Source organism: Lithobates pipiens, unplaced genomic scaffold, assembly GCF_037356315.1.
Source record: "Lithobates pipiens isolate NorthernLeopardFrog02 unplaced genomic scaffold, aLitPip1_a1.2 Scaffold_110, whole genome shotgun sequence".
Lineage (NCBI taxonomy): Eukaryota > Metazoa > Chordata > Amphibia > Anura > Ranidae > Lithobates > Lithobates pipiens.
Window position 1 is genome coordinate 927,294 of NW_027507697.1, and position 72,089 is coordinate 999,382.

A 72,089-nucleotide genomic window follows, 5' to 3' on the forward strand; every position below is an offset into this window, starting at 1 on the left:
GGGCTTAGACATTATTTCCTGAATTTGGAATAATATCCAGTATGGGCAATGATATCATTGGGAACCCCTTCTCCAGAATTCCCAGAATCTTCGATAAACATAATAACTATTCCCCAAAATGTTCTTCTCCTTGTGATCCTCACATCAGTAGATGGAAATAATAACTTGCCGCCATTTCTGCTAAAGGTAGAAGAACCAATCGCCAGCTTTCCTATACTTAAAATTGTAGATTTTATGTCTATAGCAAGGATAATAAATAAAATACACAAAATTATAGAAACTGGAAGGGACAAATACCCACTGATGGCATTTTAGTTTAGGGACGGCTTCTTGCCTGATTTAAAAAATATTTCACAGAAAGTCTGCAGGAAGGAAGTCGGTTTGTTACCATAATAGTTGTGTAAATTATGGTAAGAATACAATTTAGTCATCATTTGTTACACTGGAATATTCCTAGGAGGAGGAAGGTTCTTCTCTCCATCTGCTGCAGACTGGTATATGTACAGGAAAGGAGTGTATAGGGTATGATAGTGGGCAGTATGTACAAGAGAAGAGTGTGGGGGGTATGACAGTGGTCAGTATGTACAGAAGAGGAGTGTGGAGGGTATGAGAGTGGACAGTATGTACAGGAGAGGAGCATGGAGGGTATGATAGAGGGTCATATGTACAGTAGAGTGTGGTAGGTATGAGAGTGGACAGTATGTACAGGAGGTGAGTGTGGAGGGTAGGGATGAGCTTGGTGTTCGAGTCGAACAGGCACATGGGTCAGTTGTCTCTGTCGAAGGCTGGAGAGGAGGATGGTGCCATTGTCACAAACCACCATTCTTGGCTTAAGATGGCATGGCGTCAACCACCTCTCGGCCTGCCCCTGCAGAACTGACAAAATATCTGTCCCTGTTTGGCTTCTGTCCCTCAAACAAACTAGCGCAAGCACGGCATGGCATCTTTTTGCCTATGTACTTGCGTAGCCCCTTGAATGCCTACGAAGCACCGCTGGTTCCGAGGACAGAGCACTAGAAGAGGCCATGGAGGAAGAAGAGGAGGGGGTGGAGGAGAGAGGTGTCTCACAACCAGTAGTAGCATTTTGGAGGCGTGGTGGCGGAACAACCTCCAACACTACTGCACCTTGTCCTGCATCCTTCCCAGCTGCTAGAAAAGTGACCCAATAGGCCGTGAAAGATAGGTAATGTCCCTGTCCATGCCTGCTGGACCATGAGTCAGCGGTAATATGCACCTTACCGCTGACCGCCCTGTAAAGTGAGGCATTCAACCGCTGGACATGTGGATGGCTGGGAGTGAACTTCTTTCGACGGTCCAGCAGCTGGAGCAGGAAAATTTGCCTGGTACAATCGGACGTCGGTGTACTGCCAGCAGAGTGCCCGCAAGAACTTGGCTGTGACACACCTAATTCTACACCTTCATTCCTCTCAGTGCAGGTTTCAGAGAGGACTGAAGGTCTAGTGGGGTTGGAGATCCCAGCTGATAAGGAGGAAGGAGAGGTCCGCATTGTTCTTTGGTGTGGGTCTTTAAGGTACGCTTGCCAACGAGCTGCATGGCAGGTCAACATATGTCTGGTCAAGCATGTGGTGCCCAAGCGGCTGATGTTTTGGCCACGCGAGATACGCTTGAGACATATGTTGCAGATAGTGGTGCGATCCGATGCACTCGTCTCAAAAAAGGCCCACACCAAAGAACTTTTGGAATACCGCGCAGAGGCAGCGCCCTTCATAGGTGGAGCTCTGCGGTGTGATTCAGTCGGTGTGCTGCCCCTAAGTCGGCCCCCGGAGGGCATCCTGCCTCGTTGGATATGTGCCTCCTCCTCCTCCTCTCTCCTATCAGGCACCCATGTGGAGTCAGTGACCTCATCATCCCCTCTCTCTTCATCACTGGAGCAAACCTGGCAGTATGCTGCAGCTGATGTAACATGACTGCCAGATTGCTGTCCTTCTTGAGCATCCCTTCTCTCTGCACTCACGCTACTGCCTTCCTCTAGCTGGGTATCATCATCAGAGCCTTCAAAACGCTGGGCATCCTCCTGGAGCATGTACCCAACACTGTGGTCAAACAGTTTGGGGGACTCCTCAGGAGGACATGGTGGGTCTAGGGAAGGAGTGACTGATGACATTGAGACGAGGGAAGAGGATGCTCTGGCAGCTGCTTTGCTAGTACCCTGAGCCTGGGTGAGAGAGGATGAGGAGGATGAGGAGGGCTTGGTACAAGTCTTGGACACAAGTCTTCAGCATGATGCGGCTCAACACGTCCAGCTGCCGAAAAAAAAGAACAAGTGTGTCCCATGGCCACGTGCTGATGATGATGCACCGCATCCACGACCAGCACTGTTGTCTCTAGACACAGAGCCTGCTTGCCCTCTTTTATTGGCTCGTGACTGTCTGCCTCTCCTTGTTGGCCTTTCAGACATAGTAATGGCCTGCAGGGAGATTAGAAAACCAGCAATTGGGTAGGTTTAGGTGCACACTGAGCAGATGACACAGTACACCGACTATAATTACTGCAGCTGCCTGACTGTGTTACAGAAATAGAACAATACCAGCAATAAGGGGTAGCTTCAGGTGTATACTGTGCAGGAGGCACAAAACACCCACTGTAAATGCTGCAGATGACTGTATTACAGAACACCAGCAATAAGGGGTAGCTTCAGGTGTATACTGTGCAGGAGGCATACAACACCCACTTTAACTGCTGCAGATGCCTGTATTACAGAACACCAGCAATAAGGGGTATCTTCAGGTGTATACTGTGCTGGAGGCACATAACACCCACTTTAACTGCTGCAGATGCCTGTATTACAGAACACCAGCAATAAGGGGTATCTTCAGGTGTATACTGTGCTAGAGGCACAAAACACCAACGGCAACAGCGCTAGGTTTTCAAGCCACAAAGACACTGTCCCTGCCTATCCTGCTCTTTCCCTGAACGCCGCAACACACTACACAAGGCCGCCGCACTGGCGGCCTTATATAGTGTTGGGCGTGTACTTAACCCCCCTGAGCTATAATTGGCCACAGGCATCCTGCCTGTGGCCAATTAAGTCTCTCCTCGCTGCCGGCGCTGTGATTGGCCAAGCATGCAGGGTCACAGTGCATGCTTGGCCAATCATGAGCCAGCAATGCACTGCGATGGCGTAGTGCATTGTGGGCCGTTCGCGCCACACGAATATGGTGCGAACGGTCCACAAAGTTCTGAATTTGCCGAATGGACGAACGGCCGGTGTTCGAGTCGAACATGCGTTCGAATCGAACACCGAGCTCATCCCTAATTGACCATTGTCACCTGGAGAGAGTAAGGATGGAGGAAACTTTATAGTTCTCACCAGAACAGGAATAGATGGGATCTCTTCCAAGGGGGGCATCTGTTTGTGTGACAACAAATAAGAGAGGGGGGTGTTCCCTGTATTACGCAGAGATGTCCAATACCCACTTGTGTAGGCAAGGTAAGTTAAAAAGAAGACTATGCTGAGACTAATTTCTAATCATCTCATACATTTAATGGAAATTTTTTTGTAATTTTTACAAAAACCAGGACAAGCATCGAGTGTGACTGATAGTGGTGTAGGATGGATATCATACCTTTCCCTTTGAGGGAAGAGAGATACAACTTTCCAAAGTAATGCCGTGTACACACGTAGCAGACTATCCGGTGGACTTAGTCTGGCGGACTTTCCGCCAGACTTTCCGAACCAGCTACTTGCCCACACAGGGAACTTTTGCAGCGTACTAATACGGCATACTAAGTCCGCCGGACTATCCGCCGTACTTTTGAAATGAACGCACTCGCCCTTAGTGGAAGAGTGTGTGGGAGTAAGACAATAATGGGGGGTATAGAAGTGTTTGTTTGAAGGTCCCCCGTATCTCTCGATCTGTGATTTTTTTTCCCAGTGCAGTTTACGTTTTTTTGATGGAGATGAAGACAGATGATCTATGAAGGTCTTTTAGACTCGTCAAGGAGTTATAAATCCACCAGGATAAGTCGTTCCTATTCTGGAATGCCAAACATTGGAGCCCTTATATTGGAATCCATAAGGGAGACAGGTGATACAAGTGTAGCGGTACCCCCGTGAGCTGCTGATTGACTTTATAGCTCACTGGTTACCCCAAACCTGCAGATCCCCTCTTACCTCTGACACTTTGGGTTCCATTCTACAATGTGACGTTAGCAATGAGAAACGAACACAATACCACTGAACCACTTAGAAAAGTTTACAAACACAAGGGCATGAATGAACACAAATTCTGATTGGATTCATAAGAAAAAAATACTTTCTCCCAGTTCCCAGCAGTCCAATCCCTGTACCTTTTGCAGAATATCAGTCTGTGTCTGATGTTTTTTGGCTTGTCTGACATTCCTTCTGGCTCCAGATCCTGCTTGCTGTTCTACTACGCTGTTCTCTGGCTCCCTGACGTTTTGGCTTGTATGGCTATCCGTTTCGGTTCCTGAACTCTGGCTATGTTTTGACTACGTTTGTTCTATTTAATTTTATTATTAAACAAGTGTGATTTAACTGTACTTCTGTCTCAGTATGATTCATGGTTTCTGACATCATGTTGATAAAAACAATAATTTTATTACAATTTATTATTAAAAAGTTTCTGGGGACGTGGTCCCCTAAAATACATGAAAAATGGAATGTAAACAGCTCAGCCACCCTAAAATATCATCATGCCTGATATATCAATCACAGTAGAAAATAAGGTGAATATTTCACTAATATAATGCACAGCTTAAGGAGGGAAGGTGATGATAAACCCAACGCGTTTCACAGTTGTAGCTTCCTCAGGGGTTCAGAGCATGGCTACTAAGAAAAGAAAAGGAATACAACTGTTATCACTTAATGCACATATACAGATCTTATAACCCTATAATCGCTTTAAGGAGTATATATGTAGGTGCACAGAGGGAAAGGTACTCAATATCTTCAAAACATATATGAAATACTATTCTGACTCTGATTGTTGTGAAGTGATTTATCCCTTGTGAGACCTCCATGCCTGGCCTGTATAAGATATAATCACTGAGGACAATCCTCATCAGATAGTTTGAACTCACCAAATACCGCTTCCATCCACAAAGGTGCTTTTATTATGAACATCAGGTTACAGCAGATAACAGGATACAAACAGATGAATAGGTTGTAGTATTTATGCAGTCAAAAGATGATATTGTCTGTAGCTTACAATGCAGAATACATGTGCCCTGCTACGTGTGGCTTGTAGCTGCATCCATGACACAGGAAGTACAAAAACACAGGAAGAAGGATGGAGCATTACATACAAAGGAAGTGTGTCATAACATAAGGGAAAATAAACTTGAGAAAACAAGTGCATTACCACAAAAGGTCACTAGATGGCAGCATGTGAATTAAATGTAAACGTCCATAGAAAATGGTTAGGAAAACGATCTATATCAAATCAATGCCCTGTTGGGGCAGCACAATGTGGCAATAGTCGAACGTATAAAACAGCCGATGAATCATTTATGAACTGCTACATGCAAAATTTTGCGCTGAACTTCGGTCCCTTTCAGATTTACAGACTATTATTTTATTAATTTTTTTTTATGTAATAATTTAAAGTTTTCAGCGCTGCTGAAGTTTGAAGGACTAATTTTTTTTAATTTTTTGTTGTTTTGATTGGTTCCCTTTTAGAAATGTTGGTTTATATTATAACAGCTGCTCTATTAGTACATTAGTATATTTTCCTAAGCGCCAGATAAGTGATCTTCTGAGAACTTCTGTGTTGTTATTATACGCTTATTGCAATTTTTTTTTTTTACCAAAAATAGGTAGAAAATACATATCGGCCTAAACTGAGGAAAAAATAGTTTTTCTTATATATTTTTGGGGGATATTTATTATAGCAAAAAGTAAAAAATTATTTTTTTTCCAAAATTTTTTGCTATTTTTTTTGTTTATAGCGCAAAAAATAAAAACCGCAGAGGTGATCAAATACCACCAAAAGAAAGCTCTATTTGTGGGAAAAAAAGGACGTCAATTTTGTTTGGGTGCAGCAGCGCAGGACCGCGCAATTGTCAGTTAAAGCGACGCAGTGCTGAATCGCAAAAAGTGCTCTGGTCAGCAAGGGGGTAAAATCTTCCGGGGCTGAAGTGGTTAACAAGGGGACCTCAACATCCCGCCTCCCCCCCCATGTGAATGGGTATCGGGTACATTGTACCCCTACACATTCACCCAAAAAAGTGTCAAAATGGTAGAAATGACAGTAGACAGTTTGGGACAAGTCCTTTATTTACAAAACAAAAAGTGTCACGCGATGTCCATTCATCTTCGAACACAGCGCCCGACTGACCGAGAAAGGAAAAAACCCAGAAAAACTCAGCCTCCATGGGAGGCTTCCACTGACTACGGGCTTTTTGCATTGACAGTTGTTATATAGCTGAGGGCGGGGCCACCCGGTGACGTAAACGGGTGACCCCGCCCCCCCCTCTGACATTACGTGACCTCACATGACGTCAGAAGGGGCATGGTCACCTGTGTACATCACCGGGTGGCCCCGCCCTCAGCTATATAACAGCTGTCAATGCAAAAAGCCTGCATTTGGCAGGACACCTCCCATGGAGGCAGAGTTTATCCAGTTTTTTTTTTTTTCTCGGTCCGTCGGACACTGTGATTGAAGATGAATGGACATTGCGGGACACTTTTTTTTTTTTTTTTTAATAAAGGACTTGTCCCAAATTGTCTATTGTCGTTTTTACCATTCTTACACTTTTTTGGGTGAATGGGTAGGGGTACAATGTACCTGTTACCCATTCACATGGGGGGGGGCTGGATGTGGCGGCTTCCAGATTCCGATAAGCCCCCCGCCCGCAGACCCCCTCAACCACTGGGCAAGGGTTGTGGGGGATGGGACTCCAAAACACCCCCCCCATGTTGAGGGCATGTGTCCTGGTATGGTTCAGGAGGGGGAGGTGCTCTCATGTCCCCCCCATTTTCCTGTGGCCTGCCAGGTTGCATGCTCGGTTAAGGGTCTGGTATGGATTTTGGGGGGACCCCCACGCCATTTTTTTTTCTAATTTTGGCTCAGGGTTCACCTTAAAATCACCTTAAAATCCACACTAGACCTGAATGGCCTGGTATGGATTTTGGGGGGGGGGCCTACGCCATTTTTTTTTTTACATTTTGGCTCAGTGTTCCCCTTAATATCCATACCAGACCTGGAGGGCCTAGTAATGGACTGGGGGGAACCCATGCCATTTTTTTCCAATGATTTTTATCTATATTGCTGGGATCCAACAATACATTACAGCCGCAAGCAGTTTTAAATGACATTTTTTCCTTTACAAGTGTCATTTTGCTGCTCTCATTCATGAAACTATGCCCTGTAAGCAGCCTAACTTAGTGTGGGGCGTGGACTCAACATCCTGAGCCACGATTGGCTAAAGGCACTCTTCCTTTGGCCAATCATGGCTCTCACAGCAGCGCACTGTGATTGGCCAAAGCATGCAGGTCAGGTCACTGCGATCTTGCAGTGCATTGACGGTCTCGCCGTTCATTACGGGGTGTTCCGCGGGCGCTCGATTTTCCCGTGAGAGGGCTGCAGCAATGGCCAATTTCAGTGCAGCCATCGAATTTGAGTGATCGGGCATGTAGGAATTTTTTTTAACCCTTTCATGACTAAGCCTATTTCTGACATTTGGTGTTTACAAGTTAAAATCTCAATTTTTTTGCTAGAAAATTACTTAGAACCCCCAAACATTATATATATATTTTTTTTTAGCATAGAATCTAGAGAATAAAATGGCGATAGTTGCAATATTTTATGTCACGCGGTATTTGTGCAGCGGTGTTTTTAAAACGCAACTTTTTGGGAAAAGGGACACACTCATGAATTTAAAAAAAATAAAACAGCAAAGTTATCCCAATTTTTTTATATAATGTGAAAGATGATGTTACGCCGAGTAAATAGATGCCAAACATGTCACGCTTTATAATTGCACGCACTCGTGGAATGACGACAAACTTTGGTACCTAAAAATCTCCATAGGCGACGCTTTACTTTTTTTTTTTACGGTTACCAGGTTAGAGTTACAGAGGAGGTCTAATGCTAGAATTATTGCTCTCGCTCTGACGATCGTGGCGATACCTCACATGTGTCTTCCATATGCTTTTTTTTTTTTTGCTTCGCGAGCTCGCGGTGACAGGGGCTCTTTGAAAAAAACATTGTTAGTGGGCCCAGAAGGTGGCTAGGAGGGAGCATACATAGTTTGAAACATGAAAGCAGAAGGGTTATTCTTGCCCAGGAGGAGATCCCAGCCTGAAGGGCTATTGCTCTTCTGGGTAGTTCAGCTGTGTTTACCTACTCAGTGCCGGGACAAGGTCATCCAGTGCCCAGGGCAAAGATGCCAAACTGTGCCCCCCTTTCCCTTAGGGTTAGGGTCAGGGTGCCCCTACCCCTACAATAAACCATTGTGCCAGGGGCAGCTGCCCCTCCTGCCCACCCCTTGTCCCGGCCCTGTTCCTTCTGCTCATTAAGGTCCCCGCTATGCTGGCTGGGGGAGTGGAGCCTTCTACTGAGCTTTGCTGGAAATGACTGAGGGACTTATTTTTGGGGATCTGGTCTGGAGATTTCCTTGGAGTTGTGTCTGGAAGAATTTGGAAGGAGGCATCCATCTATTCAAGGACATTAGTAAGTAAAGACTGGTGTGTGAGAGCCCAGTGACTGTGTGCTGCTGCTACAATATGGACATTTGTTATGGTGTTCCTGCCCAGTTCAGTCCATTATTTGTTGCTGCGAGGACTGTGTTCAGTATCTCTAGGAGGAAGATAGGTTTCCTCAAATTACTACTGAATGTTGCTGGAGTATCCCATGGTTTCCCTACTCCTATCCCAGTTCAAGTTTTCAATAAACGATAAAAAAAAAAAACCTGGACTGTTTACTGAGACGGATGAGTGTCTGCTTCTGTATGCGTGGCTGCCTCTACACTGAATAGGAATAAAGAACCTGGGCAAAAATTATAGCTGCTCTATCGGGGGTGCGCTACACAATAAATATGTAATCCTCTATATAGGAAGTCAGAGGGGAGACAGAAGCTGCAAGGTTATAATTTTTCCTATACAACCACTAGAGGTGAAAGGAATGTACTACAACCATGCATAATGGGTTAATATCTTTATCTCCTTAGCTCCGATTTCCTTGCCCTCAATAGAAAGTCATACTTTACCACCCTGTTTCCCTGAAAATAAGACCTAGTGTGATTGTCGGTGATGGCTGCAATATAAGCCCTACCCCCCCAAATAAGCCCTAGTTAAAGTCCTTGTAGGTCTTCTTTTCAGGGTAGGGCTTATTTTCAGGGAAACAGGGTAGGGCTTATTTGTGGGGAAGGGCTTATATTGCAGCCATCACCAACAATCATGCTAGGTCTTATTTTCGAGGAAACAGGGTAGCTGGTGAAACTTTTTTGCCCAGATCTCCAAAGGAAGGATCATCACAGAAAGAAAAAAGAAAACTAGACGAGGTGGAAGAGGAGGTAGACAGCTTGAGATCAAACAAAAAAGAGAGGATAGACATGAGGTAGGTGATAGTACTATAAAAATATTTAACCTGTCCTCACACAATCTAACAGTGGCAGAATCCTGTTTATTGAGGAAGGGTTTAAGCTTTTCTCCTTCGTCAGGCCCGAATAAATTTGGTCTGTTCAAGGACCTTAATAAATTTATTTGCTCTCTGACTCTAAAAAGACACTATGCGAAGCTGAATTTATCCAATAATCCAATATCAGAAGCTTTGGGTAATGATGTTACCTCCTACTCTGAACATGAGTTGTTAAAGGTATTGGAGGATCTCTGGGCAGAGAGCAATATTGAAAAAGTGAGACCCAATATCTCTTTCAAGAACCCGATATCCAACATACCTGTTTTAAACCTCCTTCTATATTCAACCCCATGAACTCTAAGGGTCCACACATTGAAACCTTTTATCAAGATGTTTATAAAGATTTTTTGGACTTATGTGATGCCCCAACCAAGACCGATCCTCACAACTTGAGTATTGATGAGAGGCAAGCACTCAAAGATCTCACCACCAACAGAGAAATCATTGTGAAACAGGCAGATAAGGGTGGCAGTCTGGTAATTCAGGATAGACAGGACTACCTGCGGGAGGCTTATCGCTTAGTTTTGGACACAAATACGTATATCTGGAACTCCCTTCTGATCCTCTTCCTTGTTTCCAACAAGAATTGGTCCAACTCGTTGAGGCAGTCTGTAGGGATGGAGTTTTGAATATCAAGGAAAAGTACTTTTTGCTCCCTAAGGTTTGTAGCACTCCTTATTTTTACCATCTTCCAAAGGTGCACAAATCTCTCACTGATCCTGCTGGTAGACCCATTGTTGCAAGTACGAACAGCTTCATTAGTGGTCTATCCATGTATATTGACCATTGGCTACAACCGATGGTGGTCCAATTACCCTCCTATATCAAGGACTTGAGTCAGGTGATTGAGATTCTGAAAGAGTACTCTTGGCAGGATGAGTACATGTGGGCTTCTTTAGACGTATCCTCACTGTACACCTCAATACCCCATGAGGTGGGCATTGCCGCTGTACAGTTCTTTTTGAACAAAAATAATGAAATGACTTCCAAAGAATCTGCTTTTTTGCTTTCTAGCATTGATTTTTGCCTACGTCATAATTATTTCACATTTTTAGATCCAGTGTAAAGGTACTGCGATGGGGGCTAATTTTGCTCCCGGGTATGCTAACCTGACCATGGGATATTGTGAGCATTTGAAGATATTGGTCGAAAAACCCTTTTTCTCAATATATCATCTTTTATGGACGATATATCGATGATGTGTTAATCTGGCGTGGTAGCAGAGAGCTCTTCTCTTCAGTTGCAACATATTGTAATGACAACTCCTTTGGATTATCTCTTACTCATGAGATAAGCCAGAGGGAACTGGTGTTCCTTGATCTGGTCTTGTCTCATGAGAGTGATGCCATCATCACCAGTAATCAAAACAAACCCATGTCTAGCAATTCATATCTCCATTATGGTAGTTGTCACCATCCAATATGGAAAAATAACATCCCCAGTGGACAATTCCACAGGCTACATAGAAATTGTACCAAAATAGATGAGTATAGGAAAGAGGGACAGGTGATGGTTAAAAAGTTAGAGGAAAAGGGCTATCTCAGTGAATTAATAGCAGATGCTTTCTGTTTAAATGAGACATGTCCCCCCAAAAGGAACAGGACTGATCCAGTTGAAATGGGCCGCTCAATAAGGTTTATATCTACATTTAACACCAAGTATAGAGCTATTTCTAAAATTATAAACACTATGCCATTCTCAAACTTGATCATCTCCTGGCTCCGATACTTCCTTCCAAACCACAAGTGACATTCAGACGTTCCCGTACAGTGAAGAACATTATTGCCCCCAGCAAGCTGGCCAACTCAATGAGAGATCCTCTCTCTGATATTAGAACATATTTTGACAATAGGGTTGGAGTCTTCCAATGTCGTAAGAGGGGATGTCTCTCCTGCCAATCCATTCCCCATGGATGCTCCGAGATAAGTACCAGGAAGGGTGAAAAGTTTAAAATCAAACAATTAATCACTTGTTCGACAGAATTTGTAATCTATGTTCTGCGATGTTCATGTGGCATGCTTTATGTGGGACGCACAATACGTACCCTGCGAACCAGGGTGGGTGAACATCGCAGATTGACAAAAAAAAGGGTTGCATTAAACATAGCGTCCCGCGCCATTGCCATCAAGTACACAATAAAGATTTTAATCAGATAGAGGTGCGTGCCATGGAAGCGATACCCAGGGATACCCTCACTGACAATGAAAGGTTCTCCCTTCTGTGTCGAAGGGAGACTTCTTGGATTTATCGTCTGGGGTCCCTTGCACCTGAGGGTATGAACGAAGAAATCGACGTTCTCAGTATAGTCCCAGGGTGAGCCAAGCCCCTTTGTTTGATTGACAGTTGATATAATGTCTATATATATATATATATATATATGTATATATATATATTTATATGTATGTGTATATATACGGATGTATTCACTGTCAGATTATACTAGCCAGTAACTGTCCATAGTAGTTCTATATTAATGTATTTTTACTGATTTATATTGAGTTATATAATTTTCACCTTTTTCTTTGCTTTTTCTTTTATGGTAGCTTTCTATACTAATATATTTAAATATATATATATATTTAAATATATATATATATATATATATATATATATATTTTATGAGTTATATTGATTTATTATATCTCTTTTAGATGTATGGATGAGTTAATTATTTTATTATTATCCCTTTTTTTATTTTTTATATATCATATATTTTTTATATAATATATATATATATATATGAATTTCTTTTTGTATTTTTGCACCCCTACAACCTCTGCAGCAATGCTGGCAGCACTCATACGTCTATTTCCCAAGGACAACCTCTGGAGATGACGCTGATCACGTGACCTCAACTTCTTTGGTGGACCATGGTGAGGACTGTTCTGAGGGGAACCCGTCCTGTTATACCGCTGTATGGTCTTGGCCACCGTGCTGCAGCTCAGTTTCAGGGTCTTGGCAATCTTCTTATAGCCTAGGCTAGTGATGGCGAACCTTGGCACCCCAGATGTTTTGGAACTACATTTTCCATGGTGCTCATGCACTCTGCAGTGTAGTTAAGCATCATGGGAAATGTAGTTCCAAAACATCTGGGGTGCCAAGGTTTGCCATCACTGGCCTAGGTCATCTTTATGTAGAGCAACAATTCTTTTTTTTTCAGATCCTCAGAGAGTTCTTTGCCATGGAGGTGCCATGTTGAACTTCCAGTGACCAGTATGAGAGAGTGAGAGCGATAAAACCAAATTTAACACACCCGCTCCCCATTCACCCCTGAGACCTTGTAACACTAACGAGTCACATGACACCGGGGAGGGAAAATGGCTATTTGGACCCAATTTGGAGATTTTCACTTAGGGGTGTACTGACTTTTGTTGCCAGCGGTTTAGACATTAATAGCTGTGTGTTGAGTTATTTTGAGGGGACAGGAAATTTACACTGTTATACAAGCTGTACACTCACTACTTTACATTGTAGACAAGTGTCATTTCTTCAGTGTTTAAACTGGGAAGGTTGGGACCTTAAAATGAGGCCATGGACATCCTGGAGGTGACTGGATAAATATTACACATTTATTGATCATAGTGGGAGGCATAAAACATATCAATGACAGAAACCACATATATTTCTTTCTTTGTAGGCTCCCTGCTAGCACGCGGCCCCAAAATACCTCAGCTCCCAGGACAGACACCGTTTTTGGCTCTGGCTCTATACCCGCTATACCTCATTGCGCTGATTCTGTTTAAAGAGGAGTTCCCCTTAAAAAGCTGCTGACTTTTAATAATCGGACACTTACCTGTCCCAGGGTCCAGCGATGCGGGGGAACGAAGCCCCCCCCTCCTGCATTGCAACTGCGGGCACCCGGCTGTGGCTTCACAGCCGGGCACCCACTGTGCATATGCGAGCGGCGCCACGCGCCGTGATTGGCCGCACAGTCATCTGGGACCTGTCACGTGTCCCAGATGACTGACAGGAGGGAGGGGCGGAGCTGAGCCCTTCCTGCACCGAGGGGAAGTGATGTCACCAGCCCAGGCACTGAAGGAGGCAGACTTCGAAGGACCCCCTAGCAACAGGCATTTAGAGGTGATTTAACATTTATTTTTTCAAAATGTTTTATTTTTTTATTTTTTCAGGAATTTCTAATAATTTTTTTTTGTGTATGGAACACCACTTTAAGTACTCAGGGTGGGCTCACCCACCTTTCCCTGTTATGATAAGTTACAATTAGATTAATCGCATTTTATCATATCTTCTAGACGTCCCTGAGCATCCTCCCCTGATGAGTGTCTTTCACGCGAAACGCGTCAACATTTTGGGATGCAGACATATGTTTATAGTACACCATCAATTCAGAACATCTCTCACCTTCTAATCATGGTTTTACTGTGTTTTTTCTATACTTTTATTCCCTCTGCAAGTCAGGGGTGGATCCGGGGGGGGGTGCGACGGGGCAATTGCACCCCTCGAGAAAACATTAAAGACTGAGGCTGAGCGCGCCCAGATCTGCTCTGGTTACCTGGCCAGCGGATGGGCTGGACAACTAGCAGCCATTCTAAGCATGAATTGCTGTTCAGAACCCTCGGGACTACACTCTCCGCCCCCTGTACCTACCCCTGCAGCTTTTCAGCCTCTCTCCTGCTGGCTGCTGCTTGAGTGGGCGGGATGGGGGCGTGTCTTTTCCCCCCAGATCACGCTCGTCTGGAAGAGGGGAGATGTGTGCGGCTGCTGATCATAGAGATCCGTGTGAAAGTTGCTGGAGGTGAGCTCTGCTGCCAGCACTGCATTGTGGGTCTGTTTATAGGCACCTCCATGCTGAGTTACTGCAGATTAGTATAGAGGTGCTGTGAGGTGAGGAATGAGATATTCAATTATTTTCATGACAAGTGAAAAATTTTATTTGTTAAAAGATTATGACTGCCCCAGTATATGCCCTCCTGAATCCACCCCCACCCCCCCAGTGTATCAGTATATGCCTTCCTGAATCCACCCCCCCCAGTGTATCAGTGTATGCCCTCCTGAATCCACCCCCCCCCCAGTGTATCAGTGTATGCCCTCCTGAATCCACCCCCCCCATTGTATCAGTGTATGCCCTCCTGAATCCACCCCCCCATTGTATCAGTGTATGCCCTCCTGAATCCAACCCCCCCCATTGTATCAGTGTATGCCCTCCTGAATCCAACCCCCCCAGTGTATCAGTATATGCCCTCCTGAATCCACCCCCCCAGTGTATCAGTGTATGCCCTCCTGAATACACCCCCCCAGTGTATCAGTATATGCCCTCCTGAATCCACCCCCCCAGTGTATCAGTGTATGCCCTCCTGAATCCCCCCCCAGTGTATCAGTGTATGCCCTCCTGAATCCCCCCCCCCGTGTATCAGTGTATGCCCTCCTGAATCCAACCCCCCCAGTGTATCAGTGTATGCCCTCCTGAATCCAACCCCCCCAGTGTATCAGTGTATGCCCTCCTGAATCCAACCCCCCCATTGTATCAGTGTATGCCCTCCTGAATCCAACCCCCCCAGTGTATCAGTATATGCCCTCCTGAATCCACCCCCCCAGTGTATCAGTGTATGCCCTCCTGAATCCACCCCCCCAGTGTATCAGTATATGCCCTCCTGAATCCACCCCCCCAGTGTATCAGTGTATGCCCTCCTGAATCCCCCCCCAGTGTATCAGTGTATGCCCTCCTGAATCCCCCCCCCCGTGTATCAGTGTATGCCCTCCTGAATCCAACCCCCCCCAGTGTATCAGTGTATGCCCTCCTGAATCCAACCCCCCCATTGTATCAGTGTATGCCCTCCTGAATCCACCCCCCCCCCATTGTATCAGTGTATGCCCTCCTGAATCCACCCCCCCCAGTGTATCAGTGTATGCCCTCCTGAACCCCCCCAGTGTATCAGTGTATGCCCTCCTGAATCCCCCCCCCCAGTGTTTCAGTGTATGCCCTCCTGATCCCCCCATTGTATAAGCATATGCCCTCCTGAATCCCCCCCCAGTGTATCAGTGTATGCCCTCCTGATCCCCCAGATTGTATAAGCGTATGCCCTCCTGAATCCCCCCCCCCCAGTGTATCAGTGTATGCTCTCCTGACTCCCCCGCCCCAGTGTATCAGTGTATGCCCTCCTGAATCCCCCCCAGTGTATCAGTGTATGCCCTCCTGAATCCCCCCCAGTGTATCAGTGTATGCCCTCCTGAATCCCCCCCAATGTATCAGCATATGCCCTCCTGATCCCCCCCCAGTGTATCAGTGTATGCCCTCCCGATCCCCCCCAGTGTATCAGTGTATGCCCTCCTGATCCCCCCCCTCGGGTATCAGTGTATGCCCTCCTAATCCCCCCCCAGTGTATCAGTGTATGCCCTCCTGATCCCCCCCCAGTGTATCAGCGTATGCCCTCCTGATCCCCCCAGTGTATCAGTGTATGCCCTCCTGAATCCCCCCCCCCCAGTGTATCAGTGTATGCCCTCCTGATCCCCCCCCAGTGTATGCCCTCCTGATCCCCCCCCCAGTGTTTGCCCTCCTGATCCCCCCCCCCCAGTGTTTGCACTCCCAATCCCCCCCCCAGCATGAGCCCTACTGTTCCCTGCACACTGCCCTACATTCTAGTGACCTCTGTACACTACCCTACATACTACTTACCTCTGTACACTACCCTTCCTACTACTGACATCTGTACACTACCCTACATACTACTTACCTCTGTACACTACCCTTCCTACTACTGACCTTTGTACACTACCCTTCCTACTAACGATCGGCGGGTCTGGACCTGCTGATTGGTTCCCGCTGTGTCCAATCACAGCGGGTGCGGGGCTCCGGCCGCACACACGCGCGCCCCCAGACCCAGAATTACATAGAAGTTTATGATTTTGTGCTTTAAGGGGTGGTCCGGCCAATAATTTTTTTTTTAAAAAGTCAGCAGCTACAAACACTGTAGCTGCTGACTTTTAATAAGGACACTTACCTGTCCAGCAATGCCGCGATATCAGCCGTCTGAGGCCGATCCGTCCATCGAATCGGCTGCCGGCTCCTCCATCGTAACAAAGGGAAACAGGCAGTGGAGCCTTGCAGCTCCACTGCCCGTTTCCTTCTGCACATGCGCGAGTTGCGCGGCGCTTTGAGAATGGCCCCGTTGTTTTCTGGGACACACACACACATGTCCCAGAAGGCCATGGGGGCCGCTCACCGAAGAGGAGGAAGCGCCGCAGAATAGGAAGAGGCAGATTAGGAAGAAGTTTATTGCGAAACATGTCGGGTACATAGCCAGCAGGCGAGATTCTCCACGCTTTTTTTTATTGATACCTGTATTTTTGTACCCTTCTTCACTGAGGGCCTGTACATACATATATCTTGTTTTTTAAATTTATTTTGATAAAACATTTTTTATTGGGTTTAATCTGCTCTATGAAGAGGCTTTTTTTTTTTTTTTTTCTCTCCTTTTCTGTTTGTATTTTTTACGCACCTATTTGGGTTGTGATTGTCCTTTTTACCACCTTGGAGCCGAAAATCGTCCCGGATTGGATACCCCGAGATTGGATGGTGTATTGGCATAGCTGAGGTTTACATCACCTGGATGGAGGAATTGCTGTCTATCGCAATTTGATGTCTGAATGACTCACCACCAAGGTGTGTGGATCCACACCTTCGGGTAAGCGTATCCATTACCTTTCCTGTTTATAACGTGGTATCTGTATGAAGGGTGACATCCAGCTGCTGGTTCCTTCACTGTCTTCACCTCCGGGGTATTTTGACGTGTGGCATTGCAACAGATCCTGGCTACTCTCTACCGTGAAGTGACCATCTAGGATTATAGAGACTATTGTTTTTTTCTTATGTAGGGTCCTGGTATAGTCCCAGGCCACTTGGTACATCCATGTTTTTCAGGCATACCTGTAGGTCCAAGAAATATCTCCTAAACCTATATGGTTCAGGAGATATTTGCCCGAAAACAGGCACCGTAGACAGCATGCGCCGTAGACAGCGGTGTGCAGGCGCACTGAGCGCGGCATTCGCAACGACGGAGCTGCCGCGCGTGTCGGCTCCCGTGCGCACGCGCGGGAGTGACGTCATCGCGGCTTCGCCGAATGACAGCGGCTGAGCTGCGAGACCCCACCAAGAAGATGGATGCGGCGGACTACAGGGGACAGCTGCGACTTCGCTGGCTACTGTGTCAGGTAAGTGACAAATAATGGACTACTATGTGATGCGATGCGATGCGATGCGATGCATAGTAATCCATTATGCTTTGCCTTTGCAGGGAATGAAAGAGGAAGTAACACCCATCAGGTTTTACTTCCTCTTTAAGTACACTTGCCTTTTTTTGGTGTAGCTTGGCTACGCTATCTATTACATTTATATTTTTTGTGTGTTATAATAACACTTCTCTTCACGAGGTGTTTTTTATTTTAAGCGCTACATTTTTTTGGTTTTTTATGTTTTATGCGATTGTAATATTGTCAATGTTGGCTGCTTGTATTGTGTTTTGAATTTTTGGTAGCGCAGTTATATATATTTTTTTTTAGATTAGGAAGACTACCTAGCAACAGCGGTTTCAGGTAAGTTAAAAAAAATTCTTTTTTTTTTAAACTTTATTTATTTATTTTAACCACTTGCCGCCCGCCCTATAGGCAATTGACGGTGGCAAAGTGGTTTCATAATCCTGATCGGACGTCATATGACGTGATCAGGATTATGAGCCGCTGCGTGCCCCCGGGGGCGCGCATCGCGGCGATCGTTGTTGCAGGGTGTCAGTCTAACCCCCCGCAACTACGGCTGATCACAGTGTAAATAGGAAGAGCCGGTGATCGGCTTTTCCTCACTCGCGCCTCTCAGACATGAGTAGAGGAGAGCCGATCGGCTGCTCCTCTGACAGGGGGGGTCTGTGCTGATCGATTATCAGCACAGCCCCCCCGAGGATGCCCACACTAGACCACCAGGGATGCCCCGGACAAGGTATGCCACCCTAGACCACCAGGGATTCCAGTCAGTGCCACAATGGATGCCAATCAGTGCCCATAATGGATGCCAATCAGTGCCCACAATGGGCATCACTGATTGGCATGCATTAATTTTTGGCACTGATTGGCATCCATTAGTACAGTATATTATAATACAATGCCGCCTATCAGTTCCCATCTGTGCCGCCTATCAGTGCCCATCCATGCCCATCTGTGCCGCTTACCCATGCCCACCTGTGCCGCCTACCCATGCCCACCTGTGCCGCCTACCCATGCCGCCCATCCATGCCAATCCGTGCCAGCTATCAGTGCCAATCAGTGCCCATCAGTGTCGCCCATCAGTGCCGCCCATCAGTGCCGCCTATCAGTGCCGCCTATCAGTGCCGCCTATCAGTGCCGCCTATCAGTGTCCATCAATGCCACCTCATCAGTGCCACTTCATTGGTGCCACCTCATTGAATGAATGAATGATGAATAAAATACTTATATAGCACACAATGCGAACTGAATCGCCTCTAGGCGCTGTGGCGAGCTTTGATCATCTGCTAAAAGAGGAAGGTCTTGAGTTTTTTCCTAAAAGCCAGGTGGTTTTCTTCCAGGCGGATGTTGATTGGTAGAGCATTCCATAGCCGAGGCCCTTGGACAGCGAATCTCCGATCCCCCTTGGATTTATACCGGGCTTTGGGCACGAGGAGGAGGTTTTTGTTGGCTGATGGAAGACTGCGGTTTGGTGTGTAATGATTTATTTTCTCCATTAGGTATTGCGGAGCTTCTCTATGCACGCATTTGTGGGTGAGGCAAAGGGTCTTGAACGTGATCCGATTTTTTACGGTTAGCCAATGTAAGCTCCTCAGGGAAGGAGAAATGGATTCCCAGGGTTTTTTTCCTGTTATCAGCCTTGCCGCCGTGTTTTGGATCAGTTGTAATCACACAAGTTGATATTGTGGTAATCCTATGTAAAGCGAGTTTGCGTAGTCCAGTCGTGAATTAATGATTGTTCCAACTACCACTGCTTTGTCATTCTTTGGGATAAAAGGGATGAGTCTGCGAAGCATTCGCAGCAGATGGTGAGATCCACTGACTACAGATCCTATTTGCGCATCCATTGACATTTGTGCGTCTAAAATAACCCCGAGACTCTTCGCTTTGGTCTTTGGGGAGATAGTCTGCCCAAAGACGGTTGGTGGAGACCAGGAGGTTTTGGTTGCGGGCTTATGATTTGGGTGTAAGATAAGAAGCTCTGTCTTTGATTGGTTCAGCTGGAGGGAGTTGGTGGTCATCCAGTCCTCTATTGATTTGAGGCAGTTTTCAAGTTGTTGTTGGTGATCTTTTTTTCCATTGATACGGAAATAAAGTTGTGTGTCGTCAGCGTAAGAGTGGAAGCAGAGATCTGAGCATCTGATGATTTGAAGGAGTGGGCGAATGTAAATGTTGAAGAGAACGGGTGACAACGGAGAGCCTTGAGGGACTCCGCAGGTGACTGCCCGAGTTTCGGAGAGGAATTTTCCTAGTTTCACTGTCTGTGACCGATTTCCTAGGAAGGACGCGAACCAATGGAGATCTATGTCTGGTGCCCATCAGTGCCGCCTTATCAGTGCCCATCAGTGTAACCCCATCAGTGCCCATCAGTGAAGGAGAAAACGTACTTATTTACAAAGTTTTGAAACTGAAACAAAAAAAAACATTTTTTTTTTCAAAATTTTCTGTATTTTTTTATTTGTTTAGCAAAAAATAAAAACCGTAGAGGTGATCAAATACCACCAAAATAAAGCTCTATTTGTGGGGAAAAAATGATAAAAATTTCATTTGGGTACAGTGTAGCATGACCGCGCAATTGTCATTCAAAATGTGACAGCGCTGAAAGCTGAAAATTGGTCTGGGCAGGAAGGTGTTTAAGTGCCTGTATTGAAGTGGTTAAGATTATTAATGCATTTTTTTTTTGGCTGGCCCTCCACTTTAAGGGTCACCCTGCTGCAGTATATGTACGTGGGGTGATCCTTAAGCGGATATTACTAGGAGTTACATTATTTTCCTTACAATAATATGAAATTGATTAATAACCAGACAGATGAAGTAACTCTTGATGTCTTTACAGGTAAACAAGATGTTCAATGTCAGCAGTGAAATGGAACCAACCGTGATTTACAGCCCGAAGATGATCACCGTCCTGGTTTTATCTATCACCACTCTTGTGGGTCTCCCCGGCAATGCTCTGGTGCTTTGGGTTACTGGAGTGAAGATGGAGCGGACCGTGACCACTGTTTGGTTTGGGAACCTTGCTCTGGCCGATATCATGTGCTGCTTGTGTCTTCCATTCATTGTAGTGCAGTTCTTCTCCCAAGACTGGCTGTACGGACCTGTCATCTGCAAGATTTTACCCTTCATTGTTCCCCTTAACATGTACACCAGTGTCTTCACCCTGGTGGCTATCAGCATTGACCGATGGATTCTGGTTGTCCGTCCTGTGTGGGCCCGAAATCACCGAAGAATCAAAATGGCGTGGATGATATGCTTGGTTATTTGGATGTTGTCTTTCATGATGTGTCTGCCTACCGCCATCAACAAAAGATTTACTACTGACTATAACTACACCTCCTGTTATTCAGATTTTTACATGTTAAAGCCTATCAACCTTACACGTGCAATGTTTGGATTTCTGGTCCCTCTTATTATCATTTGTATCTGTTACATTCATCTGGCTTCTAAAGCACAAAATATCAGATTTTCTGAAGTAGGTAGAAAAACCATCAAGATGTCAATAAGTGTTATTGTCGTGTTTTTCATCACCTGGACCCCCTACCACATCATAGGAGTAACCGTGCTATACACTGTCAATGAGGTACTGTACATCCTGGACCTTCTCTCACTGTCTCTGGCCACCTTCAATAGTTGCGTCAACCCAATACTCTACGTCTTCATGGGGAGAAATATGAAGCAGAAGCTGAGACAGTCTATTGGCGAGATCATACAAAATATATTTAGGGAGAACTTATTATCTCCATCATGCAATGAGGACCAGCGCACCCCAGAAGAAGAAGAAGGACTCCCGATATTATGTATGAAATGGATTTGTAGATGTTTTAGCGCGTTTAGCTTTATTAGTGATTGTGGTCAACTGCCTGCTCAAAATCTTATCAGTGCATGTTAGGGTGGCCATACTGTATGCCCGGATTAAAAAAGAAAACGCGCAAGTGAAAGATATAGTTAAAAAAATGGTAAAATACGCACCTTAACTTCAACTAGACACGGAGGTGATGAAAATTGACATATGGAGGTACATCCAATTGAAATATTTTGTGGGGAAACTACCAACCCCAATTCGAATTCGGAGAAGATTATACTCCGATGGAGAGTCTGGTTATGAAGGGAAACTCAAAAAATAATATAGCACGACCAGGGCAGGACTTAGGGTGGTGGGGGCCCCTGGGCTTTAGTCACTTTCGAGCCCTACCATCTATACATTACCGTATTTATCGGCGTATAACACGCACCCCCAGTTTAGGAGGGAATTTTAAGGAAAAAACTTTTAGGAGGGAAGTTTAAGGGAAAAAAACTTACATTTAAATGCCCATCAATGCAGCCTTATCAGTGTCCATCTGCAGCCTTGCCCAGTGTCATTGCAGCCTTGTCAGTGTCATTTGCAGCCTTGTCAGTGTAGCCTTGTAATTTGCAGCCTTGCCCCAGGGTCATTTGCAGCCTTGTCATTGCAGTCTTGAAGTTTAGAAATGGTGCCGCCGAGATACAGAGTCCTGTGTAGCTTGGCGGCCCTGTGGTCCTCTTGGCGGCCCTCGGGTCCTCTTGGCGGCCCTCGGGTCCTCTTGGCGACTCTCGGGTCCTCTTGGCGACTCTCGGGTCCTCTCGGCGGCTCTCGGGTCCTCTCGGCGGCTCTCAGGTCCTCTCGGTGGCTCTCGGGGTCCTCTCGCAGTCCCGAGTGGAGCCGAGAGGACCCCGAGAGTACTCGGCTCGGTTCCGCACACAGTCCCGCCCTATGATGGACATAACAAAGGGACTGTGCGTTACATAGAATGCATTAAGGTGAAAAAACATTTACCTTTACAACCCCTTTAATGTAGCAAAGAGCTTAATTCCAAAAAAATGGCAGGAAACAGAAAGTCCTAAAATTCGGGATTGGATATTTGGAGTAAACAGGATACAAAAATTAGAGAGGGAGGAAGAATGGGAGGACGATTAGTTAGTAGAGGTAGAACGGAAGGATAAATGGAAAGAGTGGGATAAGTTTAAAAACTCCTGGAGATATGCGATTGAGATAACCCAATGAACTAGAAAATAAGACTGGAGAGAGGCGAGGAGAAAGGAGGATTAGGGAAGAAGATAAGAAAAGTAAGGGAAAGGAGATTGCTGACTGCCCTTATTGACGGAGACATAGGTGCACAGTGTGGGGGGGGGGGGCGGGAAAGGGAAAATTGGGTGTTTGAATAAAGATTGTTTGTCATTTTAATTGTTCTATTTTTTTTTGTATGATGAAAAATTATAAAATTAAATAAAGAAATTAACAAAGAAAAAGGTCATTCAAAACTGTGTTGGGTATAATGTGCATTTGTCTCAGTGCTATGCTGCTCAGTAATTAGAGTTGACTATAAATAAATATTACTTGGCTATATACTACTGGTTTCTTTATTGCAAAGATTTCAGTAAAGATACTCTGTTTACTACAATTGTGTCTACAGTAATTTTATTTACAAGGTGTCCCAGAGGGACCGAGTCTATGTGTGGGGTCGAGGGGCACAGTACAGAACCAAGCGAGCGGCTCCGTTGGGGTGGCGCTACATATATTTATAAGTGATTGCCTCCCGCTCACCGTCAAATGATGGATGAGCGGTGCGGCACTCGTTCTGGGACAATGTCATATGACATCATAACAGCACGGCCGTTCTCAAGTGCCCGCGGGGGTGCACAGCGCGACGATCTTGGCTGCTCCATGTTGCTAGGACATGGCGCGACCCCGATCTCAGTAAAGAGCCACAGCCGCAGCTCTTTAGCCATGTGATCGGCTGTGCCCAATCACAGCTGGTCACATGTAAACACGGAGATGCCAATAATCGTCTCTCATCGCCTCACACTGACAGTGTGTTGTGTGAGGAGAGCCGATCAGCGGCATCTCCTCCCAGGGGACATCAAGGCATGTAATCAGGGCACTGATTACAGTAACATGCCACCAGTGCCAGCAATCAGTGCCCACCAGTGAAAGCAATCAGTGCCCACAAGTGCCACTAATCAGTGCCCATTAGTGATGCCAGTCAGTGCTGGCTATCAGTGCCGCCTATCACTGCTGCCCATCAATGCCCATCAGTGCTACCCATCAGTAGTGCCCTTCAGCAGTGGCATCACTAAGGTTGGTGTCACCTGGTGCGGTAAAACATGGTGTCACCCCCCCTTCCCACTATGTTTTACCGCATTGGAGCGGCTTTCCCCTTCAGACTGCCGCAGTGCTCTGTCCTGCTGCTGTGGAGTGACAGCATAAGCAGAAATGAGAAGTAGACACTTGGAAGGCTAGCACATCAGGCTCTTCTGTCCAGCCTGCCACAGTGCACTTTATGGTGTCATCCAAGGCTCAACCATGCCCCCACCACAACCCCCCCCCCCCCCCCCCACCGGGGGAGCACACTGCATAAAAGGGTAGGTGCGGCCGAATTGCATGCTACATACAGGGTGCAGGACTCAGGTGTGCGCTATGTGCAGGGTGCAGGATTCTGGTGTGTGCTCTGTACAGGGTGCAGGACTCAGGATTTTTCTACATACAGGGTGCAGGACTCAGGATTGTGCTATGTATAGGGTGCAGTACTCGGATTGTGCTATATACAGTGTGCAGGACTTGGGATTGTGCTACGTACAGGGTGCAAGACTCGGGATTGTGCTACATACAGGGTGTGGGACTCAAAATTGCACTACATACAGGGTGCAGGACTTAGGATTGTGCTACATACAGGGTGCAAGACTCGGGATTGTGCTACATACAGGGTGTAGGACTCAAAATTGCACTACATACAGGGTGCAGGACTTAGGATTGTGCTACATACAGGGTGCAAGACTCGGGATTGTGCTACATACAGGGTGTAGGACTCAAAATTGCACTACATACAGGGTGCAGGACTTAGGATTGTGCTACGTACAAGGTGCAGGACTCAGGATTGTACTACATACAGGGTGCAGGACTCAGGATTGTGCTACATACAGGGTGCAGGACTCAGGATTGTGCTACATACAGGGTGCAGGACTCAGGATTGTGCTACATACAGGGTGCAGGACTCAGGATTGTGCTACATACAGGGTGCAGGACTCAGGATTGTGCTACATACAGGGTGCAGGACTCAGGATTGCGCTACATACAGGGTGCAGGACTCAGGATTGCACTACATACAGGGTGCAGGCCTCAGGATTGTGCTACATGCAGGGTGCAGGACTCAGGATTATGCTACATATAAGGTGCAGGACTCAGGATTGTGCTTCATACAGGGTGCAGGACTCAGGATTGTGCTACATGCAGGGTGCAGGACTCAGGATTATGCTACATATAAGGTGCAGGACTCAGGATTGTGCTTCATACAGGGTGCAGGCCTCAGGATTGTGCTACATGCAGGGTGCAGGACTCAGGATTATGCTACATATAAGGTGCAGGACTCAGGATTGTGCTACATACAGGGTGCAGGACTCAGGATTGTGCTACATACAGGGTGCAGGACTCAGGATTGTGCTACATACAGGGTGCAGGACTCAGGATTGTGCTACATACAGGGTGCAGGACTCATGACCTCTGTATTGTCTGACACCTCCCTCAATGTCACTCTTACCCAAAAGATACGTCCACCTCTCTCCAAACCCAACACCACCCATAAACCAGACCAGACTATATTTGAAGTAAATGGCCGACAGGCCTTGATTTACTAAACCAAATATATATATGTAACAAAATATAAACTTTCAATAAATAACCATAATTAACATGTAAACAACTTTCCTTTAAAACTGTATCCTGGGTCATAGCATAAATAGACCCCACTGGTCACTGCACATTACCTTTAACCTCTTGACCTCCAGACGGAAACCCCTGTCTCTGAGGCTATACCCAACCAATGCAGTGACCTACCCCTTTTACTCTTCCCGGTTAACCCCATGCAACCGTGAAGTACAAATCCAACCACCCCCATCACCATGAATGGGTACCACCAATTTTCCACCTGCACCACTTGACCTTCTCAATGACCCCAAAACACTGCCAACCCACCTAATCCTACACCGCTGAACCATCCCTGAAAAAACAAAAAGGGGAGGGTGGGTGGGAATCACTTCCTCCTCCGCTCTCTGACTGCCCCTGGCTTCCTCTGCCTCGTGACTGCAAATGGCAGGCTCCGCCCACCGCCCCGCCTACTCCAATCTCTTAAAGCGGCCACTCTCCTTGCCCCTTAAAACGGCGACAGTGCATTCAAAGCAGCTGTCATGCCGTCCCTACGCCCACACCCTGCTGCTGCAGCTCCGTGGACGTTCTGGATTGTGCTACATACAGGGTGCAGGACTCAGGATTGTGCTACATACAGGGTGCAGGACTCAGGATTGTGCTACATATAGGGTGCAGGACTCAGGATTGTGCTACATATAGGGTGCTGGACTCAGGATTATGCTACATATAAGGTGCAGGACTCAGGATTGTGCTACATACAGGGTGCAGGACTCAGGATTGTGCTACATATAGGGTGCAGGACTCAGGATTATGCTACATATAAGGTGCAGGACTCAGGATTGTGCTTCATACAGGGTGCAGGCCTCAGGATTGTGCTACATACAGGGTGCAGGACTCAGGATTGTGCTTCATACAGGGTGCAGGCCTCAGGATTGTGCTACATACAGGGTGCAGGACTCAGGATTGTGCTACATATAAGGTGCAGGACTCAGGATTGGGCTACATACAGGGTGCAGGCCTCAGGATTGTGCTACATACAGGGTGCAGGACTCAGGATTGTGCTACATACAGGGTGCAGGACTCAGGATTGTGCTACATACAGGGTGCAGGACTCAGGATTGGGCTACATACAGGGTGCAGGCCTCAGGATTGTGCTACATACAGGGTGCAGGCCTCAGGATTGTGCTACATACAGGGTGCAGGACTCAGGATTGTGCTACATATAAGGTGCAGGACTCAGGATTGGGCTACATACAGGGTGCAGGCCTCAGGATTGTGCTACATACAGGGTGCAGGACTCAGGATTGGGCTACATACAGGGAGCAGGACTCAGGATTGGGCTACATACAGGGTGCAGGACTCAGGATTGTGCTACATACAGGGTGCAGGACTCAGGATTGTGCTACATACAGGGTGCAGGACTCAGGATTGTGCTACATACAGGGTGCAGGACTCAGGATTGGGCTACATACAGGGTGCAGGACTCAGGATTGGGCTACATACAGGGTGCAGGACTCAGGATTGGGCTACATATAAGGTGCAGGACTCAGGATTGGGCTACATACAGGGTGCTGGACTCAGGATTATGCTACATATAAGGTGCAGGACTCAGGATTATGCTACATATAAGGTGCAGGACTCAGGATTGTGCTTCATACAGGGTGCAGGCCTCAGGATTGTGCTACATACAGGGTGCAGGACTCAGGATTGTGCTTCATACAGGGTGCAGGCCTCAGGATTGTGCTACATACAGGGTGCAGGACTCAGGATTGTGCTACATATAGGGTGCTGGACTCAGGATTATGCTACATATAAGGTGCAGGACTCAGGATTGTGCTACATACAGGGTGCAGGACTCAGGATTGTGCTACATATAGGGTGCAGGACTCAGGATTATGCTACATATAAGGTGCAGGACTCAGGATTGTGCTTCATACAGGGTGCAGGCCTCAGGATTGTGCTACATACAGGGTGCAGGACTCAGGATTGTGCTTCATACAGGGTGCAGGCCTCAGGATTGTGCTACATACAGGGTGCAGGACTCAGGATTGTGCTACATATAAGGTGCAGGACTCAGGATTGGGCTACATACAGGGTGCAGGCCTCAGGATTGTGCTACATACAGGGTGCAGGACTCAGGATTGTGCTACATACAGGGTGCAGGACTCAGGATTGGGCTACATACAGGGTGCAGGCCTCAGGATTGTGCTACATACAGGGTGCAGGACTCAGGATTGGGCTACATACAGGGTGCAGGACTCAGGATTGGGCTACATACAGGGTGCAGGACTCAGGATTGGGCTACATACAGGGTGCAGGACTCAGGATTGGGCTACATACAGGGTGCAGGACTCAGGATTGGGCTACATACAGGGTGCAGGACTCAGGATTGGGCTACATACAGGGTGCAGGACTCAGGATTGGGCTACATATAAGGTGCAGGACTCAGGATTGGGCTACATACAGGGTGCAGGCCTCAGGATTGGGCTACATATAAGGTGCAGGACTCAGGATTGGGCTACATACAGGGTGCAGGACTCAGGATTGGGCTACATATAAGGTGCAGGACTCAGGATTGGGCTACATACAGGGTGCAGGCCTCAGGATTGGGCTACATATAAGGTGCAGGACTCAGGATTGGGCTACATACAGGGTGCAGGACTCAGGATTGGGCTACATATAAGGTGCAGGACTCAGGATTGGGCTACATATAAGGTGCAGGACTCAGGATTGGGCTACATATAAGGTGCAGGACTCAGGATTGGGCTACATATAAGGTGCAGGACTCAGGATTGGGCTACATATAAGGTACAGGACTCAGGATTGTGCTACATATAAGGTGCAGGACTCAGGATTGGGCTACATACAGGGTGCAGGACTCAGGATTGGGCTACATATAAGGTGCAGGACTCAGGATTGGGCTACATACAGGGTGCAGGACTCAGGATTGGGCTACATATAAGGTGCAGGACTCAGGATTGGGCTACATACAGGGTGCAGGCCTCAGGATTGGGCTACATATAAGGTGCAGGACTCAGGATTGGGCTACATACAGGGTGCAGGACTCAGGATTGGGCTACATATAAGGTGCAGGACTCAGGATTGGGCTACATACAGGGTGCAGGACTCAGGATTGTGCTACATATAAGGTGCAGGACTCAGGATTGGGCTACATATAAGGTGCAGGACTCAGGATTGGGCTACATACAGGGTGCAGGACTCAGGATTGGGCTACATATAAGGTGCAGGACTCAGGATTGGGCTACATATAAGGTGCAGGCCTCAGGATTGGGCTACATATAAGGTGCAGGACTCAGGATTGGGCTACATACAGGGTGCAGGACTCAGGATTGGGCTACATATAAGGTGCAGGACTCAGGATTGGGCTACATACAGGGTGCAGGCCTCAGGATTGTGCTACATACAGGGTGTAGGCCTCAGGATTGGGCTACATACAGGGTGCAGGACTCAGGATTGGGCTACATATAAGGTGCAGGACTCAGGATTGGGCTACATACAGGGTGCAGGACTCAGGATTGGGCTACATATAAGGTGCAGGACTCAGGATTGGGCTACATATAAGGTGCAGGCCTCAGGATTGGGCTACATACAGGGTGCAGGACTCAGGATTGGGCTACATATAGGGTGCAGGACTCAGGATTGTGCTACATATAAGGTGCAGGACTCAGGAGTGGGCTACATATAAGGTGCAGGCCTCAGGATTGGGCTACATACAGGGTGCAGGACTCAGGATTGGGCTACATATAGGGTGCAGGACTCAGGATTGTGCTACATATAAGGTGCAGGACTCAGGAGTGGGCTACATATAAGGTGTAGGACTCAGGATTGGGCTACATATAAGGTGCAGGACTCAGGATTGGGCTACATATAAGGTGCAGGACTCAGGATTGTGCTACATATAAGGTGCAGGACTCAGGATTGGGCTACATATAAGGTGCAGGACTCAGGATTGTGCTACATACAGGGTGCAGGACTCAGGATTGTGCTACATATAAGGTGCAGGACTCAGGATTGGGCTACATACAGGGTGCAGGACTCAGGATTGGGCTACATACAGGGTGCAGGACTCAGGATTGTGCTACATATAAGGTGCAGGACTCAGGATTGTGCTACATACAGGGTGCAGGACTCAGGATTGTGCTACATACAGGGTGCAGGACTCAGGATTGTGCTACATATAAGGTGCAGGACTCAGGATTGGGCTACATACAGGGTGCAGGACTCAGGATTGTGCTACATATAAGGTGCAGGACTCAGGATTGTGCTACATACAGGGTGCAGGACTCAGGATTGTGCTACATACAGGGTGCAGGACTCAGGATTGTGCTACATACAGGGTGCAGGACTCAGGATTGTGCTACATACAGGGTGCAGGATTCAGGATTGGGCTACATATAAGGTGCAGGACTCAGGATTGGGCTACATACAGGGTGCAGGACTCAGGATTGGGCTACATATAAGGTGCAGGACTCAGGATTGGGCTACATATAAGGTGCAGGACTCAGGATTGGGCTACATATAAGGTGCAGGACTCAGGATTGGGCTACATACAGGGTGCAGGACTCAGGATTGGGCTACATATAAGGTGCAGGACTCAGGATTGGGCTACATATAAGGTGCAGGCCTCAGGATTGGGCTACATACAGGGTGCAGGACTCAGGATTGGGCTACATATAGGGTGCAGGACTCAGGATTGTGCTACATATAAGGTGCAGGACTCAGGAGTGGGCTACATATAAGGTGCAGGCCTCAGGATTGGGCTACATACAGGGTGCAGGACTCAGGATTGGGCTACATATAGGGTGCAGGACTCAGGATTGTGCTACATATAAGGTGCAGGACTCAGGAGTGGGCTACATATAAGGTGCAGGACTCAGGATTGGGCTACATATAAGGTGCAGGACTCAGGATTGGGCTACATATAAGGTGCAGGACTCAGGATTGTGCTACATATAAGGTGCAGGACTCAGGATTGGGCTACATATAAGGTGCAGGACTCAGGATTGTGCTACATACAGGGTGCAGGACTCAGGATTGTGCTACATATAAGGTGCAGGACTCAGGATTGGGCTACATACAGGGTGCAGGACTCAGGATTGGGCTACATACAGGGTGCAGGACTCAGGATTGTGCTACATATAAGGTGCAGGACTCAGGATTGTGCTACATACAGGGTGCAGGACTCAGGATTGTGCTACATACAGGGTGCAGGACTCAGGATTGTGCTACATATAAGGTGCAGGACTCAGGATTGGGCTACATACAGGGTGCAGGACTCAGGATTGTGCTACATATAAGGTGCAGGACTCAGGATTGTGCTACATACAGGGTGCAGGACTCAGGATTGTGCTACATACAGGGTGCAGGACTCAGGATTGTGCTACATACAGGGTGCAGGATTCAGGATTGGGCTACATATAAGGTGCAGGACTCAGGATTGGGCTACATACAGGGTGCAGGACTCAGGATTGGGCTACATATAAGGTGCAGGACTCAGGATTGGGCTACATATAAGGTGCAGGACTCAGGATTGGGCTACATATAAGGTGCAGGACTCAGGATTGGGCTACATACAGGGTGCAGGACTCAGGATTGGGCTACATACAGGGTGCAGGACTCAGGATTGGGCTACATACAGGGTGCAGGACTCAGGATTGGGCTACATACAGGGTGCAGGACTCAGGATTGGGCTACATATAGGGTGCAGGACTCAGGATTGTGCTACTGTTGTGAGTGTGGTATGGAATTTAAATGAAAATCTCAGTGTTTTGTTTTTGCCTCCAACCTTATGGTAAAATTGTGAACTTTGTCAGTACATACCACAGTACTTTCCTGAGTTTGTTAATTGATGGGGAATTCTTCCCAATGCATAAATATCTCCCAATAAAATTAATAAGTAAATAATTAGACTTTATTAATTAACAAGTGTAGATATACAATTTCATACAGAACTGGAATTTCTGGTGATTAATATTTCACACACACATTATCAAAACATCAACACGGCAATAAAACAATATTTCTTATTATATTACAAATAACTCAGGGGAGCCTAAATTGTTCTGTTAGAAAAATATGTGCGGTAATCGTTCAAGAACACAATATCCCTTGTCGCTCGGGGGAAACAGTCCTCTGAATTTCCCTGGCCGGAAGGAATCCAAAGTATGTCTCAAGGCCCGTACACACGATCAGACTTTTTGACAACAAACATGCAAATGAGCTGTTTTGGAGCAACATCTGACCGTGTGTACGCTCCATCGGACAAACTTTTTTGGTTTTCATCTGACTTTTCTTGGCTGTACGAACGGACAAACTTTCTGGCAACAAAAGTCCGATGGAGCAAAGTCTGATCGTGTGTACAGAAAACCATAGGACTTTTGTACAAACAGGCATGCTCAGAACCAATCCAAAAGATCAGACAACAATACAGAAGTTGACCAAAGGTGGCGGTAAAGAGCAGAAAAACCATGTGATTTGGTGAAAGTTGGCTGAAAAAGTCCTGCTGCGTGTATGCAATACAAGTTCAGGGCCGACGCCCTTTGTACAAAAATCCAAGGGAATGTTTGTACAAAGTCCTATCGTGTGTATGAGGCTTTACTGAGTCAACAGATAGATATTGCCAATTTGAAAGAAATATTAATCCAACAGAGCAACTAAAATGAATGGGGTGATAAATACTTTCCCTGGGACCACAGTAATGTAAATTGATGTAATACAAGTATATGTCTGAGTTCCCCAAAATATGACTTCAATACACAGCCTAGATGATCAATATGGGCAAATGACTAATTATAAACTACCCTACACACTGCCCATGATAATGTAAGCACATAAACTATAAAATACGATCCCTACAATATTGAGAGAAAAAGATAATTAATATTCATCTGGTCTGTATCTTACCAACAGTTCAAACGGGGAAGATATCCGACAAATTTTAACTACTTTGAGTAGTTTCAGTCACAAGGTCCAGCAAGATGGGGAGTGGTCAATCATCATCAGTCTTCTTGATCGTCTAGGGATGTATCCAGCGTGTGGGCCTGTGATCATCTCTCTATGGCCCTCACATCCTTTATACTGGGACAATAAGCTCATAAAATTATCATAAGCTCAGCCCAGGAGGTTTGGCTTATTCTCCATTGGTTGGAGAACTCCAATGATTTACCTGGTGGGCTCAGGTAGTATCTTCAGCCACTAGGTGTGTCTGAGGGCAGAAAAATGTGTTCTAAATTATTGATTAAAAGAAAATATGTTCTCTTTCATAATGGGCATCTACCTATATATTGGGGGCTTATGAATATATATCTATAATATTTAGGGACTCCGGCAACTGGTACAACATACAATACACTTAGTATAAATTTGATTAATCAATATCACACAAAATGTATGTTTATGTGGATAAATGCATGACTCCTGCACATCCTATGAAGACCTATTTGTCTTGGGACAACACATGCTATAATGGGATTTTTATATACAGCTTACCTGTAAAATCCTTTTCTTGAGAGTACATCACGGGACACAGGAGCTTCATTACATAGTGGGTTATATAGGCACCTCTGGTGATTGGACACTGGTTGACCCTAATTAAAGAGAATTCCTCCCCTATATAACCCCTCCCATTTGGGAGGCACCTCAGTTTTGTAGCAAAGCAATAAGAACCACGTAAAACCCAAGAAGGGCGGGAGCCCTGTGTCCCGTGATGTACTCTCAAGAAAAGGATTTTACAGGTAAGCTGTATATAAAAATCCCATTTTCTTGATCATACATCACGGGACACAGGAGCTTCATTACATAGTGGGATGTCCCATAGCAATGCTCAGGTTGAGGGGAGGGAGACACAGATCATAAATATAGACCGCCAGGGACCTGAGGACCTAAACTGCAGCCTGCAGTACACTGCGCCCGAAGGCGATATCCTCTTGCCCTCTGACATCCACCTGATAGAATCTGGTGAATGTGTGGATTGATGACCAAGTCGCAGCCTTACAGATCTGAGCCAGGGAGGCCTGGTGATGCACTGCCCAAGAAGCACTGACAGCCCTAGTAGAGTGCACTTTCACCTGAAAAGGAGGAATCTTCCCCTTTAAGTTATAGGCCTGAGAAATAACCTGTCTGATCCACCTTGAGAGAGTGGACTTTGACGCTGCCTGACCCCTTCTAGGGCCTTCTGGCAGAATAAATAAACAGTCAGTTTTTCTTATCTGAGCAGTATCTTGAAGATAAAGACTGATTGCTCTAACCACATCTAAAGTGTGTAAGGATTCTTCCTCTGAGGATTTGGAAAAAAGGATGGTAGGATTATATCCTGATTCAGGTGGAAACCTGAAACCACCTTAGGTGGAAAGGACCTGTTGGGACGCATAACCACCCGGTCCTTATGGATAATTAAATAGGGCTCTTTACCGGAAAGAGCTGCCAATTCTGATACCCTTCTAGCCGTGGATATGGCTACTAGGAAAACCAGCTTCTTTGTCAAGAGAGCTAAAGAAGCCAGATGCAGAGGTTCAAATGGTTGGGCTTCTAAGGCCGAGAGAACCAAATTCAGATCCCATGGGCATACCGGAGGTTTGACTGGCGGTTTTATCCGCATAGCCCCCTGGATAAAAGCCCGTACTAGGAAATGTGATGCAAGCGGTCTTTGAAAAAGGACCGATAGGGCCGAAATCTGCACCCTGATAGTGCTTATGGCCAAATTCATTTCAAGGCCTGATTGGAGAAAGGCCAAGATTCTGCTAATGACATACCTTCTAGGATGCCATCTCCTGGGTTCACACCAGGAAACATATGCCCTCCAGATCTTGTAATAGATACGCCTGGAGGCCGGCTTTCTGGCATTGACCAGAGTGGAAAGGACTGGCCCCGAAAGACCACGGCCTCTCAAAATGTGGGTCTCAGCAGCCAGACCGTCAAATTCAGACTGCGTAAGCAGGATGGTAGATTGGACCCTGTGAGAGCAGATCTGGCCGGAGAGGGAGGGTCCATGGCCTGCCCACTGCCAACTTCATGATTTCTGCAAACCATGGTCGCCTGGGCCAAGCCGAGGCCACTAGAAGGACCGACTTCGCCTCCCTCTTGACCCTTCCCAGAAACCGCGATAGCAGCGGGCTCGGGGGGAAGGCATAGATCAGATTGTACTGATCCCAGGGAACCGTCAGAGCATCTGACCCCTGAGCAAGTGCATCTCTTGTCCTTGACACAAAGCTGTCCAGTTTCCTGTTGAATCTGGACGCAAACAGATCCACATCTGGAGTGCCCCACTTGTAACATATGTCTCGAAACACATTGGGGTGCAGAGCCCATTCTCCTGGGCACAACTGCTGGCGGCTGAGATAATCCGCCTGCCAATTCTCCACTCCTGGGATGAAGACTGCAGAGAGGCACGGAACATGCTCTTCTGCCCAGACAAGTATGCGATTCACCTCCTTTTGGGCCACCAGACTTCTGGTACCGCCCTGGTAATTGATATAAGCCACTGCGGTGGCATTGTCGGACTGAATCCGAACTGGGAAACCTCGCAGTCTGTGAGACCACTCTCTGAGTGCCATGTAAACTGCCCGAATCTCCAAGATATTTATGGGCAGCAGACTTTCGGTCGCAGACCATTTTTCCTGCGAGCATGTTCCCTGCAACACGGCTCCCCAGCCTGTCAGGCTGGCATCCGTTGTGACAACCTTCCCTGAGAGGGGAAGAAAAGTTTTGCCTTTCAGCAAATTCCTGGTTTGTAACCACCAGACAAGACTTTTGCGTGCCCGAGGGGATAAACGCATAGGAAGATCCAGGGATTGGGGCTTCCTGTTCCAAATCGCAAGGATGCATCTTTGCAGGGGCCTTGAGTGGAACTGGGCGAATGGGACGGCCTCGAATGAGGCGACCATCTTTCCCAATAGTCTCATACATAAGCAAATGGAGGAAGATCTTCTGCCCAAAATCAGGCGCACCAGATCTCCAATGGCCAAGGCCTTCGGCCCTGGAAGGAACACCCTGCCCTGAGCGGTGTCGATAATTAGACCCAGGTAATCCAACCTGGTGGTCGGCTGCAAAGACGACTTTTCTAGGTTTATAATCCAACCTAGGCGCCCTAGATGTTCTAGCGTTCTGGTGACGCTGCGACTCAGGCACGTTGTAGCTCTCTCTACGAGAAGCAAGTCGTCTAGGTAAGCCATGATGGCTATGCCCTGAACTCTTAGGTTTGTTAAGAGAGGGTCTAGAATCTTCGTGAAGACTCGGGGGGCCGTGGCTAGGCCGAACGGCAGGGCCACCAATTGAAATCGGCGCTGCTCTACCGCGAACTTCAGAAATTTCTGGTGTGCGGGAAATATTGGCACATGGAGATATGCATCTCTGATATCTATTGATGCCATGAATTCTCCTCCTTGCAGGGAGGAGACCACAGTGCGTATTGACTGCATCCGGAAGGACTGGATATGTAAAAACCAGTTTAAGTCTTTCAGATCCAAGATAGGTCTGACACTTCCGTTTGTTTTTGGAATGGTGAAGAGATTCGAATGTAAACCTGAACCCTGATCTTTCGGGCTCACTGCTACTATCACATCCTGGGATAGTAACTGATCTAAGGCCAGGAGTAGCGATTTCTGCTTTATCGGATCCTTGGGGATCCTTGACCTTAGAAACAAGAAGGTGGAATCTTCTGAAACTCTAGCTTGTAGCCCAGAGATACTGAAGAGATCACCCATTTGTCCTGAATCTCCTCCCGCCAGGCGCCTGCAAATTGCAGGAGCCTTCCCCCCACTCGGCCGAGCGGGGGCGCCCCTTCACAAGGAGGTCTTGGGGGTCTGCTTGGCAGGCTTTCGCCCCCAAGTCTTTTTTCTGTCCCTGGGCTCGGCCCTGAGGCTTTCTAGCAGCGGAGGGCTGGGAAGGCCGTCGCCACTGTTTAGAGCTTGATGCTTCGGGAGAAAGAGTACGCCTGAATGAAGGACGTTTGCTCTTTTTGACTGGAAGGAGTGTAGATTTACCTCCCGAAATATTTGGACGGATTTATCTAATTCTCCCCATTCTCTACGAGAAGCAAACGTTCCCCTTTAAACGGGAACCCAGTCAAATGCTTTTTGCATGACATCTCAGCAGCCCAATTCTTTAGCCATAGGGTCCTTCACATGTGAGCCAACATGAGGGACAAACGTGATGCTTGTTGAACAGAATCCAAAATCGCATCAGTTATGAAACACAAGATGTGAGGCATCTCTGCGTTTAACTTGTTCCGTGAGGAACTGACACAACCCCACGGCTGCGACTGTAGGTTGCACCACAGCGCCGGCCCTGGAAAAGGAGGCTTTTAACAAGGTTTCCAGCCCCTTGTCAGCTGGATCCTTAAATACCTGCGCATTATCCAAAGGACAAGTTAGGTTTTTATTCACACAAGAGATAGCCGCATCGACAGATGGGGCCCCCCATTTCTTGGTGAAACTTTCCTCCACGGCATAATACATGGAAAACCTCTTGGGAGGAGTAAACAGTTTATCGGGATGTCCCCAGTCCTCATACATCAAGTCACCCATTAAAGGATGAATTGGGAAGGAACAAGCAGTCTGTGGGGCTTTCCTGACTCCCAGGGAAGAGACAGAGGATGTAGCGATTTCAGTAGCAGGCATTCTGAATGTGGTACGCACCAATTCAGTATAATACTGCACCTGCTTTCTGAGTGCCTGGGAGGAGGGGACTAACTCCTCATCCTCTGACTGATCCGACTGCTCATGATCCCTTTCCAAAGATAGGGATCTCTCCTCATTTTCAGAACAATTATCTGAGAGAGGGATTTCAGCAGAGGGAGGGGATCTACCCCTTTCCTGCTATCTTTTAGGGAAGCAGAAATAAAATTCATGATCCTCCCTTCAAAACCCTCCAATGTAGCCCTAAGGGAGTCCTCAGTGACATAAACCGGGGCTGCAACATTAGGAGAGGCTGCAAAGCTGACAGGTGCACTGACTCGTTATGAGAGGCTGGCTCCAGTCTTGCAGAGGGGGATGGTAATTCACAGGCACTTTTGGAACCCCTGGACCTAGGCGGTGACTTGCCAGTGCTTTAATTACCTACCCCTGATATCCTCTTACGAGGAGACATAGTCCTAAGCTACAAAGCAGAGGTACTAGTACAAATGCAATCACTTGTTGTGCTTAAAGTCTCACAATAAATCAATATATGCTTAACTGCACAACCTGATGCTGAGTAGGTGTCTTAAGGTTTGCCTGGATCCAATCCCACACGGATGCTTACAGCCCACAGCTCCTGTGTGTCCAGTTACAGTCCCCTGACGCTCTGGGCTTTTTAAAACGGCCGTTTGGCGCCTGCACTACAGCATTGAGCACACTAAACGTGCACAGCTGGCAACCACACCCCCCCCTCCTCCATTAGGCCGGGAGCGCGTCCGGCGCGCGTGCAAGCGTTCGCGCGCACGAGAACCGCGGGATCCGGGGGGGGGGAAGGAGAACCCAAAGGGAGCAACGTGGAACCCCTGGACCTGCATGGGACCCCTTTTTACCTTAACTTGTGGCAGGAACTGTAAGGGAGACGTGAGTAGCTGGAGAACCAGGCATTCACTGAGCGTGTTTGTATTGAAAGGCATGTAAGTATGCATCAGGCTGCTCTTACTCCATCTAGTGGTGGAAACCAGGTAAGACATACAACTACTCACAATGAAGAAATCCATTCATATATTAAAATATATAGGATGACTTCCCTTACCTGCCCCCGCCGCAGGAATTGCTGATCTCAGACCAATTCCAGCCTTCACCCATCACGGCGGGTATTGTTAGCCAACCTTCAGGCGTATCTGGGGTTCTTACGAAAAGATACTCCTACCTGGGCCTTGTAAAAAGCTCTGCCAGAAACTTACGGGCGCCCTGAGTAAACAGTACCCCAAGTCTGGTTGTCCCAGAGCCCAGTCTTCCAATGGAGAGGACTTACAGGCAGAACCTCGTTTCTTCGGCAGACGAGGCCCGGGTACCATACCATCTTGGGAGTCTATTATCGCCCCGAGGTATGGATCCGGTTTGTTATAGCCCTTCGGCCCTCGCCGGGACCCGCATAGAGCTAAGTTTTACGTGACCATCGACCAGACACTGGCGAAAAAACTGAGGTGCCTCCCAAATGGGAGGGGTTATATAGGGGAGGAATTCTCTTTAATTAGGGTCAACCAGTGTCCAATCACCAGAGGTGCCTATATAACCCACTATGCTCCTGTGTCCCGTGATGTATGATCAAGAAATGGGTATTTTTATGTAGATGTGGTCACGGTTTCTATATCTTTATAACAATGATGGGTATCTAAACACAATTGTATATCAAAATATTATAATTCTTCTTTATGATAGATTGCTCATTGGGTCAGTGGATACTAAAATCATAGTTGTATCTGTGTCCTGGGATCTAATATAGGATTTGAATTACTTATAATCACATATATTTAAAATACTACATGCATACAGGGTTTAAATGTTTTCCTCGAGTCTTTGAAATGAACCTGAATGTTTGGAGAAGGGTTCAACTGTAAAAACAATTACTCCTTTTAGCCCTTGTACATTCCGACCATGATGTGGGCTTCATCTGACTTTTTCCGTCGGAATGTCCGACCAACAAAGTTTGAGAGCTGGATATAACATTTTTCCGACAACATGATCTGATTGGACTTTGTCCGATCGTTTGTAGAGAATTCCGATCGGACAAAGTGCCACGCATGCTCAGACCAAATTCCTAGACCAAAGCTATTGGCTACTAGCCTGGACGAAGTCCCGTCTTAACGAAATAACGTCATCACGTTACGAACGTGCGATCGGATATTCCGACAACTTTGTCCGACCGTGTGTATGCAACACCAGTTTCGGACAAAATCTGTCTGAAAAAATCTGACGGATTTTGTGGTCGGAATGTCCGACTGTGTGTATGGGGCATTAGTGTGCCAGATTCAAAATGCTCAGGCCTTATATGAAAAATATCGCCACCTACTTAAAAAACTGCAAGAGAAATATCAAAGATGTAAATGTAGCGGTTCCCCCCCCCCCCCCGTAAGGGCTGCTGATTTGGTTACATAGCAATCCGCCAATCACCCTGCTGCCGGACTACCCATGATCAGTGAAGACAAGGAACAGTCATTTGCATGGTTTTGTTATGTTTATTGCAGGATACAACTTGGGTGGAACAAGGGGGTGATATGAGATGCCCTCTTGTCTCTTGTCTTTGATCAACCAATCAAAGAACAAGAGTGCCTCAAGGGACCTGACTGGGAGAAAAATACACTTTACACATCCAATGACCTAACCACCAGGCATGAAGAGGCCTATGAGATAGGGCAACCTGAAAGATTTCAGGGATTCAAAGAGATAGTCGAGGAGATCATAGCCCTAGCTGATGCATACACCATTGATTTGAGCGATAATTGCTCTGCAAACTTCCTTTTGAGTTCCAGGGAATCTTTTGCGTATGACAGGACTACGTATTAGCTAGTAGCCAATAGCTTTGGGCTTTAATCTGAGCCAGGGCTGGACTGGGAAATTTGGCCCTGGACTTCATCCAGAACGGCCCACATACATTTTGAGTGTCCCATCAGCACTCCCTTACATCAGAGTGTCCCATCACCAGCCCCCTTATATCAGAGTGTCCCATCACCACCCCCTTACAACAGAGTGTCCCATCACCACCCCCTTACATCAGAGTGTCCCATCACCAGCCCCCTTACATCAGAGTGTCCCATCACCACCCCCTTACAACAGAGTGTCCCATCACCACCCCCTTACATCAGAGTGTCCCATCACCAGCCCCCTTACATCAGAGTGTCCCATCACCAGCCCCCTTACATCAGAGTGTCCCATCACCAGCCCCCTTACAACAGAGTGTTATATCACCACCCCTTACATCAGAGTGTCCCATCACCACCCCCTTACATCAGAGTGTCCCATCACCACCCCTTACATCAGAGTGTCCCATCACCACCCCTTACATCAGAGTGTCCCATCACCACCCCTTACATCAGAGTGTCCCATCACCAGCCCTTACATCAGAGTGTCCCATCACCAGCCCCCTTACATCAGAGTGTCCCATCACCAGCCCCCTTACATCAGAGTGTCCCATCAGCACCCCCTTACATCAGAGTGTCCCATCACCAGCCCCCTTACATCAGAGTGTCCCATCAGCACCCCTTACATCAGAGTGTCCCATCAGCACCCCCTTACATCAGAGTGTCCAATCACCAGCCCCCTTACATCAGAGTGTCCCATCACCAGCCCCCTTACATCAGAGTGTCCCATCACCAGCCCCCTTACATCAGAGTGTCCCATCACCAGCCCCCTTACATCAGAGTGTCCCATCACCAGCCCCCTTACATCAGAGTGTCCCATCACCAGCCCCCTTACATCAGAGTGTCCCATCACCAGCCCCCTTACATCAGAGTGTCCCATCAGCACCCCTTACATCAGAGTGTCCCATCACCAGCCCCCTTACATCAGAGTGTCCCATTACCAGCCCCCTTACATCAGAGTGTCCCATCAGCACCCCCTTACATCAGAGTGTCCAATCACCAGCCCCCTTACATCAGAGTGTCTCATCACCAGCCCCCTTACATCAGAGTGCCCCATCACCAGCCCCCTTACATCAGAGTGTCCCATCAGCACCCCTTACATCAGAGTGTCCCATCAGCACCCCTTACATCAGAGTGTCCCATCAGCACCCCTTACATCAGAGTGTCCCATCACCAGCCCCCTTACATCAGAGTGTCTCATCACCAGCCCCCTTACATCAGAGTGTCCCATCAGCACCCCCTTACATCAGAGTGTCCCATCAGCACCCCTTACATCAGAGTGTCCCATCAGCACCCCTTACATCAGAGTGTCCCATCACCAGCCCCCTTACATCAGAGTGTCTCATCACCAGCCCCCTTACATCAGAGTGTCTCATCACCAGCCCCTTACATTAGAGTGTCCCATCAGCACTCCCTTACATCAGAGTGTCAAATCACCAGCCCCCTTACATCAGAGTGTCCCATCAGCACCCCTTACATCAGAATGTCCCATCAGCACCCCCTTACATCAGAGTGTCCCATTACCAGCCCCCTTACATCAGAGTGTCCCATCAGCAGCTCCCTTACATCAGAGTGTCCCATCACCAGCCCCCTTACATCAGAGTGTCCCATCAGCACCCCCCTTACATCAGAGTGTCCCATCACCAGCCCCCTTACATCAGAGTGTCCCATCAGCACCCCTTACATCAGAGTGTCCCATCAGCACCCCTTACATCAGAGTGTCCCATCAGCACCCCCTTACATCAGAGTGTCCCATTACCAGCCCCCTTACATCAGAGTGTCCCATCAGCACCCCCTTACATCAGAGTGTCCCATTACCAGCCCCCTTACATCAGAGTGTCCCATCACCAGCCCCTTACATCAGAGTATCCCATCACCAGCCCCCTTACATAAGAGTGTCCCATCAGCACCCCCTTACATCATAGTGTCCCATCACCAGCCCCCTTACATCAGAGTGTCCCATCAGCACCCCCCTTACATCAGAGTGTCCCATCACCAGCCCCCTTACATCAGAGTGTCCCATCAGCACCCCCCTTACATCAGAGTGTCCCATCAGCACTCCCTTACATCAGAGTGTCCCATCAGCACCCCCTTACATCAGAGTGTCTCATCAACACCCCCATACATCAGAGTGTCCTATCACCAGCCCCCTTACATCAGAGTGTCCCATCAGCAGCCCCCTTACATCAGAGTGTCCCATCAGCACCCCCCTTACATCAGAGTGTCCCATCAGCAGCCCCCTTACATCAGAGTGTCCCATCAGCACCCCCCTTACATCAGAGTGTCCCATCAGCACCCCCTTACATCAGAGTGTCCCATAAAACACCCCCATACATCAGAGTGTCCCATCAGCACCCCCTTACATCAGAGTGTCCCATCAGCACCCCCTTACATCAGAGTGTCCCATCAGCACCCCCTTACATCAGAGTGTCCCATCACCAGCCCCTTACATAAGAGTGTCCCATCAGCACCCCCTTACATCAGAGTGTCCCATCACCAGCCCCCTTACATCAGAGTGTCCCATCAGCACCCCTTACATCAGAGTGTCCCATCAGCACCCCCTTACATCAGAGTGTCCCATCACCAGCCCCTTACATAAGAGTGTCCCATCAGCACCCCCTTACATCAGAGTGTCCCATCACCAGCCCCCTTACATCAGAGTGTCCCATCAGCACCCCTTACATCAGAGTGACCCATCACCAGCCCCCTTACATCAGAGTGTCCCATCACCACCCCCTTACATCAGAGTGTCCCATCAGCACCCCTTACATCAGAGTGTCCCATCAGCACCCCCTTACATCAGAGTGTCCCATTACCAGCCCCCTTACATCAGAGTGTCCCATCACCAGCCCCCTTACATCAGAGTGTCCCATCAGCACCCCTTACATCAGAGTGTCCCATCAGCACCCCCTTACATCAGAGTGTCCCATTACCAGCCCCCTTACATCAGAGTGTCCCATCACCAGCCCCCTTACATCAGAGTGTCCCATCAGCACCCCCCTTACATCAGAGTGTCCCATCAGCACTCCCTTACATCAGAGTGTCCCATCAGCACCCCCTTACATCAGAGTGTCCCATCAACACCCCCATACATCAGAGTGTCCCATCAGCACCCCCCTTACATCAGAGTGTTCCATCACCAGCCCCCTTACATCAGAGTGTCCCATCAGCCCCCTTACATCAGAGTGTCCCATCAGCACCCCTTACATCAGAGTGTCCCATCAGCACCCCCTTACATCAGAGTGTCCCATCAGCACCCCCCTTACATCAGAGTGTCCCATCAGCACCCCTTACATCAGAGTGTCCCATCAGCACCCCTTACATCAGAGTGTCCCATCACCACCCCTTACATCAGAGTGTCCCATCACCACCCCTTACATCAGAGTGTCCCATCACCACCCCTTACATCAGAGTGTCCCATCACCACCCCTTACATCAGAGTGTCCCATCACCAGCCCTTACATCAGAGTGTCCCATCACCAGCCCCCTTACATCAGAGTGTCCCATCACCAGCCCCCTTACATCAGAGTGTCCCATCAGCACCCCCTTACATCAGAGTGTCCCATCACCAGCCCCCTTACATCAGAGTGTCCCATCAGCACCCCTTACATCAGAGTGTCCCATCAGCACCCCTTACATCAGAGTGTCCCATCACCAGCCCCCTTACATCAGAGTGTCCCATCACCAGCCCCCTTACATCAGAGTGTCCCATCACCAGCCCCCTTACATCAGAGTGTCCCATCACCAGCCCCCTTACATCAGAGTGTCCCATCAGCACCCCTTACATCAGAGTGTCCCATCACCAGCCCCCTTACATCAGAGTGTCCCATCAACACCCCCTTACATCAGAGTGTCCAATCACCAGCCCCCTTACATCAGAGTGTCTCATCACCAGCCCCCTTACATCAGAGTGCCCCATCACCAGCCCCCTTACATCAGAGTGTCCCATCAGCACCCCTTACATCAGAGTGTCCCATCAGCACCCCTTACATCAGAGTGTCCCATCAGCACCCCTTACATCAGAGTGTCCCATCACCAGCCCCCTTACATCAGAGTGTCTCATCACCAGCCCCCTTACATCAGAGTGTCTCATCACCAGCCCCTTACATTAGAGTGTCCCATCAGCACTCCCTTACATCAGAGTGTCAAATCACCAGCCCCCTTACATCAGAGTGTCCCATCAGCACCCCTTACATCAGAATGTCCCATCAGCACCCCCTTACATCAGAGTGTCCCATTACCAGCCCCCTTACATCAGAGTGTCCCATCAGCAGCTCCCTTACATCAGAGTGTCCCATCACCAGCCCCCTTACATCAGAGTGTCCCATCAGCACCCCCCTTACATCAGAGTGTCCCATCACCAGCCCCCTTACATCAGAGTGTCCCATCAGCACCCCTTACATCAGAGTGTCCCATCAGCACCCCTTACATCAGAGTGTCCCATCAGCACCCCCTTACATCAGAGTGTCCCATTACCAGCCCCCTTACATCAGAGTGTCCCATCAGCACCCCCTTACATCAGAGTGTCCCATTACCAGCCCCCTTACATCAGAGTGTCCCATCACCAGCCCCTTACATCAGAGTATCCCATCACCAGCCCCCTTACATAAGAGTGTCCCATCAGCACCCCCTTACATCATAGTGTCCCATCACCAGCCCCCTTACATCAGAGTGTCCCATCAGCACCCCCCTTACATCAGAGTGTCCCATCACCAGCCCCCTTACATCAGAGTGTCCCATCAGCACCCCCCTTACATCAGAGTGTCCCATCAGCACTCCCTTACATCAGAGTGTCCCATCAGCACCCCCTTACATCAGAGTGTCTCATCAACACCCCCATACATCAGAGTGTCCTATCACCAGCCCCCTTACATCAGAGTGTCCCATCAGCAGCCCCCTTACATCAGAGTGTCCCATCAGCACCCCCCTTACATCAGAGTGTCCCATCAGCAGCCCCCTTACATCAGAGTGTCCCATCAGCACCCCCCTTACATCAGAGTGTCCCATCAGCACCCCCTTACATCAGAGTGTCCCATCAACACCCCCATACATCAGAGTGTCCCATCAGCACCCCCTTACATCAGAGTGTCCCATCAGCACCCCCTTACATCAGAGTGTCCCATCAGCACCCCCTTACATCAGAGTGTCCCATCACCAGCCCCTTACATAAGAGTGTCCCATCAGCACCCCCTTACATCAGAGTGTCCCATCACCAGCCCCCTTACATCAGAGTGTCCCATCAGCACCCCTTACATCAGAGTGTCCCATCAGCACCCCCTTACATCAGAGTGTCCCATCACCAGCCCCTTACATAAGAGTGTCCCATCAGCACCCCCTTACATCAGAGTGTCCCATCACCAGCCCCCTTACATCAGAGTGTCCCATCAGCACCCCTTACATCAGAGTGACCCATCACCAGCCCCCTTACATCAGAGTGTCCCATCACCACCCCCTTACATCAGAGTGTCCCATCAGCACCCCTTACATCAGAGTGTCCCATCAGCACCCCCTTACATCAGAGTGTCCCATTACCAGCCCCCTTACATCAGAGTGTCCCATCACCAGCCCCCTTACATCAGAGTGTCCCATCAGCACCCCTTACATCAGAGTGTCCCATCAGCACCCCCTTACATCAGAGTGTCCCATTACCAGCCCCATTACATCAGAGTGTCCCATCACCAGCCCCCTTACATCAGAGTGTCCCATCAGCACCCCCCTTACATCCGAGTGTCCCATCAGCACCCCCCTTACATCAGAGTGTCCCATCAGCACTCCCTTACATCAGAGTGTCCCATCAGCACCCCCTTACATCAGAGTGTCCCATCAACACCCCCATACATCAGAGTGTCCCATCAGCACCCCCCTTACATCAGAGTGTTCCATCACCAGCCCCCTTACATCAGAGTGTCCCATCAGCCCCCTTACATCAGAGTGTCCCATCAGCACCCCTTACATCAGAGTGTCCCATCAGCACCCCCTTACATCAGAGTGTCCCATCAGCACCCCCCTTACATCAGAGTGTCCCATCAGCACCCCCCTTACATCAGAGTGTCCCATCAGCACCCCTTACATCAGAGTGTCCCATCACCAGCCCCCTTACATCAGAGTGTCCCATCACCAGCCCCCTTACATCAGAGTGTCCCATCACCAGCCCCCTTACATCAGAGTGTCCCATCACCAGCCCCCTTACATCAGAGTGTCCCATCACCAGCCCCCTTACATCAGAGTGTTCCATCACCAGCCCCCTTACATCAGAGTGTCCCATCAGCACCCCTTACATCAGAGTGTCCCATCACCAGCCCCCTTACATCAGAGTGTCCCATCAGCACCCCCTTACATCAGAGTGTCCCATCACCAGCCCCCTTACATCAGAGTGTTCCATCACCAGCCCCCTTACATCAGAGTGTCCCATCAGCACCCCTTACATCAGAGTGTCCCATCACCAGCCCCCTTACATCAGAGTGTCCCATCAGCACCCCCTTACATCAGAGTGTCCCATCACCAGCCCCCTTACATCAGAGTGTCCCATCACCAGCCCCCTTACATCAGAGTGTCCCATTACCAGCCCCCTTACATCAGAGTGTCCCATCACCAGCCCCCTTACATCAGAGTGTCCCATCACCAGCCCCCTTACATCAGAGTGTCCTATCAGCACCCCTTACATCAGAGTGTCCCATCACCAGCCCCCTTACATCAGAGTGTCCCATCAGCACCCCCTTACATCAGAGTGTCCAATCACCAGCCCCCTTACATCAGAGTGTCTCATCACCAGCCCCCTTACATCAGAGTGTCCCATCAGCACTCCCCTTACATCAGAGTGTCAAATCACCAGCCCCCTTACATCAGAGTGTCCCATCAGCACCCCCTTACATCAGAGTGTCCCATCACCAGCCCCCTTACATCAGAGTGTCCCATCAGCACCCCCTTACATCAGAGTGTCCAATCACCAGCCCCCTTACATCAGAGTGTCTCATCACCAGCCCCCTTACATCAGAGTGTCCCATCAGCACCCCTTACATCAGAGTGTCCCATCAGCACCCCTTACATCAGAGTGTCCCATCAGCACCCACTTACATCAGAGTGCCCCATCACCAGCCCCCTTACATCAGAGTGTCCCATCAGCACTCCCCTTACATCAGAGTGTCAAATCACCAGCCCCCTTACATCAGAGTGTCCCATCAGCACCCCCTTACATCAGAGTGTCCCATCACCAGCCCCCTTACATCAGAGTGTCCCATCAGCACCCCCTTACATCAGAGTGTCCAATCACCAGCCCCCTTACATCAGAGTGTCTCATCACCAGCCCCCTTACATCAGAGTGTCCCATCAGCACCCCTTACATCAGAGTGTCCCATCAGCACCCCTTACATCAGAGTGTCCCATCAGCACCCACTTACATCAGAGTGTCCTATCACCAGCCCCCTTACATCAGAGTGTCTCATCACCAGCCCCCTTACATCAGAGTGTCTCATCACCAGCCCCTTACATTAGAGTGTCCCATCAGCACTCCCTTACATCAGAGTGTCAAATCACCAGCCCCCTTACATCAGAGTGTCCCATCAGCACCCCTTACATCAGAATGTCCCATCAGCACCCCCTTACATCAGAGTGTCCCATCAGCAGCTCCCTTACATCAGAGTGTCCCATCACCAGCCCCCTTACATCAGAGTGTCCCATCAGCACCCCCTTACATCAGAGTGTCCCATCACCAGCCCCCTTACATCAGAGTGTCCCATCACCAGCCCCCTTACATCAGAGTGTCCCATCAGCACCCCCTTACATCAGAGTGTCCCATCAGCACCCCCTTACATCAGAGTGTCCCATCAGCACCCCCTTACATCAGAGTGTCCCATCAGCACCCCCTTACATCAGAGTGTCCCATCAGCACCCCCTTACATCAGAGTGTCCCATTACCAGTGTCACGTACCTGGTTGGAGAGCCCAAGCGTGCAGGGAGCGGCGCCTCGTAAGCCCCGGCTCGAGAGCCCCTGGAGATGGGAACAGGGATTCAGGAGTCCGGAGGGCACAAGTGCCAGACTGGTCAGCTGGTAGAGAAGACCGGAGCAGAGGGTGCGACCAGCGCAGGTTGCTGGACAGGAACCGCTGGACGGCTGGCACCGGTGAGCAGGCAGAAGCTGCGGAAGTAGTAATCAGAGCAGGTCCGTAGGCAGGCTGGCAGGAGTAGTCAGGGACGAGCTGGGTCGGCAACAATCGGGCAGCAGAGGTACAAGGCAGAAGGCAGAAGCGTAGTCAGTCAGGCAAAGGGTCGGAGGCAGGCGGCAAACAGGCAAAGTCCAGGAACAGGCCGGGTACAGAGTCAGGAACACACGAACAGGAACAGATAGCAGGAGTCACGGGAAAGCTGCAGACGGGACAGCACAGAGCAGCAGGAGCAGGTCCCTTAAGTAGGCAACTGGGCGCCAAGAACGGTCGCACGGTACGTCTACGTATCCCCGCGGGTGACCGTGCTCCCGTTCGTGACCCCGCGTACCCGCGTACGCCCGTTCGGCTCGTCGCGCACCCGCGTGCGCCCGCTCGTGTCAGCGCGCACCCGCGTGCGCCTGTTGGGGACTATGTGCACTCGCGTGCGCTCGTTAGCGCCAACCCGCGTCCGAAGGCACCGACGATCCCCTCGTACCGGGAACCTGCGGGTAAGTCTTACTTGGGTGACCGGGGTGGTGGAACGACCGTGACATTGCCCCCCCCCAAGGGGCAACCTCCGGATGCCCAACTGTGCCATCTTATCCGGGTGAGTTCTTTTGAAGGCCTGGATTAGTCTTTTGGCATGCAGGTTGGACTCTGGTTCCCATGAATTCTCCTCAGGGCCATATCCCCTCCATTTAACCAGAAACTGGGTCTGGTTACGTCTCCTCCTGCAATCCAAGATAGCTTCAACCTCGAATTCCAATTCCCCATCAATCATCACGGGTTCTGGGGGGTTGGTACTCCGGTCGGCAAAGGGGTCCGGAACCGCGGGCTTGAGTAATGAAACGTGAAAAACCGGGTGGATCCGGAATGACCCTGGGAGTTTCAGCTCAAAAGCTACTTCGTTTAATTTCCTCAGAATGGGGAATGGACCCACAAACTTCGGGCCCAGCTTCCTGGAAGGACAGGCCAACTTCAAGTTTAGCGTAGACAGCCAGACCTGGTCCCCGACCTGGAGGTTAAGCTCGCCCCTTCTCTTCCTATCGAAGACTTCCTTATAGTGTTCCTGGGTTTTAGCCAGCGTTTCTTGGAGAATCCTGTTATTATTCCTGAAGAAGTTAAGGTCCTCCTGGACCGCCGGTACCGAACACTCGGGAAGATTACTGGGCAGAAAAAGTGGATGGAAACCGAAGTTTGCAAAGAAGGGGGACTGTTTGGTGGCCGAATGGACGGAATTATTATATGCAAACTCCGCTAAAGGTAGAAGCGATACCCAATCGTCCTGGGAGAAGGAAGAGAAGCAACGCAGATACTGCTCCAGCGTTTGGTTGGTTCTCTCGGTCTGGCCGTTAGTTTGAGGGTGGTAGGCCGAAGATAGGCGAAGCTCGATTTTCAGGGCCCCACAGAGAGCCTTCCAAAACCTGGACGTGAATTGAACACCCCTGTCAGAGGTGATGTCAGCAGGAATGCCGTGGAGCCTTACTACTTCTTTAATAAAAGTCCTGGCCATCTCTGTAGCCGATGGAGTCCCCTTCATGGGTAAGAAGTGAGCCATTTTAGTAAATCTGTCCACTACCACCAGGATCGAGGAAAAGTCTTCAGAGGGAGGCAGTTCCACGATAAAATCCATGGATATCATTTTCCACGGCCTATCCGGGATGGGTAATGGTCTCAGCAAGCCCCAAACCTTCGACTTACTCCCCTTATTCCTAATGCAGGTGGTACACGCTTCCACATATTCCCTGCAGTGTTTCTTCATCCGGGGCCACCAAAACGTACGTTGAAGTAAGTCTAAGGTTTTGAATGCTCCAAAGTGACCGGCCAATGGGTGGTCATGGCAGGAGCTGAGGACCGCAGTACGTAACTCCTGGGGGACAAAGATTCTATCCTGGTGCCAGAGAAGACCATCCTTGGGGGTTAAAGAGGTGTCAGAAGATAGAGCCGGATCACTGGAGGCCTGTTTAATTCGGGACAAGAGATCTTCATGGAGCAGGAGAAAGTTTCCTGGGGGAAGAATGGTGTCTGGCGTAGGAGATAACACTGGCTCATTGTACATCCGGGACAGGGCATCAGGCTTCACGTTCTTCGACCCGGGCCTGTACGTGATATGGAACACGAACCTGGAAAAGAAAAGTGCCCACCGGGCCTGTCTTGGCTTCAGTCGTTTGGCAGACTTAAGATACTCCAGGTTCTTGTGGTCCGTATAAACCAGGATCGGGTGGGAAGCACCTTCAAGGAGGTAGCGCCATTCCTCCAACGCCGCCTTGATTGCCAGTAATTCCCGGTCTCCGACGTCATAGTTCCGCTCAGCTTCTGAGAGTTTGCGGGAGAAAAAGGCCACTGGGTACAAAAGAGACTTAGGCCCCTGTCTCTGGGATAATACCGCCCCAACGGCTACTTCCGAGGCATCCACCTCCAGGATATAGGGCAGCGTAGCGTCAGGGTGTCTCAGGATCGAGGCTGAAACAAATAGTTTCTTCAGGGTTTCAAAAGCTTCTTGCGCCTTGGGAGTCCATAGGAATTTTTGACCCTGTTTGGTCAGCTCCGTGATGGGGGAGATAATAGATGAAAATCCTCTGATAAACTTTCTGTAGAAATTGGCAAATCCCACGAACCGTTGGACTCCTTTCCGGTCCGAGGGAGCGGGCCAGTCTAGGATGGCTGAGACTTTCTGGGGATCCATTTCTATTCCATCTACGGAGATGATCAAGCCCAAGAATTGAATGCTCTGTTGCTCGAAGACACACTTCTCCGGTTTGGCGTACAGGCCATGGAGACGGAGACGAGCCAGGACAATCTTCACATGCTCCCGGTGTTCGGCTAAGGAGGAAGAAAAGATTAGTATATCGTCAAGGTATATAACAACAAACAGGTCTAGGTACTCTCTGAAGACATCATTGACGAAATGCTGGAATGTAGCAGGGGCATTACAGAGTCCAAAGGGCATGACGAGATACTCATAATGCCCGAAGCGGGTACGAAAGGCGGTCTTCCACTCATCGCCTTTGCGGATACGGACCAGATTGTAGGCGCCCCGCAGATCCAGTTTGGAGAACACCTTAGCCGACCCCAGTCTCTGGAACAATTCAGGCACCAACGGTAGAGGATAGCGGTTTTTCACAGTAACCTTATTGAGTGCCCGGTAGTCTACGCATGGTCGTAGGGAGTGGTCCTTCTTCTGGACGAAGAAAATCCCTGCACCTGCCGGGGAAGTGGAAGGTTGGATAAAGCCCTTCTTTAAATTATCGTCCAAGTAAGTCTTTAGAGCTCCCAGCTCGGTCTCAGATAGGGGAAAGATTCTCCCGAAGGGAATCTCTGCTCCCGGAAGCAAGTCTATCGGACAATCATAAAGTCTGTGGGGTGGTAAAGTCTCTGCGCCCTTCTTACTAAAAACATCCAGAAATTGGTGATAGACTTCGGGTACTGCCAGTCGGGTTTCGGTGTCTGTCTCCAAACAGAGCAGAGAAGGAGGGTTCGTCTTGATGGCTGGAAGGCAATTCTGATGACAGTAGGCCGATGGAAACTCGATTTTTCCCGTGAACCAGTTTATCAGGGGATTGTGGGCCTTCAACCAGGGTATGCCAAGGATTATGGGAAAGAGGGGAGACTCGATAATGTCCAGACACAGGTGCTCCTGGTGGTTCCCCGTGATGGTGGCAAGAAGGGGAGATGTTTCCTGGGTTACAGGTCCAGATCTCAGAGAGGAACCGTCGGCCAAATAGATAGGAAGTTCCTTGGCCCTGGGCCGAAGGGGAATGTTGTTCTTCAGGGCGAAGGATAGGTCCATAAAACCGCTACAGGCCCCAGAGTCAATGATCGCGTTGACGCGGATAGTCTTGCCGGAAAGCTGTAAAAGAAGAGGCACAGCCAGGTGAGAGATGGTACTGGTACTAGGCGTAGTAGGAGGAGAGGCGGGAGGAATAAGCAGGCACTTACGCGACTTGGCGGGGCAAGTGCGAACATAATGTCCAGATCCTCCGCAGTAGAGGCACAGGTTACCAGATCTTCGGCGTTGGCGCTCTTCGGGGGTCAGAGGTGAACGTAGTAATCCCAGCTGCATGGGTTCCGATGAATCCGGAGAAGAAGGCTCAGGAAGAACCGGTGGATTGGCGCTTGGAACCCGTGGCATCATCCAGACTGGGCGCGAGGTGGAAGAAGAGCGCTCCAGACGACGCTCTCTTAACCGCCTATCGATCTGGACAGAGAGGTCGATGAGCGCTTCCAGGGTCTCAGGAGTTCCTACACGGGCCAGTTCGTCCTTCAAGGCTTCCGAGAGTCCCATGCGGAACTGGTAACGGAGAGCTGAGCTGTTCCACTCTGTGTCGGCGCTCCAGCGCCTGAACTCAGACACATAGTCCTCTACTGGCCTGCGGCCTTGCTGGAGTGCATGCAAAGCTGCTTCTGCGGTGGCTGCGAGCTGGGGATCCTCGTAAAGACGAGACATGGCTTGAAAGAAGACATCTAAGGAGTCCAGACAGGGGTCCTTTCGTTCAAGGAGGCGATGTGCCCAGGCCTGGGGTTCGTCGGTAAGTAAAGAGATAACGAACCCCACTTTCGTAGCTTCAAGTGAAAAGGTCCGGGGCTGAAGAGCGAAGAAGAGCTCGCAGGAATTCCGGAAGGCCCTAAATTTATTCCGGTTACCGGAAAAACGGTCTGGTGTAGGGACCCTTGGCTCTGGCGGCAACATGACCACTGAAGGGGGACCTGGGGATCCCGAGGCAACTGGAGCTGCAGCAGATAGGGCTTGAACCCGTTCCTTCAAACGACCATAACCCTCTTGCAGGTTCTTCACGGCCTGGGTGAGGCCGGCTAGATGGTGGCACAGTTCATCCATCGGAGACGCTCCCTGCGAGGGCTCGGACATGGCTGTCCCGTACTGTCACGTACCTGGTTGGAGAGCCCAAGCGTGCAGGGAGCGGCGCCTCGTAAGCCCCGGCTCGAGAGCCCCTGGAGATGGGAACAGGGATTCAGGAGTCCGGAGGGCACAAGTGCCAGACTGGTCAGCTGGTAGAGAAGACCGGAGCAGAGGGTGCGACCAGCGCAGGTTGCTGGACAGGAACCGCTGGACGGCTGGCACCGGTGAGCAGGCAGAAGCTGCGGAAGTAGTAATCAGAGCAGGTCCGTAGGCAGGCTGGCAGGAGTAGTCAGGGACGAGCTGGGTCGGCAACAATCGGGCAGCAGAGGTACAAGGCAGAAGGCAGAAGCGTAGTCAGTCAGGCAAAGGGTCGGAGGCAGGCGGCAAACAGGCAAAGTCCAGGAACAGGCCGGGTACAGAGTCAGGAACACACGAACAGGAACAGATAGCAGGAGTCACGGGAAAGCTGCAGACGGGACAGCACAGAGCAGCAGGAGCAGGTCCCTTAAGTAGGCAACTGGGCGCCAAGAACGGTCGCACGGTACGTCTACGTATCCCCGCGGGTGACCGTGCTCCCGTTCGTGACCCCGCGTACCCGCGTACGCCCGTTCGGCTCGTCGCGCACCCGCGTGCGCCCGCTCGTGTCAGCGCGCACCCGCGTGCGCCTGTTGGGGACTATGTGCACTCGCGTGCGCTCGTTAGCGCCAACCCGCGTCCGAAGGCACCGACGATCCCCTCGTACCGGGAACCTGCGGGTAAGTCTTACTTGGGTGACCGGGGTGGTGGAACGACCGTGACAACCAGCCCCCTTACATCAGAGTGTCCCATCAGCACCCCCTTACATCAGAGTGTCCCATTACCAGCCCCCTTACATCAGAGTGTCCCATCACCAGCCCCCTTACATCAGAGTATCCCATCACCAGCCCCCTTACATAAGAGTGTCCCATCAGCACCCCCTTACATCATAGTGTCCCATCACCAGCCCCCTTACATCAGAGTGTCCCATCAGCACCCCCCTTACATCAGAGTGTCCCATCACCAGCCCCCTTACATCAGAGTGTCCCATCAGCACCCCCCTTACATCAGAGTGTCCCATCAGCACTCCCTTACATCAGAGTGTCCCATCAGCACCCCCTTACATCAGAGTGTCTCATCAACACCCCCATACATCAGAGTGTCCCATCACCAGCCCCCTTACATCAGAGTGTCCCATCAGCACCCCCTTACATCAGAGTGTCTCATCAACACCCCCATACATCAGAGTGTTCCATCACCAGCCCCCTTACATCAGAGTGTCCTATCACCAGCCCCCTTACATCAGAGTGTCTCATCAACACCCCCATACATCAGAGTGTTCCATCACCATCCCCCTTACATCAGAGTGTCCCATCAGCACCCCCTTACATCAGAGTGTCCCATCACCAGCCCCCTTACATCAGAGTGTCCCATCAGCACCCCCTTACATCAGAGTGTCCCATCAGCACCCCCCTTACATCAGAGTGTCCCATCAGCACTCCCTTACATCAGAGTGTCCCATCAGCACCCCCTTACATCAGAGTGTCCCATCAACACCCCCATACATCAGAGTGTCCCATCAGCACCCCCTTACATCAGAGTGTCCCATCAGCACCCCCTTACATCAGAGTGTCCCATCACCAGCCCCTTACATAAGAGTGTCCCATCAGCACCCCCTTACATCAGAGTGTCCCATCACCAGCCCCCTTACATCAGAGTGTCCCATCAGCACCCCTTACATCAGAGTGTCCCATCAGCACCACCTTACATCAGAGTGACCCATCACCAGCCCCCTTACATCAGAGTGTCCCATCACCACCCCCTTACATCAGAGTGTCCCATCAGCACCCCTTACATCAGAGTGTCCCATCAGCACCCCCTTACATCAGAGTGTCCCATTACCAGCCCCCTTACATCAGAGTGTCCCATCACCACCCCCCTTACATCAGAGTGTCCCATCAGCACCCCCTTACATCAGAGTGTCCCATTACCAGCCCCCTTACATCAGAGTGTCCCATCACCAGCCCCCTTACATCAGAGTGTCCCATCAGCACCCCCCTTACATCCGAGTGTCCCATCAGCACCCCCCTTACATCAGAGTGTCCCATCAGCACTCCCTTACATCAGAGTGTCTCATCAGCACCCCCTTACATCAGAGTGTCCCATCAACACCCCCATACATCAGAGTGTCCTATCACCTGCCCCCTTACATCAGAGTGTCCCATCAGCACCCCCCTTACATCCGAGTGTCCCATCAGCACCCCCCTTACATCAGAGTGTCCCATCAGCACCCCCCTTACATCAGAGTGTCCCATCACCAGCCCCCTTACATCAGAGTGTCCCATCAGCACCCCCCTTACATCCGAGTGTCCCATCAGCACCCCCCTTACATCAGAGTGTCCCATCAGCACTCCCTTACATCAGAGTGTCCCATCAGCACCCCCTTACATCAGAGTGTCCCATCAACACCCCCATACATCAGAGTGTTCCATCACCAGCCCCCTTACATCAGAGTGTCCCATCAGCCCCCTTACATCAGAGTGTCCCATCAGCACCCCTTACATCAGAGTGTCCCATCAGCACCCCCTTACATCAGAGTGTCCCATCAGCACCCCCCTTACATCAGAGTGTCCCATCAGCACCCCCCTTACATCAGAGTGTCCCATCACCAGCCCCCTTACATCAGAGTGTCCCATCAACACCCCCATACATCAGAGTGTCCCATCACCAGCCCCTTACATAAGAGTGTCCCATCAGCACCCCCCTTACATCAGAGTGTCCCATCAGCACTCCCTTACATCAGAGTGTCCCATCACCAGCCCCCTTACATCAGAGTGTCCCATCAACACCCCCATACATCAGAGTGTCCCATCACCAGCCCCTTACATAAGAGTGTCCCATCAGCACCCCCTTACATCAGAGTGTCCCATCAGCACCCCTTACATCAGAGTGTCCCATCAGCACCCCTTACATCAGAGTGTCCCATCAGCACCACCTTACATCAGAGTGACCCATCACCAGCCCTCTTACATCAGAGTGTCCCATCAGCACCACCTTACATCAGAGTGTCCCATCAGCAGCTCCCTTACATCAGAGTGTCCCATCAGCACCCCCCTTACATCAGAGTGTCCCATCACCAGCCCCCTTACATCAGAGTGTCCCATCAGCACCCCCCTTACATCAAAATGTCCCATCACCAGCCCCCTTACATCAGAGTGTCCCATCAGCACCCCTTACATCAGAGTGTCCCATTACCAGCCCCCTTACATCAGAGTGTCCCATCAGCACCCCCTTACATCAGAGTGTCCCATCACCAGCCCCCTTACATCAGAGTGTCCCATCAGAACCCCCTTTACATCAGAGTGTCCCATCACCAGCCCCCTTACATCAGAGTGTCCCATCAGCACCCCCTTACATCAGAGTGTCCCATCAGCACTCCCTTACATCAGAGTGTCCCATCACCACCCCTTACATCAGAGTGTCCCATCAGCACCCCCTTACATCAGAGTGTCCCATCAGCACCCCCTTACATCAGAGTGTCCCATCACCAGCCCCCTTACATCAGAGTGTCCCATCAGCACCCCCTTTACATCAGAGTGTCCCATCACCAGCCCCCTTACATCAGAGTGTCCCATCAGCACCCCCTTACATCAGAGTGTCCCATCAGCACTCCCTTACATCAGAGTGTCCCATCAGCACCCCCTTACATCAGAGTGTCCCATCAACACCCCCATACATCAGAGTGTCCTATCACCAGCCCCCTTACATCAGAGTGTCCCATCAGCACCCCTTACATCAGAGTGTCCCATCAGCACCCCCTTACATCAGAGTGTCCCATCACCAGCCCCCTTACATCAGAGTGTCCCATCAGCACCCCCCTTACATCAGAGTGTCCCATCAGCACTCCCTTACATCAGAGTGTCCCATCAGCACCCCCTTACATCAGAGTGTCCCATCAGCACCCCCTTACATCAGAGTGTCCCATCAGCACCCCCTTACATCAGAGTGTCCCATCAGCACCCCCTTACATCAGAGTGTCCCATCAGCACCCCCTTACATCAGAGTGTCCCATCAGCACCCCCTTACATCAGAGTGTCCCATCACCAGCCCCCTTACATCAAAGTGTCCCATCAGCACCCCCTTTACATCAGAGTGTCCCATCACCAGCCCCCTTACATCAGAGTGTCCCATCAGCACCCCCTTACATCAGAGTGTCCCATCAGCACTCCCTTACATCAGAGTGTCCCATCAGCACCCCCTTACATCAGAGTGTCCCATCAACACCCCCATACATCAGAGTGTCCTATCACCAGCCCCCTTACATCAGAGTGTCCCATCAGCACCCCTTACATCAGAGTGTCCCATCAGCACCCCCTTACATCAGAGTGTCCCATCAGCACTTCCCTTACATCAGAGTGTCCCATCAGCACCCCCCTTACATCAGAGTGTCCCATCAGCACCCCTTACATCAGAGTGTCCCATCACCAGCCCCCTTACATCAGAGTGTCCCATCACCAGCCCCCTTACATCAGAGTGTCCCATCACCAGCCCCCTTACATCAGAGTGTCCCATCACCAGCCCCCTTACATCAGAGTGTCCCATCAGCACCCCTTACATCAGAGTGTCCCATCACCAGCCCCCTTACATCAGAGTGTCCCATCAGCACCCCCTTACATCAGAGTGTCCCATCAGCACCCCCTTACATCAGAGTGTCCCATCACCAGCCCCCTTACATCAGAGTGTCCCATCACCAGCCCCCTTACATCAGAGTGTCCCATTACCAGCCCCCTTACATCAGAGTGTCCCATCACCAGCCCCCTTACATCAGAGTGTCCCATCACCAGCCCCCTTACATCAGAGTGTCCTATCAGCACCCCTTACATCAGAGTGTCCCATCACCAGCCCCCTTACATCAGAGTGTCCCAAAAGCACCCCCTTACATCAGAGTGTCCAATCACCAGCCCCCTTACATCAGAGTGTCTCATCACCAGCCCCCTTACATCAGAGTGTCCCATCAGCACTCCCCTTACATCAGAGTGTCAAATCACCAGCCCCCTTACATCAGAGTGTCCCATCAGCACCCCCTTACATCAGAGTGTCCCATCACCAGCCCCCTTACATCAGAGTGTCCCATCAGCACCCCCTTACATCAGAGTGTCCAATCACCAGCCCCCTTACATCAGAGTGTCTCATCACCAGCCCCCTTACATCAGAGTGTCCCATCTGCACCCCTTACATCAGAGTGTCCCATCAGCACCCCTTACATCAGAGTGTCCCATCAGCACCCACTTACATCAGAGTGCCCCATCACCAGCCCCCTTACATCAGAGTGTCCCATCAGCACTCCCCTTACATCAGAGTGTCAAATCACCAGCCCCCTTACATCAGACTGTCCCATCAGCACCCCCTTACATCAGAGTGTCCCATCACCAGCCCCCTTACATCAGAGTGTCCCATCAGCACCCCCTTACACCAGAGTGTCTCATCACCAGCCCCCTTACATCAGAGTGTCCCATCAGCACCCCTTACATCAGAGTGTCCCATCAGCACCCCTTACATCAGAGTGTCCCATCAGCACCCACTTACATCAGAGTGTCCTATCACCAGCCCCCTTACATCAGAGTGTCTCATCACCAGCCCCCTTACATCAGAGTGTCTCATCACCAGCCCCTTACATTAGAGTGTCCCATCAGCACTCCCTTACATCAGAGTGTCAAATCACCAGCCCCCTTACATCAGAGTGTCCCATCAGCACCCCTTACATCAGAATGTCCCATCAGCACCCCCTTACATCAGAGTGTCCCATCAGCAGCTCCCTTACATCAGAGTGTCCCATCACCAGCCCCCTTACATCAGAGTGTCCCATCAGCACCCCCTTACATCAGAGTGTCCCATCACCAGCCCCCTTACATCAGAGTGTCCCATCACCAGCCCCCTTACATCAGAGTGTCCCATCAGCACCCCCTTACATCAGAGTGTCCCATCAGCACCCCCTTACATCAGAGTGTCCCATCAGCACCCCCTTACATCAGAGTGTCCCATCAGCACCCCCTTACATCAGAGTGTCCCATCAGCACCCCCTTACATCAGAGTGTCCCATTACCAGCCCCCTTACATCAGAGTGTCCCATCAGCACCCCCTTACATCAGAGTGTCCCATTACCAGCCCCCTTACATCAGAGTGTCCCATCACCAGCCCCCTTACATCAGAGTATCCCATCACCAGCCCCCTTACATAAGAGTGTCCCATCAGCACCCCTTACATCAGAGTGTCCCATCACCACCCCCCTTACATCAGAGTGTCCCATCACCAGCCCCCTTACATCAGAGTGTCCCATCAGCACCCCCCTTACATCCGAGTGTCCCATCAGCACCCCCCTTACATCAGAGTGTCCCATCAGCACTCCCTTACATCAGAGTGTCCCATCAGCACCCCCTTACATCAGAGTGTCCCATCAGCACCCCCCTTACATCAGAGTGTCCCATCAGCACCCCCCTTACATCAGAGTGTCCCATCACCAGCCCCCTTACATCAGAGTGTCCCATCAACACCCCCATACATCAGAGTGTCCCATCACCAGCCCCTTACATAAGAGTGTCCCATCAGCACCCCCCTTACATCAGAGTGTCCCATCAGCACTCCCTTACATCAGAGTGTCCCATCACCAGCCCCCTTACATCAGAGTGTCCCATCAACACCCCCATACATCAGAGTGTCCCATCACCAGCCCCTTACATAAGAGTGTCCCATCAGCACCCCCTTACATCAGAGTGTCCCATCAGCACCCCTTACATCAGAGTGTCCCATCAGCACCCCTTACATCAGAGTGTCCCATCAGCACCACCTTACATCAGAGTGACCCATCACCAGCCCTCTTACATCAGAGTGTCCCATCAGCACCACCTTACATCAGAGTGTCCCATCAGCAGCTCCCTTACATCAGAGTGTCCCATCAGCACCCCCCTTACATCAGAGTGTCCCATCACCAGCCCCCTTACATCAGAGTGTCCCATCAGCACCCCCCTTACATCAAAATGTCCCATCACCAGCCCCCTTACATCAGAGTGTCCCATCAGCACCTCTTACATCAGAGTGTCCCATTACCAGCCCCCTTACATCAGAGTGTCCCATCAGCACCCCCTTACATCAGAGTGTCCCATCACCAGCCCCCTTACATCAGAGTGTCCCATCAGCACCCCCTTTACATCAGAGTGTCCCATCACCAGCCCCCTTACATCAGAGTGTCCCATCAGCACCCCCTTACATCAGAGTGTCCCATCAGCACTCCCTTACATCAGAGTGTCCCATCAGCACCCCCTTACATCAGAGTGTCCCATCACCAGCCCCCTTACATCAGAGTGTCCCATCAGCACCCCCTTTACATCAGAGTGTCCCATCACCAGCCCCCTTACATCAGAGTGTCCCATCAGCACTCCCTTACATCACAGTGTCCCATCAGTACCCCCTTACATCAGAGTGTCCCATCAACACCCCCATACATCAGAGTGTCCTATCACCAGCCCCCTTACATCAGAGTGTCCCATCAGCACCCCTTACATCAGAGTGTCCCATCAGCACCCCCTTACATCAGAGTGTCCCATCACCAGCCCCCTTACATCAGAGTGTCCCATCAGCACCCCCCTTACATCAGAGTGTCCCATCAGCACTCCCTTACATCAGAGTGTCCCATCAGCACCCCCTTACATCAGAGTGTCCCATCAGCACCCCCTTACATCAGAGTGTCCCATCAGCACCCCCTTACATCAGAGTGTCCCATCAGCACCCCCTTACATCAGAGTGTCCCATCAGCACCCCCTTACATCAGAGTGTCCCATCAGCACCCCCTTACATCAGAGTGTCCCATCACCAGCCCCCTTACATCAGAGTGTCCCATCAGCACCCCCTTTACATCAGAGTGTCCCATCACCAGCCCCCTTACATCAGAGTGTCCCATCAGCACCCCCTTACATCAGAGTGTCCCATCAGCACTCCCTTACATCAGAGTGTCCCATCAGCACCCCCTTACATCAGAGTGTCCCATCAACACCCCCATACATCAGAGTGTCCTATCACCAGCCCCCTTACATCAGAGTGTCCCATCAGCACCCCTTACATCAGAGTGTCCCATCAGCACCCCCTTACATCAGAGTGTCCCATCAGCACTTCCCTTACATCAGAGTGTCCCATCACCAGCCCCCTTACATCAGAGTGTCCCATCAGCACCCCCCTTACATCAGAGTGTCCCATCAGCACCCCCTTACATCAGAGTGTCCCATCAGCACTCCCTTACATCAGAGTGTCCCATCAGCACCCCCTTACATCAGAGTGTCCCATCAACACCCCCATACATCAGAGTGTCCCATCACCAGCCCCTTACATCAGAGTGTCCCATCAGCACCCCCTTACATCAGAGTGTCCCATCACCAGCCCCTTACATCAGAGTGTCCCATCACCACCCCTTACATCAGAGTGTCCCATCAGCACCCCCTTACATCAGAGTGTCCCATCACCAGCCCCTTACATCAGAGTGTCCCATCAGCACTCCCTTACATCAGAGTGGCCCATCACCAGCCCCCTTACACAGTGGCGGCTGGTGAAGTTTTTGGATGGGGGGGCGCCAGACCCCGTCCATCATGACCCCGCCCATCATTATGGCCCCTCCCACTTCTCATAAACCACGCCCGTTAATGTAATCGGAAAAAAATTTGGCGTGGGTTCCACCCTCCGAGAGCATACCAGGCCCTTAGGTCTGGTATGGATTCCAAGGGGAACCCCCTACGCCGAAAAAACGGCGTGGGGGTTCCCCCAGGCCGCGTACACACGGGCGGACTGTTCGCCCAACTTTGTCCGCTGAACAGTGTTTCAGCGGACAGTCCGCTCGTGTGTGGGCTTCAGCGGACAGTTTCAGCGTACAGTCTGACGAACAAAGTTTTTCGGAATTCCCGTTAGACAGTCCGCTGAAACTTGGCTCTGCAGTGCGCCGCAAGGCGGGTTTTTAACCCGCAAATGAAGCGCCATGGATGCAATCTTGTGATTGCATCGACGTGGCGCTTCTCATAGTGCACTGTGAGCGGCGCCACAGTACACTATGTCAAATTGTTAAACGACATATTTTTTTTTTTTTTTAAATGTCTTAAAGGGCCCGTTTTTTTTTTTTGAACTTTTTTTTAAACTTTTTTTTTTACACCTAGGGGGAGGGGGGGCGGCGCCCTGGCGCCCCTTATGGGCGGGCCGCCACTGCCCTTACATAAGAGTGCCCCATCACCAGCCCCCTTACATCAGAGTGGCCCACTGAGCCATCGGCCCACCGGGAAACTCCCTGTAGTCCCAATGGCCAGTACATGCTTGATCTGAGCATGTGTGGCACTTTTTCCGTCGGAATTCTCTATAAACGATCAGAAAAAGTCCGATTGGATTTTGCTGTGGGAAAATTTTAGATGCAGCTCTCAAACTTTTTCCGTCTGGATTTCCAACGGAAAAAATCCGATGGAGCCCACACACACAATCGGATCTTCCGACAGCATAATCCGATCGGACCTTATCCGTCTGAATTTGCAACCTTGTGTACAAGGCATAACTCTTCCTGACCTTCTTTAGATTGTCTGAATCTACTCTTAGCCTGTTGGATTTAGATTGACAGGGATTCTATCAGCTCTGTTCTGTTATTTAACCACTTCAATACCAAGCATTTTCACCCCCTTCCTGCCCAGACTAATTTTTAGTTTTCAGCGCTGTCGCATTTTGAATGACAATTGCACGGTCATGCAACACTGTACCCAAATGAAATTTTTATGTTTTTTTCCCCCACAAATAGAGCTTTCTTTTGGTGGTATTTGATCATCTCTGCGATTTAAATTTTTTTGCGCTATAAACAAAAGAATAGCGTCAATTTTGAAAAAAAACACAATTTTTTTTACTTTTTGCTATAGTAAATATCCTGGTTTAAAAAAAAAAAATAATTTCCTCAGTTTAGGCTGATACGTATTCTTCTACATATTTTTGGTAAAAAAAAAAAAAAAAAAAAAATCGCAATACGCGTATATTCATTGTTTTGCACAAAAGTTATAGTGTCAGCAAAATACGGGATAGATTTATGGCATTTTTATTTATTTTTTTATTTTTTACAAGTAAAGGTTGCGATCTGCGATTTTTTTTCCTGACTGTGACATTGTGACGGACATATCGGACACTTTTGACCAGTGGCGTAACTAGAACCTTCAGGGCCCCGATGCAAGAAACCATGAAGGGCCCCCCTGAACCCCAGCCAGGGCCCTTCCCTCCGAGTCCGGCGGCGGAACTCCAGGGCGTGGTCACAGGTATGACCTTTGTGAGCCCTGTAGTTCCACCACTGGCATCAGTAGTTTTTTTTTATTATTATTTTTTTAATTTTTAGGTGCCCCATTGGGGGACTGTCCCTAGGCAGGATGGGGTCCCCGTCCCCAGAAGAGATGAGGTCCCTTTCTCCAGGGCAGATGAAGTTACTGCCCCCAGGTGAGAAGGGGTCCCAGTCCCCAGGGGAGATGGAGGTCCCTGTCACCACGTGAGAAGGGGCCCCTGTCCCCAGGGGGAGGTGGAGGGGTATGTAATGGTGTGTGGGGGATGGGGTCCTCTCACTCACCATGACCAAGCTGTAGGCCGCGCACTCATCCATGTTGGCCTGGGCTCCATCCAGTGTGCTGGACAGGCGATCAGCATATCTGCCAGAAAGACCTTTCATCATCTGTGTATGACGGGGAGGAGGGGGGCTGGCAGACAAGCCTGCAGTGTCCTCCGGGGGGCTCTCATAGGGCTGCACTGCATCTGTGTGCTTAAAGTTTGTTTACCCAGGAGAAGTATGCAGTGCAGTGTGGTCCGGACTCAGGGGGTGGGACTCTGGTTGGGGAGAACAGACATCGGACTGAGCGGCAATGCATGGAGCAGGAGAGGGGTACTCTGAGGACCCGGCCCGAGGACACAGGTCATGCGGGGAATGCACAACTAAAGAGCAGCCAGTGCGATAGTAGAGCATGGAGCTCTGCTAGTCACCCTCCACCTCCAGCCACCCGTGTGCATGGTGCACTGGTACCCCTAGCTGCCTATGCTGCTGCCGGCAATATGTAGAGGGGGCTGCATGGGCCCCCTGCAGCACAGGGCCCAGTTGCGGTCGCGACTGCTGCACCCCCTATAGTTACACCCCTGCTTTTGACACATTTTTGGGACCATTCACATTTATACAGCGATCAGTGCTATAAAATTGCACTGATTACTGTGTAAATGTAATGTGACTGGCAGGGAAGGGGGTTGACACTAGGGGGTGATCAAGGGTTTAATTATGTATGTAAGTCCCATTATAGTCCAAAATAGAAGAGAGTCCAATGGATAAATATAGAAACCCCCGATTTTACGTGAACTCTTGGAAAGGGAGAGAGACACCACCACCGCGAAAAATGGAGGAGGCTTACCGGAAAAAAATTGACTTAGCTGGGCTTATGCCCCCCAAGTCTCACAAGGCTTGTGCACTACAACCGGCCCGGTAGGGGTAAACGATCCTCAATCTCAACTCCAATAACGGACCGTCAGAGCATCAATGACAAGTATTAGGTAATTTCCAGAAGCATCAAATGGAAGGCAGGATGGTAATATTGTGTATAAGACCATGTAAATAAAGAGCTAACATAATGTGATACCGTTACAGGAAAAGGAAGTTTAATGTAAAAAATATGTAAAACACTCAAATTTCATGATTATAAAATCAGCATGTAAACATAGGTTAAGCGATTTCTGCAAGGAGGTCTAGCCAACGCGTTTTGACTGTAGAATCGACATCTGGGGTGTGATTCTAAGCCCTTGTACACACGGTCGGAGATTCCGACAACCAAATCCGTCTGAGTAATTCCGACGGATTCATTCCGGAAGAGGTCCGGAAGTGATGTTGCATACACACGGTCGGACTAAGTTGTAGGAAAATCCGATTGTACATAATGTGATGATGTTATTTCGTTACGACGGGACTACGTTCACGCTAGTAGCCAATAGCTTTGGTCTAGGAATTTGATTTGAGCATGCGTGGCACTTTGTCCGTCGGAGTAGGCTACACATGATCGGAGTATTTGGTCGTACAATTTTACCGGCAAGTTGGAAAAGTTGGTCCGTCGGATATTCCGATGGAAACAGTCAGATGCAGACCACACACAGTCGGAATATCCGACAGAACGGTCCGATAGGCAGGGCCGCTGTTAGAAATCATGGGGCCCCATACAGCCTACCTGATGGGGCCCCCTTGACCCCACCCACAACCCACCCTGGCTCCGCCCACAACCCCACCACTCGTTCTGCCCCTGCCTGCACGCTGTCAGGGTGGGGGGGGGGGTGTCTGGAGGCAGGAGCTGGAACATGTAACATTTATAGCGCCCCACTAATCATAACTGCATCTGAATGGGAGAGATGTCAGTGTTTTGACATCTGTGCCCTTTCAGTTTGTGTCTTCATACACCACCAACTTGTGTCCATTTACATCAGGCTACCTCTGATCTGTCACATTTAGGTCTGGAAAAATAGAAAATGATATTATTTTCCAATTTTTCTTTTTTCCTACCTGAATGGACATGGAGGAAGGTGGATCTAAATGCACAAAAGTCAGTTCATGTAAACCTACATGGAGCTTTCAATCAGGTCTGCATGAAAAAAGGACCTAATTGCAAAGCTTGGGTGAAAGGTTATCAAAGGGGAGTGGTTTGGGGTGGTAAAAATGCAGCTTGGCTGTGTGTTTTTACTGACCCTTCCCCCCCCCATCACATGTGTAAAAGTAGCATCTCACTATGTGCTCATGATGTATGGCTCTGTCAGTGTAACATGACTGTGTGGTGCTGACTTTGTTATGGCTGTGCTGAGTTATAGTCTGTAACACACAGTACAGCTATATATATCAGGAAAGTCAGCACCACACAGTCATGTGCCCTGATCATTATAATGATAATGACCACGAGCACACAGAGTCTGGGGACTGCATATTATACAATAGTGTGACCTGTCAGTGTGTGTGTGTCTGTGCAGGGGACTGCTTGCCTGTGTACCACTGCCGTTGTCCAGATTACTCCTGCTGCTCTGTCTGTCTCAGCCGCCTCAGTGATAAGTCCCTCAAGCTGCAGCACTTACTGAATAAAGGGAGCCGTATAAAAGTAATATCCATCTGCCGGAGAGGCATACAGTGAGCAGGAAGAACTTTAGTTTGTGCAGGTATACTGAGAACAGCATGCAATTGTATCCCTGCACCCGAAAATGGAAAAAAAGTCCCTCTTCTGCTTTCACCTCCTGGGCCCCTCTGGTAACCTGATGGGGCCCAGGAAATGAATATATATTCCTTATATACCTTAGTAATCAAGTGGGTGCGGGTTAATATAGTTATTTCGCTTTTTTTTTTTTATTTTTTTTTTTTAGCTAGACCTTTAAAAGCTGCTCGGGCCCCCCCTGCTGGCCAGGCCCGGTACAACAGGGCTGGTTGTACTGCCCTATCAGCGGCCCTGCCGATAGGACACATTCCGACTGAATCTCCGACCGTGTGTACAAGGGCTAACTGTAGTGGAGCGGGGGACTCACAAGGGGAGGAGACCGATCGTGGTGTTCCTCTGAACACAGAAGGCAACAACGCGGCGGGTGCACACGCGCCCCCTCGACAGCTGGGAAGCCCAGGACGTCATATGACGCCCGCCCAGGATGGGAGATCCCTCCTGCAGGCGTCATATTACTATGGGCCGGTAATGAAGTTGTTAAGGTGGCGCGGGTTTCCAACAATTCTCTCTTTAGGGCTGGCATTTGTCCGGCAACTTCATTACACAAAAACCGCAAGGTCGGCCAAGACTCCATAACGAGCTGGCCTCGATGTTTTGTGTCTTTTGCGCTAGTATAAGCCATAATCATTTGGTAAACCCGACCCTCTTCAATAAAAAAAATGATCACTTAACCTCTGGGCCTGTTCTTTCACCTCTTTGATCAATTTCTCTAAATTGCCTCCTAGGTCTAATCTTTTGCAAATATATTCGGTCACACCGTAGTCAAGGACCCCCACTTAGGTTTTCCTGAGGCCCAGTGGCCTTTTTTCTGGTTGGAGGTAGCCACAGCCGGGGCGGTATTACCATCCCGGCTGTTTCTAGATGAACTCCATTCATTATCACTTCCTGCCATGATATTATACAACAGATATCTTTCACAATGTATATGCAAATACAATCCCCAGTATGTTCTGTAATGCGGTAAGATTCCCTCTTACAAAATATCTCAGCAGTGCCTGCCAATTTTATGTGGTGAGCGTGATATGGAATCTTAATTAAGATCTCAGAGTTTTGTTTTTCGGTGCCTCCAGCTAGACATGTGCGATTCATTTCCTACAAATCGAAAATTCGTACGAATTTCCGGAAATTCGTAGGAATCCGTAATACGAATTTTTATGCATACAAATTCCGTACGAAATACGAAATTTCGTTTACGGATTTCGGATCCAAATTCATAACAAAAATTTGTAAATTGTTTTACGAAAAGTAAACAAACCTAAAAGTTAAAACCTCAGGAAATCAGCACAGCACAGGGATGGTGGGAACCCTATGGGCATTTCTATGCTTACGAATTTTATACGAAATACAAAATTTCGTTAACGAAAATTTTGGAGTTTTGTATCAAAATTAACAGAATTGTGACTGGTGTTTTGTTCACCCATCAGAGGAAGTCAGCACAGCACAGGGATGGTAGAAACCCCTCATAATGGGCACAGCGGGTGTACAGACCCGGGAACTCAGCACAGGGATGGTGGGAACACCTCATAGTGGGCACAGCGGGTGTACAGACCCGGGAACTCAGCACAGGGATGGTGGGAACCCCTCATAATGGGCACAGCGGGTGTACAGACCCGGGAACTCAGCACAGGGATGGTGGGAACACCTCATAGTGGGCACAGCGGGTGTACAGACCTGGGAACTCAGCACAGGGTTGGTGGGAACCCCTCATAATGGGCACAGCGGGTGTACAGACCTGGGAACTCAGCACAGGGTTGGTGGGAACCCCTCATAATGGGCACAGCAGGTGTACAGACCTGGGAACTCAGCACAGGGATGGTGGGAACCCCTCATAATGGGCACAGCGGGTGTACAGACCCGGGAACTCAGCACAGGGATGGTGGGAACCCTTCATAATGGGCACAGCGGGTGTACAGACCTGGGAACTCAGCACAGGGTTGGTGGGAACCCCTCATAATGGGCACAGCGGGTGTACAGACCCGGGAACTCAGCACAGGGATGGAGGGAACACCTCATAGTGGGCACAGTGGGTGTACAGACCTGGGAACTCAGCACAGGGTTGGTGGGAACCCCTCATAATGGGCACAGCGGGTGTACAGACCTGGGAACTCAGCACAGGGTTGGTGGGAACCCCTCATAATGGGCACAGCAGGTGTACAGACCTGGGAACTCAGCACAGGGATGGTGGGAACCCCTCATAATGGGCACAGCGGGTGTACAGACCCGGGAACTCAGCACAGGGATGGTGGGAACCCTTCATAATGGGCACAGCGGGTGTACAGACCCGGAAACTCAGCACAGGGATGGTGGGAACCCCTCATAATGGGCACAGCGGGTGTACAGACCCAGAAACTCAGCACAGGGATGGTGGGAACCCTTCATAATGGGCACAGCGGGTGTACAGACCCGGGAACTCAGCACAGGGATGGTGAGAACCCCTCATAATGGGCACAGTGAGTGTACAGACCCGGGAACTCAGCACAGGGATGGTGGGAAACTGCCATTCCTCTCCTTGACAGCGAGGTGTGAGGTTGCTAGTTCCTTTGCTCCTGTGCTTCCAGAGACCAGGGGCTAGAGTTGCTTCTCTGCCCCAGGAGGGATGCTGGATCCTGGGGAGGACCCCGGCGGGGGCCCCCTGGCTAGGCCTGTGGAAGATTCTGGGCCTGGCCAAAGGAGTGATGAGTCCCTGTCGGCCTTTAGACAGAGGATTGTTGGGAAGCTGAAGCAGATTGAGGAAGAAGAGGAGAGATTGTTGATGTTGATGACTGAATTTCGGAAGAAAAAACAAGTTTGTGCCAAATTGTACAGCAAGAGGAGGCGGCTCTGAGGCCTGAGTTGAAGGACTTGGAGGAAGCTGTTAAGAGGCAGAAGGAGCTGGTGAGCTCTCTGAAGGAGAACAGTGGCATTTTTAAAGAGAAATATAAGAATAAGGAGCGATTTAATCGCATGAGGAGAAGAGCCGCGTCCTGCATGGAAGGTGATCCAACTAATGAGGAGATGCAAGTACAGTCGGAGTCATCAGAGAGTGAGAAAGTGGGCCTGGAGGATGAGCCCAGCGTTTCAACACCTCAGACACCTGCTGAGCCCTCAATGGCGGAGGCCTCTGTCCCCTTCCCTCCCCAGCAATGTGGAACATCTGAGTTGGAGGATGAAGGTTCTGACATGTTGGATGTGATCAATAAACTGGAGTCCAGTCCAGATTCAGCTCCCCAGGAAGGTGAGGAGAAGATGGACACCATTCCTAGCCCAATGGAAGAAAGATCTGTGGAGAGAGCAGGTGCAGGTACAGTGTGTGTGCAGGATGGTGGGAACTTTAATGACAATGGACCTGCTGAAGGTTGTAGTGCTTCAGACTGTCAGCCCAGACCCATAGACAATGTACTGCAAGCAATAAATAACTGTCAGCTTCAGTCTGCAGAGAGGTCCATGGACAATACAGTGACTTTGCCTGGACCAGGCACAGCGGCTGTTCCTGTGAATGGTGGAGGAGATGCTGGGTGTAGTAGTACTACAGCTCTCCAGGAGTCTGCAGCAGCCAAGACTGTGATGGCTCCCAGGATTGAAGCAGAGTGTTCGGGGGAGGGGGTGGGTTCTGCTAATCAGAAGATTGCTATCCCAGCTGATTCAGACTCTCTGCCAGCAGGTTTGAATGTATCTGAGGACAAGACTGCAAATGCTGGAGGTGGAAGAAAAACTTATGCTGGTGTTGCTGCCACAGGATCTGGGAAGGGGGAGCAAGCAGGGAAGGAGCATGGGGACGTTCTATCTTCCTCCCTGTGTAAAAGGAGGAATGTTGTACAGTTGAAATGGGAAGGCGATGGAAACCCCCCACATAGGAGGACAGTGGTGGATAAAATCCTGCAGATGGGGTTTAGGCCTGCAGATATCTTCGCCCTGATCAGTCCGGCAGGTTCCTATGAATATGATTTGTCCTTTATCCGTCCCGAGTCTTTGGACATATTTTGTGAGAAGTTTGAACACGTGTGTAGGGGCCTGCCGGACTGGAAAGGGCTCATCCCCAAACTTATTTCACGCCAGCCCCTCATTAAAATGGTGACAATACTTGTGTGCAATGAATCCATACCACAAGGGGATCTGACTGTATGGTTGAGGAGGTATGGGGATGTCCTGAGCCCCCTAAGAAAGATTTTGGATGATCGGGAATATGGACAGGGGGATGGTCTGTGCAGCTGAAATTAAAGGTCATTGATAATGTTGTCCAACATCTGCCATCCTCAGCTTTCCTGGGGAGGGACAGGCTGACCATCTTCTACCCGGGCCAGCCAAAGCTCTGCAACAAATGTGGAGATAAAGGGCATCTTGCATCCTCCTGTCCGGTGATGAAGTGCTCCCTGTGTCAGGGTATAGGGCATTTGGCAAAGGATTGTAATATTATAAGGTGTAATCTGTGCAATGCGGTGGGACATCCTTATAGTCAGTGTCCTGAGGCAATGCACAACAAGCCGGAGCTCATGAGGGAGTTTTTCCGTCTGGACATGGAGGATGCACAGAGCTCAGCAGCTGGAGGGCCTGTGAGTCCATCTGAGTCTGTGCCAATACCCAATGTGTCTCCCCAGTCTGTGCCCATACCCAATGTGTCTCCCCAGTCTGTGCCCATACCCAATGTGTCTGTGTCTCCCCAGTCTGTGCCGATACCCAATGTGTCTGTGTCTAGTGATGGCCAAACGGTTCGCCCGGTGGTCGTTTCGCGGCGAATTTCGGTCGTTCACGGTCCGCTCGTTTCGCGGACTATTGGCGTCGTTCGCCCGGCGGACTTACGTGTTTAATGTGTAAACGAACTTTGACCTATGCTGACACATCCATCATGGGGACATTCCCCCTAACCTATAAATACACCCGATCCGGCAGCCATTTTACATTCTTTCTTCTGTCACTATAGGGAAAGGTTGGAAAGGTTGCTGTGTGGAGTAGGGACAGATAAACCACTAGCTATTTGGTACACAAAAGTTCTTTTCAGGACTGGTATAGGTGTTAGGCCGCATACACACGAGAGGATTGTCCGCCCAACTTAGTCCGCTGAACCGTGTTTCAGCGGACAATCCGCTCGTGTGTGGGCTTCAGCGGACTTTTTCAGCGGACTGTCTGACGAACAAAGTCTTACGGAATTTCCGTAATTATGTCCGTTTAAACTTGGTTTCAGCGGACAGTCCGCTCGTGAGTAGGCAAGTTGGACGGACTAAGTACGGCGCATGCTCAGAAAGGATTTACACGGCGAAGGTTGCATTGCAGTGTATTGGACGTCAAATTTCTAGTCCCGTCGTACGTGCTGTACACGTCATCGCGCAAGTTTTCAGAGGACTGTTCGTTCATCGTGTGTGGTCAAGTCCGTTCATTTAAAAGTTGGACAGACTGTCTGCCAGACTGTCTGACGAACTTAGTTGGGCGGACAATCCGCCCGTGTGTACGCGGCCTTAGGTGTATATAGGTTTGCTGTGCTACTGATTGTTGCAGCAGCCTGAGTGTCTTTTGTCAGTTTAGAGAAAGGGACAGGACGGTGTGTCTGCTGCTATTTTAGGGACAGCCAGATTAGTCATCATCATCATCATCATCATCATTAGCTGTTACTATCAGGTCCACAAAACAGCTATTCCAGTAACCAGTAATTGTTCCAGTCTCCTCTTTTTTGCTAGTTTGTATAGGGAAAGGAAGGAAGCAGTGTGTCAGGCAGTGAGGGTCAGTTTAAACAGTTGCTGTTACTATTAGTTCCACAAAGGTTCTTTTCAGGACTGGTATCAGTGGTACGG

The 72,089-nt window shown here is 49.5% G+C and overlaps 1 pseudogene; it reads left to right on the forward strand.

The window, feature by feature from the left end:
- Positions 1 to 20,706: 20,706 nt before the first annotated feature.
- On the forward strand, positions 20,707 to 21,723 carry LOC143961276 (C3a anaphylatoxin chemotactic receptor pseudogene; annotated as a pseudogene).
- The last annotated feature ends 50,366 nt before the right edge of the window (positions 21,724 to 72,089 follow it).